The following is a 72089-nucleotide window of genomic DNA, read 5'->3' as shown; positions in this document are numbered from 1 at the left end:
GCAACAAATTTGAACTGAATTAAATAAGGTGAATGTGTTTTTCCAGAAGTCTTAATTTTATTATTATGTCTAGTTCCTTCATCTGTTTTTATTTAGACGAGTATACTAATATGCCAAGAGATGAAGTAGAATATGAATTCTCATTTTTGGGTCTTTCTTGTACAGCCAGATGAATCTTTGTGACTAAGCTGAAATACAATAACTGTCCATTGGCATTCAGTTGGGGTTGCAATGTGATTCACTTGCTAGGAACTCCCTGTATTCACCCAGAGGACCCTGTCTTTGTGAACAAGGAACACGTGCCTTTTCAACTTAAACGCAAGCCGATCATCCACCCTAGTGTATTCCTCATGGCAATGTTGTTGAGTCAGTCAAGTTGTGTGGTTTGTATTTAAACAAACACTTGGCAATTAACTGTTCCCTGGTGCATCCCTGTGGAAAAGCCTCTACCAATCAGAGTCTACTTGCCTTCCAATCAGCACCCTCTTCTCATGCAGTATAAATTGTTATTCCCATTAGAATCTTGCGTTTTTGCAATCCTGTCCTGATGTGCAAGATGGAAAGTTTCAGCAAAATGTTTATATTTTCAGCAGTACCTGAAACTGCAACGGTTAATTTCAATGATGCAAGTAAGATTCACCAGAAATGCACTGACTAACTTGTGTCATGCAATTGAGTTTAGAATAATGGTGACGTCATCATTGTTTACCATAAAGGTGTAAATCTCTCAGTAGCTTCTGGTCTCTAAATATACACAGTGAACCATGTAAATCTGTTAATTGTCTTGTTTCCTGCTCCTCCGGAAGTTTTGCTGCATTTGTTTCCCACTGAGGGACAGCATTCATCACGTGAAGTTTAAGTACTTGCCCCTCAGGTAGACAGATGAAATGGAGGCTGATCTATTCAAAATTAAAGTTTTAATGTGCAATGAATCTTAATTGCATTATCTCAATTCTTAAAAGTTTTTAGTTGCTTACATTTCACAGATTACCTCCTTGTCTCTTTCTTCAAGTTCTTCCTCAATAGGTTTCAATCTTCCTGTTGTCACAACTCCCGATGGTTTTGCTGGAACAATTTGTTTCCGCCACAGTGAAGCACCTTTGGGCATTTTTCTCATTTTCCTGCTTATACATAAATGTTGAAAGATTCACGGTGACAAACTTCCTATCTTCAGTAGGAACTTTTCATTTTGTCACTCATCAATCAAACCAACCAAACAAACCTTTATTTTTTACATTTCTGGGTGTTGCAGACTACTCTGCATCACTTGTCCATTTATGTTTCTGTGCAGAATCAAGGTAAAGGATTGCACTCTGATCTAACTTCAGAGAACCAAGGCAGTGTATATTTACAACAGGATCACGACTCACTGACATATAATAGCTGGCATAGATTCAAAGCCCAGCCGGTTTAATTTACTTCCAAGTTTTGTGATTTGTTTTCATGAATTTTTCGTTATGATGCTTTTTAACAGTTTCTTTTGTGGATTGCTTGATGCAGTTCTCTTTCATCCTAAGGTAATTTATACCACTGTTAGAACTTTGATCATTGCAGTGGGAGTTTTGGATACCTCATGTTTTCTGTTATAACTAAAACCTCATAATTCTCCCTGTGCGCTATCTTTATGCAAGCTTGTGTCATCTTGATTGCATTCATTTTACTGATCAGTGTAGCATTTTATCAGCCCTGTATGAAGTGACTTAAAATCTGTTCAAATAGCTTTCCCATTTCTCAAGATCAAGTGAGAAGCTTAACTTTTAATTAGGAAAATCTATATTAGGCAAATCCTGCCCATCTAATCTTCATATCGGCATCTATGTTGTTGGTGGTTTATTACATGGACTGCAAAGTTGAACTTTGTTCGTAGGATTAAATCAACAAGCAAAGAATTGAATTAAATCAAGTCAATGCCAGTTTTTGGGTAGTTTGCTTATTAAGAAATATCAATATATTTAGTAAGCCATGTCTGGAGTCTTTTTGGGTAGATCATCCCTGTATCAAGTATCCTTTGGCTTTAGTTTGTTGTTGAAATGTAAAGAGTTGCATTGTTGATCTTTGCATTTTTACACCTTAAAAGGAAGCCCATGGGATTAGAAAGGCAGTGGCTGTAGGGATATGGAATTGGCTGAGAGGCAGGAAGCAAAATAGTGAACAGTCCTGAACAGCGGGGCACTGTACAGTAATGTAATTTTTCTTGTTTTCCCCCTGGGTAGAGTAACCTTTAGGCATGTTGCTTGCTTCAATATGTATTAATTGCCTGGATTCTAAGAGGCAGAAGGAGGTCACAATGCTTAGAATTATATTTATTGTAATATATCCAACTCAAATTTAAACTGGAGTTAAAATAGCATCAAACTCTATTTGTGGAGGAGAATTTTAAACTAACTTTTTGTTTTACATAGAAAATAGAACAATACAGCGTAGAACAGGCCTTTCGTTTTGTCTTTCAATCTTTAAGACCTGGCTCCAGTTTTTCACCTATGCCCAAGTTTGACTGCTAAACAGCAGACATAGATTCTCTTTACTTTGTGTTACTTTTTAATATTTGGAAAACTGAAGTCACATTCTTATACATTCCATGGAATATAACTTTAGCTGTGTAATGTTTCCTCTAAAGGTATTCCTTAAAGTGATTGTAGGGTTTTTTTGGTTAATAAAATGATACAATGCTGGAAATACTTAACAGGTCAGTAAATACAAAGTCCTAGAGACGTACAGCATGGAAACAGACCCTTCGGTTCAACCTGTCCATGCCGACCAGGTATCCCAACCCAATCTAATCCCACCTGCCAGCACCCGGCCCATAACCCTCCAAACCCTTCCTATTCATATACCCATCCAAATGCCTCTTAAATGTTGCAATTGTACCAGCGTCCACCACATCCTCTAGCAGCTCATTCCATATATGTACCACCCTCCGTGTGAAAAAGTTGCCCCTTAGGTCTCTTTTATATCTTTCCCCTCTCACCCTAAACCTGTGCCCTCTAGTTCTGGACTCCCCGACCCCAGGGAGAAGTCTTTGCCTATTTACCCTATCCATGCCCCTCATAATTTTGTAAACCTCTATAAGGTCACCCCTCAGCTTCCGACACTCCAGGGAAAACTGCCCCAGCCTGTTCAGCCTCTCCCTGTAGCTCAGATCCTCCAACCCTTGCAACATCCTTGTAAATATTTTCTGAACCCTTTCAAGTTTCACAACATCCCTCCGATAGGAAGGAGACCAGAATTGCATGCAATATTCCAACAGTGGCCTAACCAATGTCCTGTACAGCCGAAACATAGCCTCCCAACTCCTGTACAGCTGCAACATGACCTCCCAACTCCTGTACTCAATACTCTGACCAATAAAGGAAAGCATACCAAACGCCACCTTCACTATCCTATCTACCTGCGACTCCAATTTCAGGGAGCTATGAATCTGCACTCCAAGGTCTTTGTTCAGCAACACTCCCTAGGACCTTACCATTAAGTGTATAAGTCCTGCTAAGATTTGCTTTCCTAAAATGCAGCATCTCACCTCGCATTTATCAGAATTAAACTCCACCTGCCACTTCTCAGCCGATTGGTCCATCTGGTCCAGATCCTGTTGTAATCTGAGGTAACCCTCTTCGCTGTCCACTACACCTCCAACTTTGGTGTCATCTGCAAACTTACTAACTGTACCTCATATGTTCACATCCAAATCATTTATGTAAATGACAAAAAGTAGAGGGCCCAGCACCGATCCTTGTGCCACTCCACTGGTCACAGGCCTCCAGTCTGAAAAACAACCCTCCATGACCACCCTCTGTCTTCTACCTTTGAGCCAGTTCTGTATTCAAATGGCTAGTTCTCCCTGTATTCCATGAGATCTAACCTTGCTAATCAGTGTCCCATGGGGAACCTTGTCGAATGCCTTACCGAAGTCCATGTAGGTCACATCTACTGCTCTGCCCTCATCAATCTCCTTTGTTACTTCTTCAAAACAACTCAATCAAGTTTGTGAGACATGGTTCACCATGCACAAAGCCATGTTGACTATCCTTAATCAGTCCTTGCCTTTCCAAATACATGTACATCCTGTCCCTCAGAATTTCCCCCCAACAACTTGCCCACCACCGATGTCAGGCTCACTGGTCTCTCGTTCCCTGGCTTGTCCTTACCAGCAATATTACAAATATCCCTCTAAGCCGCTATTTATCTAGGCTTGGAAGTATAACACCTCTCCTTCAGTGTCACTGTGTCAAATTCTTGGAACTTCCTCCCTCAAAGCAGTGTGGACCCACCTACAGCAACTGGACTACAGTGGTTCAAGAAAGCAGCTCACTGCCACTGTCGCTGGGGTAAGTAGGGATGGGTAATAAATGCTAACTCTGCCAGCAAGGCCCATGTTCTGTGAATAAATAAAAAGAGACAGGTAACAGTTTTGAATTTCATGTTGTGAATTGGTGCCAGATGGGCTACACCTCAGGGTTCTGAAGGAGATAGTGGAGGAGATTAGAGGTATTGGAGATGATTGTTTAGGAACCACTGGAGTCAAAGAGGGTCCCAGAGGACTGGAAAATAACTTATAAAACTCTGTTTAAGAAGGGAGGGAGGGAGAAGACAGGAAACAATAGGCTGGTTAGCTTGACCTTAATCTTTGGTAAGATTTTGGAGTCCATAATTAAAGATAAGATTGCTTATAATGATAAGAGTACTTGGAAGTGCATGATAAAATAGGGCTGAGTCAATATGACATTGTCAAATGGAGGAGAAAGTGAGGACTGCAGATGCTGGAGAGTCTGAGTCTAAAAGCGTAATGCTAGATAAAGCACAGGCAGCATCTGAGGAGCAGGAGGTCATGCCTGACAAATCTATTAGAATTCTTTAAGGAGGTAACAAATAACTTAGGTGAAGGAGAGCCAGTAGACAAGATCTATTTTCATAAGGCCTTTGGCAATGTGCTGCACAGGAGGCTGCTAAGTAAGATAAAATCTCAAGGTGTAGGGGGAAAAGGTACTGGCATGGATCGAGGATTGGCTGACTGAAGGCAGAGAGAAGGGATAAAGGGGTCTTTTACAGGATGGCAGCTAGTGACCAGTGGAGTTCTGCAGGTGTCAGTGTTCCCCTAGTGATGTTTTCTCACTTGATTTCTTATCATCACATACATACATGTAGATACAGTGAAACATTTTTTAAAATTTAAAATTTGAGAGAACCATTCAGAATTCTAATAACAACGGGAAAGGCATTGTGCTTGAATCTTTTGATACGAGTGTTCAGCTTTTGCCTGTCCGAAGAGGTTGTACAATGATGATCTGGAAGAAGGAACTAAGGGCATTCTTGATGTGTTTGCAGATGATGCAAAGTTAGGTGAAGGGATTGGTAGATTTGAAGAAATGGGGAGGCTGCAGATGGACTTTTACAGGCTAGGAGAACGGGCAAAGAAGTGGCAGATGAAATACAATGTGGGAAAGCATGAGGTTATGCATTTTGGTAGGAAGAATAGAAGCAAAGACTATTTTCTAAACAGGGAAAAAATTGGAAATCTGAAGCACAAAGCACTTGGGAGTCCTTGTTCAGAAATCTCCCAAAGTTAACATGGAGTTTCAGTTAGTAATTAGAAAAGCAAAGACAATGTTAGCATTGATTTCAAGAGGTCTAACACACAAGAGCAGAAATGTACTGCTGAGGAGTATAAGGCTCTGGTCAGACTGTATTTGGAATATTGTGAACAGATCTTTGGGCCCATATCTAAGGAAAAACTGTTGGCATTGGAGGGGGTCCAGAGGAGCTTTACGAGAATGATCGCAGGGATGAAGGGCTTGTCATGTGAGGAGCAGTAGAGGACCCTGGGTCCATATTCAATGGACTTTAGAAGGATGAAGAGGGATCAGAATACTGACTGTCAGAGTGGACATGGAGAAGATGTCCCGAGGCAGAGCATCAGAATGAAGGGACAAGTCTTTACAACTGAGATGAGGAGGAATGTCTGCAGCCAGACAGTGATGAATCTGTGTAACTCATTGCTGCAGAGGACTGTGGAGACCAAGTCATTGAGTGAATGTAAGACAGAGATAGCTAGCTTCTTAATGAGTAAGATGATCAAGGGTTACACAGAGAAGGCAGGGGAATGGGGTTGAGAAATGCATCAACCATGATCGAATGGTGGAGAGCAGACTTGATGGGTCAAATGGCCTAAATCTGCTCCTATACCTTCCAGTCTAACCAGTGCTTTGTATTGCTGCTACATGATTATTAACCCCTTGTATTCTAGCCCTCTAGATATTGAGACTAATGTCCCATTTGTTTTTTTGATTTTTCCTTCATACTTTGATATTTTAACCCACTTACTTATGAGTCTTTGAATCTTCATGTCTTCTAGAATTTTGCCACCTTAAATGCAGTCTGATCTATAATTTTAACCTTCTGCTGACACTGTTTACCATATTGCCTTTATTAAGAATTAGAGTAAAAATAAGAGTAAGACATCAACTATTGTATTGTGTCCAGTTTTTAGTGCTACACTTTAGAAACAAAATGTCATTTACCACATGGTGGCCAGAATGAGGGAATTTTGGGGCAAATGACTGCAGATGCTGGAACCTGTACTGAAAACAACAAATGTTGGAGATCACAGCAGGTCTAGCATTTTGCCACCTTAACTGCAGTCTGATCTATAATTTTAACCTTCTGCTGACACTGTTTACCATATTGCCTATCTTTCTGGGTTGTCATCAGTAAACTTGAACACATAACTCTCTATTCTGTCATCTAAGACAAGGCAGTGCAGTGACTCAGTGGATGCTCAGACAGCATCCATGGAGTGACAGCAAGCTAACGTTGCGTCTCTTCGGCTCTGATGAAGAGTCATCTAGACTTAAAATGTTAGCTTGCTCTTTCACCATAGATGCTGTCTGACTCGCTGTGACCTCCAAAATTTATTGTTTTCATGAGGGAATTTTAGTTGTTTTAGTTGGGGTGGCATGATGAATCAGTGGTTAGCATGCTGCCTCATAGCACCAGGGATCCAAGTTTGATTCCACCCTTGGGTAACAATGTGGAATTTGCACATTCTCCCTGTGTCTGCATGGGTTTCTTCTGGTGTTCCAGTTTCCTCCCACAGTCCAAAGATGTGCAGACCAGGTGAATTTGCCATGGGGAATGCAAGGTTATAGAGGAAGGGTTGGGAGGGGTGCAGTGTTGGTGGGGAGTTGAATCTGGATGGTATGCTCTTCATAGGATTGGTGTGGACTCAATGGGCTGAATAGCCAGCTTCCACACTGTAGGGATTCTATGATTTTATGGAGAGATTAAAGAAGCTCCTTAGAGCAAAAATAGAAGTGAAGATTCAACATTGTATGGTTTAAATAGATTAGATTGAGAGGAGCATGAGTCCATGCAGGCAGAGAACACAAAATTGAAGTAATTGGTAAATGATGCCAAGGGGAAGTACCTATTTCTTATTAAGTTATGATCCAGACTTCATTGTTTGAAAGGGTGATGATAAAATAATCAGTTGTCCCTTCAGAAAGGAGTTGTACATGAACGTTTTGCTGGACTATGAAGAAAGAACCTCAGAGTGGGCCTGATTGGTATCTCCTTCAGATGGTAGGGACAGTCATTAGGTTAGCTCAGTAGGCTGGTCAGCTGATTTCTCAATGGACGGTGACATCATCAGTGTGGGCTCAAATCCTACATCAGATGAGGTTACCATGAAGAACATCCCTTCTCAACTTCTCCCCTCACCTGAGGTCTGGTATCCTTCAGATCAAACCACCATCAGTCATCTATCTCTAATAAGAGATTGGCCCTAGGGTCTGGTTGGAATATAGTGACTATTTACAAGTAAGATAGACTAAATGGCTTCTTGTGCTGTGTGAAGAATAACCAGCAGAAATTCCACACTTCTGCAGAATTGTTCTTCCCTTGTTGACAGAGGCATCCTATACATTCTCTCAGACTTTGAGTCTCACAGGAAGTAACCCTGAAGATACTTTGCATCATGTTGATGGAATACACTGCAACTATTATGCATCCGTTAGCCTCCTTAATTCCGGGAAATGCAATCAAACCTTGTGTATTCTTCCCATTTAATTTGACACTTGGAATCCTGCTATCATCCTGGTAAATTTGCATTCCCTCCAAGGCCAATATATCCTTTCTAAGGTAGAGTGTCCAGAACTACTCTCAAGTGTGCTGTCATCAGGGCTTTGTATAGCTGAAGCATGACCTTGAACTTATAAAGTCATAGAGTCATAGAGATGTACAGCATGTAAACAGACCCTTCGGTCCAACCCGTCTATACCGACCAGAAACCCAACCCAATCTAGTCCCACCTGCCAGCACCTGGCCAATATCCCTCCAAAGCTTCCAATTCGTATATCCATCCAAATGCCTCTTAAATGTTGCAATTGTACCAGCCTCCACCACTTCCTCTGGCAGCTCATTCCATACCCATACCACTCACTGGATTCTAGGCCTCTAGACATAAAAATAACAATAATCCATTAGCCTTTCTGGGTTTTGTACTTGATGACAGCATTATACTCTACATAGGAGGACCCCCAAACCTTTGTGAACTTACACTGCTTTAGATTTTCATCATTTAGAAGGTGATCTGCTTTTCATTCAATGGGAATGAGATCATATCTGCACACATTCAAAGTCATTTGACACGTTTTCTGAATTTTTTAATGGTGTCGTAATTTTACCTTTGTGTATATTTATAAATTTGAATTAGTGACATTTGGCAAATTGTTGAGATTCAACTTAGATCCTTTCAGAACATCATTAAGTCACACGCCATCAGTGAGAATATCAATTTTACTGCGATCTATACTCTTGCCTCCTACTGCTCAGCTAATTTGTGAACCAAGCCAATAATTTGCCTTCAATTTGATGGGCTTCAACTTTACCTAACAGTTTCTTCTGAGGGACTTTTACCAAGTGGCTTCTAGATGTCTGTATAAATCACATCCACATACGTTCCTCTTCCCGTTCCCTTGGCTAACTCTTCAAAAATTTCTGTCAGTTTAGAGAGACCTGATTTACCCTTTAGCAACCTAGTCAATTATGTATTGCATGTAAAAAATCAAAATGTGCTCCACAACAGGAGTATGAAGTACAAGTTATAGAGTCATAGAGTCATAGAGATGTACAGCATGGAAACAGACCCTTCGATCCAACCCGTCCATGCCGACCAGATATCCCAACCCTAGTCTCACCTGCCAGCACCCGGCCCATATCCCTCCAAACCCTTCCTATTCATGCTCAGCAAATCTGGCAGCATCTGTGGAGAAAGATCAGAGTTAACATTTCGGGTCCAGTGACTCTTCCTCAGATCCCAGGATTTATAACTTTTAATTTAGAATTTTATAACTTAGCAGGCAGGGGCAACACTAAACTGAGAACTTGAACTGAGTAAAATACAAAATAATCTGGTTTATAACTTCTCCTGGTTTGGTAATTCATACCAATACTTTGCTGCCAAGTCAGAAATCACATAACACTGGCTTATGGTTCAAAATGTTTATTTAAAATCACAAGCATTCAGAGCATTACTCCTTTGTCCCTTCACTTGACGAACAGCAGTGCTCTGAAAGCTTGTGATTTTAAATAAACCTGTTGGACATTTGTCGAGCAACATTTGTCCACCCCTGAGATCTCCACATTTTTTTAGATTAGATTCCCTACAGTATGGAAACAGACCCTTCGGCCCAACAAGTCCACACCGACCCTCTAAAGAATAACCCATCCAAACCCATTCCCCTATCCTATATTTACCCCTGACTAATGCACCTATGGGCAATTTGACATCGTCAATTTACCTGACCTGCATTTCTTTGGATTGTGGGAGGAAACTGGAGCACCCGGAGGAAACCATGCAGACACAAGGACAATGTGTAAAGTCCACACAGTCAGTCGCCCGAGGCAGGGATTGAACCCAGGTCCCTGGCACTGGCAGGCAGCAGTGCGAACTACTGAGCTACTGTACCACCATCATGGCTACCATCTTCATTACCAAAGTGCACCTTTACTAAAATAGAACATGCAAAAGCACTTTACAAAGAGGGAGCTGGATATGAATGTATAGGAACAGGATATGGAAAATGTTACTGAAGACATAGGTTATCAGCTATTTGAAGGTTGAACTAAAGATTTTGATGAAACCTGATTTATTTCTGCATTATCTAAAATTGCTACATGTTGCAAGTCATTATAATAATTATAGGCGTCCATGCACTATGAATTCTGTGGAAGTTGTCCATAGGTCAACAGTTTGAATCTTAATTTTGATCTGGTCCCTGTGGGGCCAGTAGGATCTTCCAGTCATAATCTTGAAAGGTTAGGTCTGTAGCTGAAATATGTCACCTTTGATGCCCCTGTGTAGGACACTAGTTGCATAGTAAGTAGTTTGAATTGATCACTGGCATGTATCTGGGCTTTGCAATAAGTCCATGAATCACCATTCGAAATGAGGCCTGTCAGAGATATTTATACATATGAAAGGATGAGACACAGTAGACAAAAGAAGTGTTTTCTAATCTTGAAATGTCTAATAGAAGACAGGCAGGAACTTAATGCAAGAAATTTAGGACAGGGAATTGGACAATGTTTATGCAGAGCATTGTGACAATGCTGAATTACTAAAGTTAGAGAATGTCACAATGACCATGTTAATTTTGAGAAAAGTCTACATAGATGATTAGGAAAAGGAAAAAAAGAGGAGAATGGTAATGTGCAATTGGGGTACTGCTAAAGTTGGGGATAGCCATATTTTCCCAATGAATCGCAATATAAGTATAATTTATACATAAAAAAACAGTCCTAGTCTAAAAAGTCAAATATTTTGAGTCTTATAAGAAGTTTCAAGATTTTAAAGATCCACATATTGAGACTTCCTGCCTAATTATTCACTTTTAGTACTTACATAAATAGTTCTATAAATAGTGGATTTCTTTATTCTTTCAACTGTCACAAAGATATGTTTTGTGGAGAATTAAAGATGATCTTGCTGGCATTGGTAAGATCCTGTGAGAACTTGATAGGGTGACTGCTGAGAAAGTGCTGACCCTTATAGGAAAGGCTAGAACGAAAGAACACAATTTTAACATACCGGTCTTCCACTGAAGATAGTGTCAAAGAGAATTCTTTTCTCTCAGCAGGTTGAGAATCTGTGGAATTCTTCATGCCAGAGAACGGTGGAGGTAGGAGCACTGAATATTTTCAGAGGTAGACCAAGTTTTTGGAAGGGTATCTTTAGAAGGATGTTCCTGATGATCGTTGAGTCCAGAACCAAGGGTCATGGTCTAAGTATGTGAGGTAGGCCATTTAGGAATGAACTGTGGAGAACTTTCTTCACCAAGAGAGTAGTGTTCTCTGCCATAGAAAGCAGTTGAGGTAAAAACATTGAATATTCTCCAGAAGGAGTTTGACATAATTCTTAGGGCTAAAGAGATCAAAAGGTAGGGGAATAAAGCAGGAACAGGGCACTGAATTAGATAGTTAGCGATGATCATATTGGACGGTGGAGCAGACTTGAAGGGCCAACTCCTACCCCTGGTTTCTGTGTATCGGGGGTAGAAAAGTGGATTTAAGGCGACAGTCAGATCAACCATAATGGTATAGAATGGTCATACAAGTTTGAAGGGCTGAAAGGCCTCCACCTGCTTCTAATTCATGTGTTATATTAGCTTGATTTTGTCAATTTAAGTCTGTAATAATCAGAGATAAATAGTGGGCAAAATCTTGTTAAAGTACAAAACAAATAACTCCATTTAGGGCAGCGGATTGAGATAATAAGTACAACAGACTAACTATTCAGAGATTCCCAGAGCCTTGTAACACACAAGTACACCTTCAATATAAACACAGAAAGTGTTGCAGAAACTCAGCAGGTTTGGCAATATCTGTGGGGCGAGAAACAGAGTTAATGTTTCAAGTCTGATATGGTTCTTCTTTGGACCTGTCATAGCTGTGTTATCTTTAAAATAACTACACAATTCACTAGACTTACCTACTTGCTGCCCAGAGCTCGACATGATAATGTTAAATAGTACTTCTGATTTGTGTGTGTGTCCTTTGGCATTACAATACCCAGTATAGTTAAAACCGATGTGAACCCAATTTAACAATCTGTGTTCTCCTGTCTCAGAACCTCAGCTTAGTGTCATAGAATCTCTATACTATGGAAGCAGGCCATTCGGCCCATCGAGTTCACACTGACTCTCTGAAGAGTATCCAAACCTCTATATTTCTTGTGGCTAATCCATCTAGCCTGCAAGTTATGCTCAATTTAGTATGGCCAATCCACCTAGCTCACACATTTTTGGACTGTGGGAAGAAACTAGAGCACCCAGAGGAAACCCACACAGGCACAGAGAGAATGTGCAAACTGCACACGATCACCTGAAGGTGGAATCGAACTGGTGCTGTGAGAGATTTAAAAACCTACAGATGCTGAAATCCAAAGTAGACAGGCAGGAGGTTGGAAGAACCCAGCAAACCAGGCAGCATTCGGACTGAAGAAGGGTTATACCCGAAACGGCGACTCATCCACCGTCTGATCTGCCTGGCTTCCAGCCTCCTGCTTTTCCCTGGTGATTGTGAGGCAACCAACCTAGACAATGTGCCACCCCTTCATGGAAGTTTCTCTGTAATTGGGAAAGCAGAGCTGAAAATGTGTTGCTGGAAAAGCGCAGCAGGTCAGGCAGCATCCAAGGAGCAGGAGATTCGACGTTTCGGGCGAAGGGCTTATGCCCGGAACGTCGATTCTCCTGCTCCTTGGATGCTGCCTGACCTGCTGCGCTTTTCCAGCAACACATTTTCAGTTCTGATCTGCAGACCTCACTTTCTCCTCCAATTGGGAAAGCAGATCAACTATTCCACATGAACCATTTTCCTGGCGTCTGTGTGTTTGCAATAACAATGTCAGCCAATCAGAAAAACCTTTGACTTATTTTCAAGGTTCCAGTTTAAAGCGTGAATTTATCGCTAGAGGGCACCCCAACAGAAACTTGCAGAGTTACTTCAACAAAACTATTGACGGATTCCAAGTACCTCATCCACCGAAATGGCTTGTCCGACTGTACATTTTCGATCCAAATGTAACCTTACCCACGCATAATTATTTCAGGCAACATATCACGAAACAGATGATTATTTCAGTTTTAACTTGCTTCTATAAGACATCAATACTTTACGCTTTATGCGTCGCAGTAGTGTACCTCTGAATAAATGGAGGAAGACCGAAAGATTTGTGAAGTCGTTCTTTTAATGATAGATGCAGAGACATGACGTTATAAATGTAAATGTGGAAGTTTGAAAAAGAAACAACTTCGCATTTTAATCATAATTATAACTTAAATCTAACAGTAAAACTTCAAGTTGACCATCCGTTTGCTGTTGTAAAACATAATATTAAATTTCCAAATATCACCTTGGGATAAGAGATGCTGTGAATTAGCCGTAAGATCATTTAAGTCGATCCCTGTGCAAAACGTTTTCCCTCCTCGTCCCTCCATGCCGACTGATGTAGGTATTGTTAACCCCTGCATCTGGGGGTACTAAGCATTCTTGAGCATTTGAAATTGTCACTGCCAAAATGTGAAAACCACCTCATTACTGAAACTGGACCACAAATTCCAGTGCACTAAATCTGAAAATACTAATAAATTATATTTACAATACAGTGCGATTCAAAGGAATTCCCTGCTCCCAGTTGCATTATTGGATGAAAATCATGTGAGTAAAAATACAAAAATAGCAATTGCTAGAAAAGCTCAGCAGGTCTGCCAGCACGTGTGCAGAGAAATCAAGAGTTACGTTCAGTGTCGACCCTTCCTGGGAACAACTTAGAAAAAAATACCTATTCTTCATTTCAAGCCATTTATTGTGAAAGTGCACGGCTGCTTTTTTTCTCTCTCTGTTGAATTGATTTAGCTGCAGTGTTCAATGCCTCCTTTCTCCCCAAGCTCAGACTAATAGGGTTGAAAGTGTTTGCATGTGCAGTGAGTTCGCCCCTGGGCAGGGAGGACAGACAGACCAGCGGGTAAAAAGACAGGCAGTACAGTTCCCCAATGTTTCTGGTTTACAGCATCCGCAGTTCTTCAGGTTTTTATTTTAGTTCTGCTTACCAATTCCCTGTCTACTTCAGGAACTGAATGCAATATCTGCTGAGGAAATCCTGCGACTGCCCACATTGAAGCGAAAAGGCGCGATTTTGTGTGTTTTTGTTTTGCAACAGAAACAACTTCGCATTTTAAGGAAATTATAACTTAAATTTAACAGTAAAACTTCAAGTTGACCATCCGTTTGCTGTTGTAAAACATGTATTAAATTTCCAAATATCACCTTGGGATGCTGTGAATTAGCCGTAAGATCATTTAAGTCGATCCCTGTGCAAAACGTCAGAGGGACCATCAGTGAAACATGTGAATGGATGCAATGAAGCACACAGAGAGAAAGAGAAAAAGTCTGAACTTAAGACAACAGATGTTTGCAAACTCGATCTGCATCAGAGTCGGCTTGTCACTTCAAGCAGCGTCAGAGGCAGGTCTGGAGCCAACATCATTTTACAGGATGTGACCAGCCTGGCTTTTACCCCCACCCCGTCCTGCCCCCAGTAGAAATATATAAATTCAGCGACCGGTTTCTGGAGAGACGGAGAGAGGCGCTGTCGACCTGAGCTTCAGTGTCCGGCTGGGAGACAGGCATCCACAGTAAGGAGCAGACCCCTGCAAACTGACCCAGAACAGCCCAGCTCCGCTTCAAAGGAACACACAGCAGCGAATTTGAGGCGGCGCAAGAAAGTAAAGGGTTTTTTTTTACCCCTCTTCTTCCTTTCCCCCTGCCTCTGGTCCTCACTTGGACTTGTTGCAAGGTGAGTAATTGTGTGTGTGTGGTTTGTGGAAGGGGGTGTGCTGTGAGTTTACAATCCGAAAATGTTCTTGTTTTAGCCAGAACGTAAACAGAAGACATCTGCTGAATTGTTTGGCATTATTGACAGAAACATTCCCGGACGCGAAAGGTTTCCGCGCTCCTTCAGGGTTAAGTCCTGGGTTCAGAGTTTAAAGTGGCTCTGACCTCCCCAGGCGTCGCACCCCCGGTCGTTCTCTGGATGTCCAGGCGGTTCACTCCGGGAGACACCTTTCCCACACTGGGCATCTGTCAGGAACCGTTCTCTGGATTACAGGGAGGCTGGAGGGTCAGACCGATTCCGGCTGAGAGACGAGGTCTGAGACGCGTTCATCAAAGATGAACAAAAATAATCTTTAATCGAGTCGCTGGTATTGACTGTTTCATTGACATGATCGCGTGGCACTCTCGTTTCTGATCCAGCCATGTCCAAACAGCTGAAGTAGCAAAGACTTCAGTTTACCCTGTGTCTGCTGCGTTTGAATTTGCACTGTGAAGCATTCAGCTCTTAGAGCCAAGATAATTATATATTTATATTCAGTATTTTAGTCATTTATCTTTCAGCATCAATACTTACTCACGAATAATTTTAGAGCCGTAGACTAATTCTTCAAAGAATTAACACAGCGGCCAAGTATTCCCTGAAATGTATGCCCAATTATTTTAACAGCCAATGAGTCTGACATTTTTTATTACTATTCCAGACCGAGCCCATTAGGTGTTTGGCTTTAGTCCGTTGTTTGAGACCGATCATTCCTCAAGACATGAGTCCTTGCCACTCCTGGATCCTAGTTGCTACATTAATAGCCTTGGTGCAAGACTCGAGCTGCCGGAGTGTGCTCAATGCCACGCATTTCGCACATTTGCTCAAACGTTTCCACTCCAGGGCCAAGAGATCCATCTCCCAAATTGACAAAGATGAGATTTTGCAACTTCACAACCACCTGAGGGGAGAGGTCTATCCATCATCCTCCAACATGGAATACATGGTGAGTAGGTGCCAGAGATCAGTGCTTCCCAACATGTTTAAATCTGGGATATGGGATAGGGGATGGGTGGGTTGCGCTTCGGCGGGTCGGTGTGGATTTGTTGGGCCGAAGGGCCTGTTTCCACACTGTAAGTAATCTAATCTTATTTGGAGGCATGGGAATTGTTGTAATCCCAAAGGGAGAACTGTGTGGAGGGACAGCAGGGGATCCTGTGTAAGGAATGGGGCTATTTGTTTGCACCAAACACAGGTGCTATAACTCAGTCAGAGCTCCATTGGCAGCTACTCCTGTCCTGAAACTAACAGCCCTGAAAATGTTACGCTATTTGGGTTTCCATCCCCACTTTAGGAAGTCCTGCCAGAACTTTCACCATCATGGGATACTCAACTGGGGGAAGGAAGTTTTCAAATTGAAACTTTAAACAGAAAGCACCTTGGACAGATGTCACAGGAAAACACTGCATTGCTACTGTCATTTCTGGCTTTTACCAATCATTCCAGAAAAATGACATGGGCTGCTCCAAGTATTTCTGCTTGGTCTTCGGATGCTCCATGCACTCAAGTTTTTGGGGATGTTCCATGCAAAGTTGAACCAAGCCTCCACAGGACTTGGCTTTGCCCTGTACCTTACAGGAGACTGACTCCATTCTCACCATAAATATGGATGTGAGCATCACATTGATATGTTTGATTTGTCCAGCCTGAGTATGATGTAAAAGTAGCAGACTACATGTTGAAGAAAATGTGAAGGAATGTTTTTATTTATTGGCTTCTAGAAGAAACAGCCACTAAATCACATTTTTACAACATTGTTTCAATGTTTGTGATTTCCATCTTCCGGAACATATATTTTCCTGTTGTGACTATTTCAAGTTAACTGTGGGCAAGACTTTAAATAATGTGAAGAAATTAGGAGTAGGTAAAACATTTTTAAAAAACCAGAAAATTAATAAGTACTTGTCTAAGTAATGCAGTTATTTTCAGAACTGTTAATTGAGAAAACTAGTCATTTTGATTCTAAATATTCAAACGAGCCTGCAAACTCCTCTTATTCCTGCTTTCCCTTACCAACAACATGTAATCTTAAAATTCTTAAAACTGGAGTTATAGGTAAATGAGACACAAAATGAATGCAACAGAAAAAGGGATCTTTAATCTGGTAGTAGGAACCTAAATTTGTAACATCATCACTCTGGGAGTTATAACATTCTCAACTTTTAATTCAGATGGCTGTCAATCATTATTACTGCACTGAAGTGGGAATGATTGAACAGTCCATGTAGAAGTCTGGAGTAAAACTTAAAGATGGGCTGTTATATGGAATGTTTTAACTCAAGGTGGTATTCCTGACACAGAATAAATTGTTATTTGTCTGATATTAGTTAATGCTATGTGTGTTGCTTTTTAGGAATGGGATTATGAATTGGAACGGTCTGCTGAGAGCTGGGCTCAGCAATGCGTTTGGGACCATGGTCCTTCCCATCTGATCAAGTCAATAGGTCAGAACCTCGCAGTACACTGGGGAAGGTAAGCTCTTACACAGGTTCATTGTACTGTACTTATTTCTGAATACAGATACCATATTTTAAAGTTTGGATCAATCCAAAAACAGTACAGGATGTTTGTTAGGATAGTGGATCTGATCTTATGGTCAGGAGAAAGTGACGACTGCAGATGTTGGAGATCAAAGTCAAAGACTTGGCACCACCCTCTTGGAATGGTCCTACCTGTCCATCTTCCTTCCCATCTATCCCCTCCATCCTCCTCTCCAACTTATCACCTTCTTCCTTACCTTCATCTACCTATTGATATCTCAGCTACCTTCACCCCAGTCTCACCCCTCCCATTTTTCTCTCAGCTTCCTCCCCCCCCCCCCCCCGACCCACAAGCCTCATTCCTGATGAAGGGCTCACGCCTGAAATGTCGATTCTCCAGCTCCTTGGATGCTGTCTGATCTTACGGTCAACGCATCCAAATTGTCTAACACTATTTGCATCACACCTGGAATATTGTGTGCAGATTTTGTTATAAAGAGAGTGCAGCAAAGGTTTACCAGACTGATTCCTGGGATGACAGGATGGACATATGTGGAGAGATTGAATAGCTTACGATTATATTCACTGGATTTCAGAAGAAGTTTATGGAAACCTCTAAAATTCTAACAGGAATAAACAAGGTAAACATGGGAAGGATGTTCTTAATGATGGGGGAGTCTACAACCAGGGGTCACAGTGTAAGGATACAGGGCAGACTATTTAAGACTGAGATGAAGAGAAATTTCTTCACCCAGTGAGTAGTGAGTATGTGGAATTCACTGGCACAAAAAGCAGTCAAGGTCAAAACCTTGTATGATTTCAAGAAGGAGTTAGCTATCACACTTGGGGCTAAAGGGATCAAAGGATAATGGAGAAAAGTGGGAACAGGCTGTTGAGTTGGGTGATCATCCTCAATCATATTGAATGGCAGAACAGGCTCAAAGGGCTGAATATACGACTCCTGTTTCCATTTTCTATGTTGTTATGTTTACACTCGCCCAGCAAAATTATGAGAACGCCTGGGTCAAACAAAAAAAAACAGACAAAAACCCCATGTTAATTTGGGAGAGTTAATATGAGAGAAATTTCTCTCTGCAGTTTCCTATTGATGATTTTTGGACTGAAAAATGTTGGGATCAGTTGTTGCTCTGCATTATTTTAAGAAAACTCATGTCCATGTACACTTCCTGCCATCGAAACTGTACATGTTTTGTCAGCTGTTTCTGTAACACTGCATATTTTTGTGTCTGCATTCATAATGAAAACTACAAACATGAGATTGTAATTCTGTAATGAAATCTCTCATCCAGTGGTGGCAGAGTAACACCTTAGTTTTACATTTCCCACAGCTCCTCAACCTGCACTGCTTCTGCTTCACCCAACTTCACCACACGGCATCCCAAATTGCCATAAACATTTGCGATTTAAGTAGAAATCGTTTTAGATCAGTTACATAATGCCCATAATTTCTACCAAGTTATACACATCGTTACACTTTTGCTTTTATATTTAACCATAATGGATAGCTTTCTATATCCACATTTGTAATAGGTTTCTCCAACATAAGTTCATATTCCTGTACCTGCACCATCTGACCAGCTGGTGGCTTTGCCTCACAAATTAAACAAAATGGTTTCTGAATAATTTTCAATTGAAATGTCTTTTACAGTCATTGAAAATATTAATCCCTAAAATAAAGATCTTAATAAATAATAAAAACAATTAATTTCCCAATGTGTCATCATTCAAGATTTTATTGAAAACCTCAATTTCTCCTAAAAGCTTTGCATTGTATTTGATATTTTTGACCAGAGATTTGATGCTGCTATTTGAATCATTGCAACTTAATTTACAATGTACCCAAATTCCTACAATACGTTGCCAGATGCATTGTTGGATCATTTCCCCTCAGTTTCCAGCATTTTTTGGCCTCTTGCTTTTTTGAAAAACCAAGGACAGTCTTGCAATACAGCTGGAGTATCTCTACCTCTGGCCCAGAAGCTCCCAGTTCAAGTCCCACAAGAATTGTTGATGGCCTTGGAAGGTGCTGTCATAACATGACCAAATAGGTCCATTATCGTCCTGTAAGTCCTGCTGATGTGCCAAGTGCTGGCAGTAAGAGGAGACGTAATTCTTGGTTAGCCGTATTTGGTGTGGAGTGATGCCTCTGGTGACAGACGAGTGATTAGTTTCTGGAAAAGCGAGCTATGGAAGTAAAAACAAGCTTTGTTTGCCTTATATGCCACCAGCCTTGACAAAAGAAGAAATCTTATATTGGATGTTTCTTTTTAAAACAAGGATTGTGAGTGAGACAAACAGAATAATGACTGCATTCCAGCTGTAGCTTTTGTTTTGGGTTCAGTGTCTTTTAAACTGAGGAATGGAGATTGTTGTTATAAAATAAGTGAGAAAAAATTAGCAATATTGCATACCAAGTCATATCTCGTTATGCTAATCTTTGCAAAAAGAAACAATTATTGTGAAGTGTCAGTGAAGACAGTTTTAATCTGGAAAGACAAAATGGGTCGGTGGGCTGAAGGCCCTGTTACTGTGCTGTATTGTTTTTTGTTCTTTGTTGAAGCCAACATCTATATTTTCTGACAATAGAAAAGATGCTGTAAATCATTTTCACTTGTTGTGCAACTGTTAATGTGTCACCATGTTTGAAACTATTAATGTTAGTCAGAGAGGGAAGTCACTAAGTAAGTTGATTTGTGAGATCAAATACAGTTATAGTGTTTCTGGCTTGTTTCTGGCTATTTCTGTCAGGATTGGAGTGGGTAAGGTCTAAATGGAGGGTTCCTTATAAGAGCATTCATAGTGGGCACCAAAAAGGGAAGTTACATGAGGCAGATTGTGTCGATCAAAGGCAAAGAGATGAGAGAGTGACAGGAAGGAAAGCTAAGGTGATCAAGTGATGGTGGGTGAGACACAATGGAAACACAAACGCGAATGGTTGGTGAAGGGAAGGGGAAGGGAGTTGCTGAGGAGCATAGCGTCTCTCAAATCCCAGTCCACGAGTAGCTTGCACCTACGGTTACTCATTTCCTTGACAAACCCCAAGGCCCCACCATCCATCACCATTGATCATAAAAGAAAGAAGGAAATCAAGAACAGAAAGTGAAGTAGAGATGTAGAGTGAAAGAAACAGGAGACGAAGAGAGAAAGAAGCAGAAGATTGGGCTGTGAATGGATTATGTTGCTGGACTAGTAATTGAGATAATATAATTTCAATTAAATATTATTATATACAGATAGTAATTTGAATGCTAGAAGAATTATTAAAATGCTGGAATTGCTATAAGATCCATCATCCTTAACTGGCTCAGATTAGATATAACTACAATCCCAGCATGGTTCCCTCTTTACTGCCTTTTGTATCTACTATAAATAATTCGAGGCAAGGAGGAATGGCCAATACATTCTCAAACCCTAAGATTAAAACAAAATAAGATACAGGTAAGCAAGGGCCTGTATTTTCTGACTTCCTATCTGTTTCACAACATATGATCAACAATTGTCATATTAAAAATCTTGCATGAACTTATAAATTCTCCTTTTACAATGGATATGCTTTGCGTAAATATGTCATTCTGTAATCATCAGTATGAAATTGTAGACGCTTAATTTTGCTTTTCAGTTCTTCAGGTCTTATTTCCTATATTCTCGTAACTTGAAGATGTTTGTGTGGTATTAAATAGGTATTTGTGAATTATTGACCAGCAATATGACTTGCAAGTGATAGGTGTGACAGATTTGTGCTTTTGTTGTTTCAGATATCGGTCTCCAGCTTCCCATGTGCAGGCATGGTATGACGAAGCCAAAGATTACACATACCCATATGCACATGAATGCAATCCTTGGTGCCCTGACAGATGTTCTGGTTCAATGTGCACCCACTACACACAAGTAAGTGAAATGCCCAAGTTTGAGAATACATTCAAAACAAATACACAAAACAAAACACATGTTTTACAGAATTACTATTGAGAAAAGGAAAATGTTTGTCTCTTCTGATTGGGATCATTTATGGATTACATTACATTAGAGTCTCAAAAATATTATTTTTTTAACAACATTAATGTTTATGAACAGTTGACTAAGAAGCTTTCTGTTAATGTGCAAGTTTGACTAGCTTACAGAAGTTGGTGAATGTGAGTGCTATAAATACTGCGTAATGTTGTTCTAATATTTTTGTGCATATATATGTATAACACATTTGTTAATTATAATATTGTCAGTTACTGATTTGAAGTAGTTGGGGCAAAGAAAGTGATATGCAAGCACTGGTAGCACTATGTGGAATAGCTATTATCAGCACAAAATAAGATTCAGACCATCAGAAAGTGAAAAGGAAATACTGAAATTCAGGTGATCTGATAGAAGCTGTCTGGGTCAGGTTGTAAAAGAAAGCAAGTAGAATCCTTTACTTGGTGCTGTGTCCAGACAGCATTCTGGTTTGCAAAGTTACTTTTAAGCTGTTAATTTAGTGCCAGGTTTTTGAGTAGCTAAATAACCTTTATTAGAGTGTGAATGATACATTAATCGCCACAATATCCCACTCTAAGGTGAAACCTACCACAAACTTTTAGACACGTGCACTGTTCCAAAGATCATGGACTTGACATTTACTGTCACTTAAAGTAAATTTCACAAAGCAGTTTCCTCCAGAACTGGATATTAAATTTTAAAATGACACTTTTTCTGAATGTCCCTCGAGGCAGTGATGAAAGCATGTTTTGCGGTTGTCAAGTTTTTTAAACTAAATTTGCCACGGGAACTTTCTTCTTTAATTTTAAATAAAGGAGGTTTGGGCAGTTGTAATGTGATGTTCCAAGTCTACGAACATTGATATATAAGTCAGTCTTCTATAACACAACAGTGTGTTCCTTTGAAACCTTGCACTATAAAACATCGCACTATGGAAAGTCTCTATAGAAAATCTCACTGTAGGATATCACTGTAGAAAATTGCCACACCTGTTCAGTATACAGTTTGTGTTATCCAAACAATGTCCACAATTCGTCAATTGTGTTATAGCCAATTCATGTTGACGAAAAATGCTTTGAAGCAGAATGACCTATATATTATTCATATGCATCGTCTAAAAGTCATTGTTCCTTACCACCAGCTATATCTTTGCTCATTTCATAACTAAGATTTCACCAGATAATCTGCCTTTGTATTTCACCTATTCATTATCTGGACCAGCTGCAGACAACAGCTGCAGACCATACATTCTCAGATCTGACCACTAACCGTTCAGTTATCTTCCAAGTTGGCCCTCTATCAAAGGATAATTCAGTGTTTTGTCTTTCTTAAACCCGTGTGTGTACTTTGTACTCTTACTGACCCTCAACTCCATTTCCTCCTATGGTCATTCCTTAGTAGAGATTGTACATTGTTGATTACTTTGCAAGCTTCTAAATCAAACTCACGTCTTAAATGAGTGAAGCTAGTCAACCAAGTTGCGTTTCCTTTTTCAAATCAAAACAATAAAGTTACCAGTGTTTATTTTCACTTGGTTAGCAGTCAGCCGTATTCTGTGCACAAGATGTGCTTAAAGCTTGGTGCTTTGTTTAACACTCATTTTGTATTTATTTTTAGTTGGTGTGGGCAACAACGAATAGAGTTGGCTGTGCCGTCAATGTCTGTGGCAGAATGAACGTATGGGGAGAAATTTGGGAGAATGCTGTCTACTTAGTCTGCAATTATTCACCAAAGTAAGCTGTTGAACATCATTTCATTTACTTTGGTTTATTGCTATTTAGTTGATAACTGGAATTGTAATATGGAATTCTAGGAATTTTTCTAACATTTGCGTTACTTGTAAAATGAAATTGGCAAATACATTTTTATTTAAGTAAGTAATTAAAATTTATTTATTCTTAATGAATTATGCATGTGCTTTACAGTGCTTTACCTACCTGGTCAAAGAAACATGCGAGGGGAAAAACCCTTATCACAATCCTTGTGATGACATACATTTTTTTAACCATTCCTGGGATGTGAGCATTGGTGGCAAGGCAGGAACTTGCAATGAAAACAAAGCTGTCATGGGGATTTGTCAAGTGAATGTCATGTTTGACAAATTTGATTGAAGCTTTTAAGGATGCAACAAGGCATATAGGAGAGGATAATGCATTTGATGTGGTTTACATGGCCCTACCTAAAGCTTTTGAGGATGTCCCTCATGCAGACTGATTAAGAAAATGGTAACCCATGGGATTCAAGGCAAAATATAATTTGGTTTCAAAATTGGCTGATGGGCAGGAAGTGGACTGTGATGGTACAGGGATGTTCATGTGACTGGAAGTCTGTTTCCAGTGCAGTTCAGCAGGATTCAGTGCTGAAGCCCTTGATGTTTGTCATATGCATTAATGTGCTTAATGCAGAGAGTTTAATCAAGAAGTTTGAAGATGACACAACAACTTGTAGGATAGTAAATAGCAAGTGGGACAACCATAAACTGCATAACAATATCAATGGTCCAGTCAGATGGTGTAAAATAAGTTCCAATCTGGAAAAGTGTGAGGTAGTACACTTGGTAAGGGCTAACAAGGCAAGGGATTACACTATGAAGGTAAGAAAGTCGGAAAAATCAGAGGGACCTTGGTGTTCATATCCACAGATCTCTGAAAGTAGCACGGTAGTTCGATAAGGTTGTTAAGGCAGATAGGATACTTGCCTTTATTAGATAAGACATTGAATGCAAGAGGTTACGGGGAACTTTATAAAATGCTGATTCGGCCACAACTGACGTATTGAGTGCAGTTCTGATCACTGCATTATAAGTAAGATGTGATTACATTAGACAGGGTGCAGAGGAGATTTACCAGGATGTTGCCTGGGCTGGAGGATCTGACTGTGAGAATAGATTGGATAGGCTATGTTTGCTTTCCTTAGAGCAGCAAAGGTTGAGAAGGGACACCTGATAGAAATGTATAAGATGATGAGGAGCACAGATAGGGTGGATAGAAAGGCAATAAGAAGTAGGCATTAAGAGGAGAGTTGAGGAGAAGCCTTTTCACCCAGTTGGGAGTCTAGAACTCATTGCCGAAGTCAGAAGTTAAGTCAGAAACTCTTGTAACATCTAAGGACTATTTAGAAATTTACTTGTGTTGCCATAACCTCCAGAGTTATGAGCCAAGCACTGGAAAATGGGATTAGTGTAGTCAGATATTTATTGGCTGGCAATGTCATGATGGACTGAATGACCTCCTTCTGTTCTGTAAACGTCTATGAGGTTATGAGAATTTTTATGCATCCCCAATTTCTCTTGAGACAATGGTGCTAAGTCACTTCCTTGAATTGCTGGAGTGCATGGTTTACTCACACTGATGGAGGGAATGCACACATTAGCTTCAGCACGTTAGGGAGCTGGAAATCAGTCAGGGATCCATTAACATTTCAGCCACATTGTTTGAAAATTTGCATATGTTTAGATTGGCAAACAGCCAGATGGGTTTTTAAAGGTGGAATGGCAGAACCAATAGCCATTTGGGTAAGGTATCAGAGTGCTGCTGATCTGGACTTAGAACTCAGCATGAGTCATTGCAGGGGAAGGAAGAGAACCCTTGGGAGCAGCTGCCCTCACTTTACATTCTGACATAGACTTATTTCTTCACTTGGACAAGTGCAGCAATTAGGAGATAGTCAGTAAGATCCTCGTCCTCCTGTCACCTTGAACCACGTCTTAAAGCAACAAGAAATAAGAGGTCTCTCTTCTGTCCCATTCCCATCTATCACTTTGATGGTTAGAGCACTGCCTCATATTGCATGACATGACTATTCTTGCTCAGGATTGTGCACAGGTTTGGACCCTGTATTTGGTTATTAACTCTTTCATTTAAGAATCAAGGAAACACACGTGCATCAACTAGTTTTATTTTCATCTGAACTGGTAATGGATTAAACTGAATTTTTCTCTGTTTTTAACTCACCAGGGGAAATTGGATTGGAGAAGCTCCCTATAGACATGGTCGGCCATGCTCAGAGTGTCCACCCAGCTATGGCGGCGGCTGTAAAAACAATCTCTGCTACAAAGGTATATAAGTCTGTTGCACTGCTCCCAATAACGTGGATCAGCTAAAGGAATTTGCTCCTGATTATCCCAAAAATAATCTTTGTTTTCTTTCATAAGGGGTGTTTGAGTGGAGATGAGTGTCCACTTACGTTTTGCAAAGCTGTATATTCTGTTCCATTAAAACAGCAGGGGACCCTGAGTTAGTGCGGTTGAGCCATCAGTGTGGCTGCAAACATTACCAAAAGGATTGAATGCACTCAGCTTGTGTGTTTGAAGCTGGGATGGGGGCGGCTTGCAAAATGCAACCTGCAGCCTGCTTGCAAACCTTCCAGTGCCCTGAAACTGTGTCCCATTATTGGACTGGGTGTGTTGGCGGTGGTGTTGGAGGTATGAGGTGGCCCACTCACCCTTGGGCTCATTGAACCCCTTAAGTATCCAATTAATGGTCACTTAAGTGCCTCATTGCCCTGCCACTATTACATTGGGTCAGGATCTAGCAGTTTTACTCAGTGAGCTGGTTCTGACATTCGGGTCCATTGTCCACCAAAGATATTCTCCCAACCCTGACCTCTCATTGAATAGACTGTGGTTACTTTCCTTGAGCAGAGGAGACTGAGGTGGGCAGACATGATTGCAATGTTCAAAATATGAGGAGCATAGACAGGGTAGAAAGGAATGAACTTCTCCCCTTGGTGGAGTGTTCAATGTTCATGAGGTATAGATTTAAAGTAATGGACAGATATTTAGAGGGGTTAAGAGGAAATCGTCTTTTCCACCCAAATGGTGCTGGGAATCTGCAACTCACTGCCTGTGGAGGGTGGTAAAGACTGAAGCCCTCATATAATTTAAGAGGTATTTAGATGGGCACTTGCAATGCCTAGGCATAGAGGGCAATGGTCAAGAGTGTGGTGCTGGGAAAGCACAGCAGGTCAGGCAGCATCTGAGGAGCTGGAGAATCGACGTTTTGGGCATAGGCTGTTCATCAGGAATTGGCTAAGTGCTGGAAAGCGGAATTAAAATAGTTAGGTGATTGGTGCAGTCTCAGTCAGCCGAAGGGCCTTTTTCTGAGCTGTAATCCTCTATGACTCCATGACTCTCAAACTGAGCCTCCCACAAACCCTTTCACTGTCACCTCACTGATGGCCTGAACCACCCTTCAGTCTGGCCTTTTTAAGTTTGGTTCTGCCTGAAGTCCCAGCAGTGGCCACTGTTTGAACTTGGCGCTGCAGCAACTACCAAGCTGCCAGCCAATCAAATGGCCAATAGGACCCTTAAACTAGGAATTCACACCCAGGCAAAAGGCTCACCCAAAGCCATTTAACGCCACAACGACTTTTTTTGTGAAAAGGGTTCCTAACCAACTCTGTCCTTGGGAACATGGAATGGTGGGGAATTAAGACATCCCATAGAATTCAGTTAAAGTCCTAGTTAAAGTATGTCTTTGGGTGATTAGAATGAGGGGAAATGTGAAACAGAAGCACCTAAGAGAAGGTGGATGTGGAAAGATTCAGGTTCAAAGACGTTACTCTATGACTCTAAGTTTGAACCTGAAACAACATGGTAATGAAAACAAGTGAAATGGAAGAACTTAAAGCTTCTAGCGAGGATATGAAAATAAACATTTAATGTTTAAAATGAGAAATGGCCATCTATCTTGTTGGGGACAAAAATCCCAACTCTTTTGTACCAGTGTGGGGATATCCTAAAATGAGAGAACAGAACAGAGAAAAGGAAGTTTAATTGAAGGAGGATAGGGAAGGTGGTGGCATAGTGGTAATTTTGCTGAGCCAGTATTTCAGAACCCAGGCCAATGTAGGGTACCTGGGTTTGAAGCCCACAATGGAAAATGATGAAACTTTAATGCAATCAAAATCTGGAATAAAAAGTTAAATGGTTGCCATTAGGCTAGCTGCTGTCGATTATTGTAAAAACCCACCTGGTTCACTAATACCCTTGGAAAGAAATCTGCCATTCTCACCTAGTGTCCAGATTGGCAACAAAGTGATTGACTTTTAACTGCTCATTGGGCAACAAATGCTGGTCTAGCCAAGAACACCCACATCCCATGAATGAATGAGAAAAAAAAAGGATACCATTTTATACCAATGAATGTAGTCAAATGGAATTTTCTATTCAAAAATTCTATATAGCATTTGTGCAAAGATGCCAAAGATGGAAATTTTAAAAATGCATTAACCAAAATCATTACTAGCTGTAATCAATAATAGTTATTTCTTTTTTGCTCTCAGTATAAATTTACTCGAGTTGAACATTCTAACAATTTATTAGGGTACTACATTTCTTAGAAAGGGTTCACTTTTTCAAACATTGGAATAAGCAGCACTGCAGTTTTATATTGGCTACACAATGTCTAGTTTACTAAAGGAGTTTACAATTTACCTTGGTTCATACATAAATATGGCCGCGAGAAAATAGAACTGACACAGTTAAAATCACGTTATGTGGTTTCCAATTTATTTTTGTATTTGCTCTGAGTAAAAGATTTCAATGTCGCCCTACTCAGCTTAAATTAATATAATTTTTGGTCTACTAATTTTAATCCAGTTGATTTTGGCTTGAGTAATCCACTTCTGCAATGAATAGATGCTTGTTTCTAAACAGAACCTTTCATTTTAAGCTGCCAGGTACTTTTCAACAGTTGTTTTGGCATTGAATGAACTGTAAAAGCAGAATTGAGAGGCTATGGGGCTCTCAGTTTATTTTTGCTGAGGACAGATGAGGTGACATCAAAATTGAAGGAAACATAATCAAATCAACTAATGAGGTAAAGGATTCCTGCATTCTCTCAGTGGATCAGACCTGATAGAACTACATAACCAGCAAGGTCTGACATGCAGCCCTTAGGAGAAAGTGAGGATCAGAGTTGAGAGTGTGGTGCTGGAAAAGCACAGCATGTCAGGTAGCATCCGAGGAGCAGGTGAATTGACGTTTCGGGCATAAGGCCTTCATCAGGAATTATTGATGAAGGGCTTATACCTGAAACATCGATTCTCCTGCTCCTCAGATGCTGCCTGACCTGCTGTGCTTTTCCAGCACCACACTCTCGACACTGACACCCAGTCCCCATTTTATATTGTGTTGTTGGTTGTGCTCTGACTTATCAGATGAGGCACTTCAATTGTCTTTGATAAAAGTGAAAAGATTTCGGCCTCATACTGGTGTGCAAAGATCATTGCTGAAAGTGGATGTGGTCAAGATTAAAGTTACCTCTTGTGGTTGGAATAGCCCCTTGCCCCTCCACTGAGGCCAGGATTGTACACTTTACTCCTGACCAAAGGTGGATAGAATTATGACTGAGAACAAGAAAAACCTTGATGACATCTACTGCCACATCACACCCTAACTGGAGGTACGCTCTCCCCCTCAAGCTTCCCATGGCCACCTCTCAGGAGAGGCCTCTTCTGGTTTTTGTTTGTTCTCCAAAGCTGCATCCACAAGGCAGACTTCAGTGTCTCAGCTATACAATAGACTGAGGGAAGGTGGGTGCTGGAGAGAAACCAGTATTCATCAGACTCTGGCCCAGGAACAAATTAATGCTTTCAGGAGAAGTGGGAGAAACTTGGCGAGAGAAAATAAAGAGAAGCTTTTTTTTATTGTTAGTGGGGACAGAAGGAGGGACCTAATTTTTAGGAACTGGCCAACCATTATTTTCATAATAAATGCAAACTTTCTGAAGCGTTTCTGTTTACTGGTACATTATTGCATAGCTTTAACACTGACAAACTTGTCTAATTCCTGCTGGTATCATGTACTTGCTACTGTATTAACAGTTAATAACCAATATTTCAAAATTATTCAGACAAAAAACTTTGCTGGTATATTTCCATTCAGATTTTGGCTGTTAAATTAGACAGTTAATGTTGTATTTCTATATACAGAATCTCTCTTTTTTGATGTGTAAAAATAGGAGAGATTCAGCCAGGACTTGTAACTTTATAACTAGTTACCATGGTGTGCACAAGTCACAGGTATTATATCAGAAAGTACCCATTTAGCCAGTGGAACAAAAAGAGTCTGATGTCCAAATCTAATTACTAACACTTGTGTATATTTTGCAAGTAGTGTTTGGTGTGAGTAGTTAGACATCCTAATCTTTCAGGGAAAAATGAGCAATTCTTTTGCTTTTCAAAAACATAGACCTCTATTTTCTGAGGTGAAGTGTATTCTCAGTGTGTAAACTGAATGAGACCAAATGCTGAATATTCTATCTACTGCCAAGAGGAGCTTGGAAATGAAAGGGTAGAAACCAGGGAGGTTGCAAAGAAACAAACAAAAACAAACAGTGGAAAAATATCTTAATTCATTGCATCTGAATTGGAATTCTGCTGCAATGCGTGCAAAATGTTATTTAACATTATTTCAACATGTATTCTTAGACAATGCAGTGAGAAGACCGCAGCACGAACAAACCAATGAAGTGGAACCTCCCCAGATCAATACAGATGCATTAAACCCATGGACAGTGCCATATTCCCAACCACAACCACAGCCAAAGGAGGAACCCAACAACATGGAGTACATGAGTAAGGATGCATTTGAGTTTTATGACTACTCCACTTGAATGCTACAGAAAGCATCAGGAGTTTAATGTGCTGCTTTGTAAACAAAATCCCTCCAGCTCTTTACCTCAGGAGCGCAAGTGAAAATTGGTATTTGCTGGAATGCATAATTGGAAATAAGATTCAGAAGCTGAAAGGGCCTCATAGTAATGTGGCAATACATGTTTGTATGGCTGATTCATTTAAGTACAAAAGGAATTCTCATCAGGGTGGTGAGAGATGACTGTAGCTGCTTGTGTAGGAACAGTGGTCTGTTAGGAACCTCTATGGAGATGGCTTCAAGGACCCTTAGGATAGGGACCTTGTAGTTGCTTGTCAGCGTCTTATATTTATAAATAGTAAAGAAACACAAACATTGTTATTATTTATTAGTACTCAGAAATGTCAGCTTTCCTCCTTTGACTATGCTGATCTTTATTTAGTTTTGGTTTCATACTCCTGCCTTCATTTGCTGGTCACTGTTTTTTTCACATGTTCTTTATTGCATCCTCTTTCCTCTCATGTCAACCTTTCAGCACTTCCATAATATTCAGTAATTTTTTTCTCATTCTCATTGCAGTAAGCACAAGTTATTGCTTTCTAGTCATTATTATGTAACAGTTCCCAGTGTTTTTCAATCATGTGTTCATCTTGAAATGTTTAAACTGTGAAGTTGTCTGACCGCTTTGAAAAGAATGCGTAATCCTTGGAGTTTAGAAACAGAAACAGGAGATACAAGGGCAAAGCGATTGCTCTAAAGCTTCATAAATCATTGTGAGGCCTTATGGGAATATTGTGTTTAATTCTGGGCACCACACTATTTCAGAAGGATGTCAAATTCTTGGACATATTGTAGAAAAAAGTTATCCAAATGGAAATAGATGAGGGAATGTAATTGCAGATGCTGGAATCTGTTCTGAGAACAAAAAAAATGCTAGAAATCACAGTGAGTCAGGCAGCATCCCTGGAGAGAGAGCAAGCTCATGTTTCGAGTTTAGATGACTCTTCATCAGAGCTCTTCTTTGTTTTCATATGGATAATGGACTTCAGCCAAGTGGAGATCCTGGAGAAGCTAGGATTGTTCTCCTTGCAGCAGAAATGGTTAAGAGGATATTTAATAGAGGTGCTCAAATTTATCACTGGTTGTGATCGAGTAAATAGGGAGGATATTTAATGTTCTAGCACAGACAGCTTGCTTCCTTCTATCCTGTAACTTTCTGCAATTCCATATTTTTCAGAGCAGATCATTTAAAATATTTGCTGCCTTTTTTCCCCAGCTTGGAATTGTGGGATCTTCCCTAAAGGTTCGACCAGCTTTATTTCACCTCTCAGCCCCTGAGTACCTGTATACCTCACAGTTGTATTCCTTAGCCCCCCTGTTCCTTATTAAACCAGTAGTTCCCATGGTGTTCTTCCCTCATTGTATCCACCTTATTAACTATTTAACCAGACAAATCAAGATGATTAAAATTACTTCATTGTGTTGAATACTCTCTCCTAACATCTACTTTAAACATTTATTGTTCTCTGTCAGCACTGGAATAGCTACCATTGTTGAACTCCAATGACATCAGTAATCTGCCTACAAGCATTTCAGGAAAAGTAAGGAGCTCTGTACCACCTTCTTTTAGATTGATTTTGATCTGATTATGTTTATTTGTTATAAAAGAGATCCAATTGTCCTCTGTGTTAATTAGACCTCATTTTAGACTGGTTTTGGAGCAACCTTCCATTGATACATTACTTTCTGGCTTTTGATATTTACCACTTATTAAAAAGGAGTCCCACACTGTGGCTTGTGACCCTCTTTCGTGCCTTGGGATGAGAAGTTGGAGTAGGCTGCAGTAGGTTGGGAGTGGATACTGATTTGACAGCCCATGATTGATTATGAGGCCCCTTTAAACAAGCACTTTATTTTTGCCTTTGGCCATTAAATCAATGAGCTGTGAGGCCCTATCACTGACACCAATAGAGCCTGCAAATGGTGTGTGTCTTAGAAGTTTCTTTGGACCTTTAATGCTGCTCTTTGAATCCCCACCCTGCTTAGCAACTTACCTTGTGGCACCCTCCTAACAATTTTCCATCGGGGGTTATGTCAAGTGCAACTCATTAAAACAGAGTGAAAACGGAAGGAACTTTGGGAAGCACTGCTTTATACTGAATAGTAATGAATCTAATCAGCTAATTACTGTTATCCTGAATGTTGTCCATCTTCTGCTACCCCCTTCAATGTTATTAATGCATTTCTGTTGTTCCTGGACTGCCTTTTCTTTATTCTGCTTTAGTTACTCCCTTTATTTATTTTCACATTGCCATGTTATGCTCTCACAGTGATTCAGTACTTGTCTTGTTTCAAGCTGCGTTATCTGTTGTTGTTCTTATTTCTGTTCATTCTCCTAAATCCCTCCTTATTTTCCTTTTTTGACCACAATCCAGGTTACGCTAATTAGAGAGATGCTTTGTAAGTTTAATATCTTGCAGATAAAATTGCTTACACTTTTCAGAACACAGGACCTTTTGCACAGTAGGAGCAGTGAAACTGAAAAAAAAAACTGGAACAAGATTGAAGCTTCATTTAATAACTTCACATCCACTCTTTGGTCCACTTTCAATATCGTCAAGATATTCCACTTGAACCTCTGCCATGTCCACTACTTATGCTAACTAGTCAGGCATTTTCTAAACTTAATGTTTCAATCCTTCCTTTTTGATCATTCTTCAAAGTGTTGTTTGATGCTTTTCTGATTTATCTGTTCTTTGGTTACCAATCATTTGTGTTAATACTATTGGATCTGCTGCATAAATCGATACCTTTTCTGGCAAAGTCTGTTCTGTGACTCAATCGAGTTGCCATCGTGTGCAAGAAATGCTTTCAGCGGTGCCCTGTCACTGTCAATGTTGAAAATCACAATCACTCATAATAAAGTCTGAAAAATCAATTGCACCTCTTCTGGACAAACTTTAAATGGTTTACTTTGCATGCTACACAATGCCGTTGTTCACTTTCTGATATTCTTCTGTCACTTGCAGAATGCAGTTGCTAAATATTGATTTGAATCAATAAATTACAATACCTTTATGCACAGCATGACAACTTAGTGAAAGTGGTTGTTTAGTGATAAAGGAGGCTTTTTAAAAAATCACACTGTTCATGGACGTACAGAAGCTAAGCCCTCTACAACAAAAACAATGCAGAAAAGGATGTGCTCAGTTTCGTACCAGCTCCAGACCTGGGTAGATAGCAAGTAAATTTAAAGAATCATGACCAAATTGGAAAGGAAACAATTTCTCAATCTGGTCACCATAAAAGGACATAGCCCTGTAACTGTGTGATTCTCCAAACTCCCTTTATTAATTAATTTCTTGCTTATTAACAGTGGAAAATGTTTCCTGTGGAGTTAATTAAATTTGCAGCAATTTAGGTCCAAGTAAGTCTGCACAGTGATCTTTAAAGCAAAATATGACTTATTTAATGACATGCGTATGAATTCTGCCAAACAAATTTCAACTTAAGTTAATCTGGGCTACTCATCTTTAGTTTAAAATATACATTTGATTTTCAAACAAAAGATTTCCTGTATTTCTAACATTTAAACATAAGCAAAAACACCTACAGGCTTTATATTTAAACTAATAGAAATATGACAAAATTAAAGAACTTGCATCCTTAATAAATTCAGAACTGTTAAAACAATAGAAACCATTAGATGGTAAAACACTTTGTCAACTGTTGTTAACCTACTCTGTATAACACAATACTGTTGCAATGAGCGAAATATAATTTGGTCATTTTTTAAAAATAGAAAAACACTGTTTTATTCACATTTTCTGACACTCAACTTAGAAATTTAAATTATTATAATCACATGACATTCACTTCTTATTTGTTCTTATCTACCCTGTAGAGTATTGATTCCCTCTTATGGTTATGAAGTTAAAAGTGCCAATTACCAAGTGACAATCTCAGATTATGAACCAGAGGATATTCAAATAATTTACTTGACCAGTTTTCACAATTGTCAGCAGAGAAAAGCAGTATTCATAATTTAATAACTTGAAAAGACGCCTGTTTGTAAAATTGGTTAAATTAATCTCAGTTTCTGCAATACAGCCCTGATTTAAAAAACAAGAAGTCAGTAGTTCAAAATCACATGTGTTTGTAGACACATAAATAGTTCGGGAAGACAAAGATTAAAATTAGAAATATTTGTCTTGTGGGAAAACGAAACATTGACATATTTGCTGAAAATTTTCAAGTAAACTAAATTGAAGCTTAATAAAGGGATAATGCTGTAGCTTGGAAAACAGCTGAGCTAGATACCATTACATGCAAAGAAAATGGAGTTTCACACACATTTTCAAATAGACAACTGTGAATCAAATAAATATTATAACTTACTAATTTATCCTTTTTTCCAATTTCTTTGTTATTTTTAAATATCTGAAATTAGCTGCACTCAGTAAAATCAACTTAGAGTTCTTTGCATTACTTAAGACAATCTTTGCCATCTGTGAAAGTACTGCAGTAACTCTTCCAAAAACATTTCTCTTTCTTCTTTATTAGTTGAAGGAAGTGACATAAGAGAATAAGAGGGAAGGGGTGCCAGGGAACCGCCTGCAGCATTGTGTCCAATGCTGGGCACTGTATCTCATGCTTGCAGAGTGGCTACTTTCAAACTATACAGAATCAATTGTCTCTCTCTAATGGAAAGAGATGTCTGTGATTCTTTGTCGACTTTCTAGGCTCTTTACCTTTCTTCAGGAAAGCTTGAAGGGTTTACAGAGGAAGGTGAAAAGATTTATGTCCAAGGATGAGGGAGTTCAGACACAAGGATAGATTGGAGAAGCTAGAATTGTTCCCCTCAGAGAATCTCTTCTCAATTATGAGGGAAAGCTGAGAAAGAGATGTTTATTCTTAGTGTTGGAGGGCTGTGGACCAGAGGACACAGATTTGAGACGCTTGACAAAATAAAAAGTGGTGATATGAGGATAAACCTGTTGGTCTAGTGAATGTTTAGGATCCAGTATGAACTGGCTGAGAGTGTCTTGGAGGCAGATTCAATCCTGAATTTCAAGAGGGAACTCAATTAGCATCTGAAGACAAAAACTGTGGGCAAAAGGTGAGGGGTTATAGTTGAGTTGCCCTTGCAGACAGTAGGGTCAGACCCAAAGGGCTTTGTTGTAATCATTCAAGGATTTCGTTATCAGTCAAGAATGACAGACTCTCACCCTCCGAACTACTTCTACTGTCTATTCCCTGCCGTCTCCATTTCCTTTTCTCCTAACCCAGGCTTCAGCTCTTTAAAGCCTGTCATCACCCCATTTGCAATTCGAGTTTATAATTCCTCCTATTCTCACATTTTTTTCATAAGCTCACATCACAAAACAGAACACTGAGCTCATAGCTCAGCCTTTCCTTCTGTTTGCCACCATGCTCTCTGGTTGCTGTGTCGGGCTAACTGATTCTAATCTCTTACATTTCAGCATTTTTTGCTGATTTGGTTTGGAAGGCCTTTGACCAGGCCATCACAACGTAATACATCGAAGCAGAAGAAGGCCATTCGACTCACCAAGTCTGCTCCAGCATTCAGTGACATCATGGCTGATCTGATAATCCTCAATTCCACTTTCCTGCTTTTTCCCCATTTGACCTTTAACTCCCTTACTGATTAAAAATCCGTCTATCTCAGTCTGGAATATGCTAATGTCCCAGCGTTACTAGTCCTCTGCAGTAAAGAATTTCACAGGTGTACTGGAAGAAGAAATTTCTCCTCACCCCTATCCTAACTGGGCAATCCCTTGCTATGAGATTATGCCCTCTGGTCCTGGACATTTCCAAACAATCTCACAGTTTTTACCCTGTCGCGACACCAACGAATCATGCATGTTTCAATAATTCACACCACACCCAGAGTAATCAGCCCATCTTTCACCTGCCACCAGCCCTCAGACTGTAACCCATTTCCCCATCCCCAGTTTCCCTTTGCTTTTTCCTTATGAAACCGAGTCGCCAACCAACTTCTCTGCACAGCCTCCTGTTTAAAACCCCATACAGTCATCAACAGGTACCTGAGTTACGCTTTACTACCAGAACTTAGTTGATGGTGCATACTGACCCTGGTCTGCACAACACTCAGTACTACAATTATTTCATGGGTGTTTATGGATCAACATTATCCCACCCTATTTAGTTTGAAGCTGCCAGTGAGTCCATTACTGCCCTGCTAGGATCTCATTTCCACTGTCTCCTTGGGGGGCGGGGGAGGGGGTGTGTGGAATACCTGTGATCACAGAAACTGCCTTTGACCTATGGGAGGTCTCAAGCCATTGTCTGGGAACCCCTGTTCTAGGGCCAAGTCAGTTTGGGTTCAGTTTGTTATACAATGCCATTAATGGACTATTTTCAAGAAGATCCAAGACGTTCTGCAGAGAGTTTCAGATTGGCTGGGAACCATTGGCATTTCTGAGTCAAATAGATTAACTTAGAGTGAAAATAAGGTTGAAAATAAGGCATTTGACTTTGAATGTGATTATTTGTTGAATCCCCAGTTTGCTGAGAGTAATAAGTCTGCCTGGTCTGCACTTGACAACCCAATATTTATCCCCTTGCCCTATTAACAGCTACACAATGTGTCGTAGAGACAGTGATTCAAGTTTAAAAGACTACAAGAAACCCCGGAGCAAAATCATCAAAAACTCCTTATACAAAACAGAGAAATCTTATGACAAATGGTGGAGGCATGTGGCTAAGCTTTTCCTGATATTAAAATAAATATAGCCTTTTGGAAGGTACTTTTTACATAATGGGTTAGTGTTCTGATCCTAACTATTGTTTATGTAAATTCATTTATATTTTCTGGTCTGTTTTGTCATTAGCCATCATTTGTTCTTACAAAATGTTGTGGCTCTAAATATATTTTATTTCCTATACACACTTCCATAGAGTGTGTGATAATGTGGAATTTTTTTGCGTGACTTATTGTATTACAGCATACAGTTAAGAGACACATTAGAATTTGCACCGTGGAATTATTTGCAGATCAAAGAAGCTTTGTACAAATGAAGGCTATGTTATGAATGGCTTAATTTGGTCAAATATTATCAATTATGTAAGGCTCAATTAGGTGCACAAACCTAAACTTGTAATTTGGTGAATGTAATGAGAGGCAGTGATCTCTTCACACTCCTACTGCCTGCAGCCAGAACAGATGGAATATCTTGAGAATGACTGTTTGTTCACAAATTGCCTAGTCATCTGATGGTACCCAAAATACACCAAAATTATGCCCTGCAGTCTTTCCTACAAGGTCAACAGCTTAAAAACATTGTAAAAGTGGTGTGGTTCAGCACTCGGAAACATGACGATGTGGCTGACTTTTGTGTCTCCATTGCTTCAGGTGACATGCAAACGAAGCAAGGGTGATTTGAGGAAAAAAGACTTTTCTCACACAACGAGTCGTTAGGGTATAGAATGCACTGCCTAAATACATAGTGGAGGCAAGTTGAATTCAGGCACTTAAGAGGGCATTGGATGATTATTTGGTCAGAACTTAATTTGGCACGGTGGCTCATTGATTACAGGTGCTGCTTCACAGCGCCAGGGACCGGGTTTGATTCCAGCCTTGGGCGACTGTCTGTGTGGAGTTTGCACATTCTCCCTGTGTCTGTGTGGGTTTCTCTGGGTCCTTTGTTTCCTCCCATAATCCAAAGATGTGCAGGCCAGATGAATTGGCCATGCTAAATTGCCCATAGTGTAGTTTATCAGTTAGGAGAATGGCCTGGGTGGGTTAGTCTTCGGAGGATCGGTGTGCACTTGTTGGGACAAAGGGCCTGTTTCCACACTGTAGGGATTCTAATTCTAAAAAAATCTGTTGTTCAGGGATTAGGGAAAAGGCAGGCGTTTGACATTGGGTAACAGAATGCGCAGGCATGTTGGGCCGAATGGTCTCTTTCTATGCTGTAACAATTCTGTGATTCATCAACATGAACAGGGCAGTAACAAGGTAAAATAAACTAATTGCTTTTTTCAAAAATCTAATCTATCTGCCCATTCATAGAAACTGCCCAGTTTTTGTTCTGTTGAATTTTTGACACTGGATTCTGCAATGGGGTAGGCAGTTCGTTCCAACTGATTATTCATCAGGTAGTGCAATGTAAAACTGTTCAAGTTGTCGCTGTAAAGTATGTTTTTTCATTTTTGCAGAATCAATTAGACAGCCCTCACCAAAAGACAGGGCAAATCTAGAATAGCGACAAAGTACAATACATGAACTGATTGGCATGATAGATCTTGGCATGTTCTGTTGCTTATATTTCCAAATGCCATCCATTCATCATGTTCGCGTGTCTCAATCATTTACTTTATTAATTCTGACATGTTGGCAAAATCTCTGCTTCAGTTACTGTCTCTGGTGGTTATTTCCACAGCCGCGCTTTGATTTGTGGACAAAGTTTCGCTTGCTGTGTACCCTCAATCTCTAGTGTTTCAGTTCAGTTCAGTTCTGTCAGTAGATTGGAGAAGTTGGGTCTGTTTTCTTTGGAGAAGGGAAGGTTGAGAGGAGACTGTATGGAGAGGTATAGACAAAGTAGGTGGTGAAGAAATGATTTTCAGTATTGAAAGGATTGAGAAGAGGACGCAGTATTTAAGTAATTAGCAAAAGAAGCAATGGTGCCGTAAGGAAAAACATTATCACGCAACAGGTGGGTCAGGATCCGAAATGTAATGCGAGTGTGGTGTCGAGGCTTTCAAGAGGGAATTGGATTATTATCCGAAAAGGAAGAATGTACAAGGCTATAAGAGAAGGCAGGACAGTGAAACTAAGTAAAGTGCTCCTTTGGGAAGGCTAGTACAGACATGACTGTGCTGTAATCATTCTGTAATTTCATATCGTATCTATGTCTCTTGTATCTTGGAATTAAAATAATGGTCAATTTCTAAGTACCCTGTCTCATTGTTTCATAATTTTATGCACCCTTTTCTAGTTACCTAGAATCTCTTTTAATGAAACCTGCCATAACATTTTAAACTCATCTTTCTCTTTGGATTTTCTCACAGTCAGGCAGCAACATAATGACTGTAGTGCTTAATCAATTGACACAGCATCTTTCCTAAAATGTTCAATTCAAAGCACCTTGTAGCAAGAATGATTTTACTAAGATTTGACGTAGATTCACCAGCACAACCCAATGTTAAATGTGCCAGCTTTCAGTTCCTGTTTGACTTACATTACGTTGCTTTCAGAGCATCATATAAAATTTGACTGCCTTTCTACTTTTCAGCTCAAGTCATCGAGTGCGAAACTAAAATGAGAGATAGATGCAAAGGAACAACATGTAACAGGTAGTGTTGTTGATTCCTACTTCTGCATTATTTCTGTCTGTTATTATTGTATTTCCAATGAATGAATTCCCAGGGTACAAAATAGACAAGTATACCAAGCATGAGATTCCTGAACTAGATTCCAAATACGTACATTAGTAAGGTGTTAGAAATTCATTTCAGTAGTTCAAGAGGATTAGAGCAGACCTTACCACATCAACAACTGCAATCCCGGAAAAACTAAACACTAAATATTTGAAGTTAAGCAATCTCAATGGGTAGGTGATGGAATAGTGATATTACCGCTAGGATATTAATCCAGAATCCCAGGCTGATGTTCTGGGGACCCAGATTTGAATTCTGCCATGGCAAATGATGGAGTTTGAATTTAAGGAAAAACCTGGAATTAAGAGTCTAATGATGACCATGAAGCCATTGTTGATTATCAGAAAAAACCATCTGGTTCACTAATGTCCTTTAGGAAAGGAAACTGATGCTGTTACCTGGATGGCCTACATGTGACTCCAAATCCACAGCAATGTGGTTGACTCTTAACTGCCCTCTTGGTAATTAGGGATAGGCAATAAATGTTGTCCTAGTCAGGGAATGAATAAAAAAAACTCTTAACTCCATTATCTTTGGCTGTTGGTTTTTCCAATATGTTGCATACCTTTGGCAAGAACTTGGCCTGACCATTAAAATAACTTGATTTAGCCATCTATGTCTAATCATTACCCAGTCATAACTGGATCACTTTGTCAAAGGGTTGAGCAGCAAGTTAAGGGATTTAAGTGGCGATCCTGATGCAAAGAGGATATCTCTCCAATGGACCATTATGTCGTGTAATTACAAGACACAACTAGATAATTAGTAATGTCATGAAACATTACTTTGTCATCATAACAAAATCATAAATCATTAAAAAATTCTCCTTTTCAAGAGAAAGCTGACTTGTAGTATTTAGAGAATGAGATTCTTTTAGTAGGAGTTGCAAAACTCAGAAAGATACCTCACAAATGGATGGACTACATTCGAATCATTTGAGTGTTTTGTAGATTTGTAACATAAATATATCTGTCATTTTTCACATACTTGTGCCAGTTCTACTTTTGTACTTGGATAATAAAACATTTAAAAGAAGGTTAGCTATAGACTAGTTGGTGTTGTCATTAACAATTGCGCTGTGCTAAATGCCAAAACATTTATTTGCCAATTTAGAAGTTTTTTACATCAGCAAAGGTTAGACATTATGAATTTTTAAATAGGCAGCGAGGACATTTATTGTAATTAATTGTGTTTAAAGTTCCTGTTGATCAATTCATTTGTTTAATTTCAAAATGCTCCATGTTGTATCTAAGTGTAGAAATATTGATTAAGGCAGTTCTTGTTGTTTAGGTATATGTGCCCAAGATATTGTGAATCATCAAAGGCGAAAGTGATTGGAACCCTCTATTATGAAACGGTAAGGGATCGTCTCTTAGTTTATTTTGATATGTTAAACAACATCACTTTACAAATCCATAGAGAATCCTTTCCTGGGATGTGCCTACTCCTCCCGCTGACCCCGCCAAGGATTATGGGTAGGGCAAGGAGAAGTAGGTGTCTGATTATGTGGAACTCTATTTTCGCCCACTCCACTTCAAATGGAAGTGGTCTATGCAGCCAAGTTGGTAGCAAAGTGAGCCTGCCACTCTCCATGCTCTAGAAGTCCTATGGAATGTCTTGGTTGCTTCTCTCCTTCTCCCCCTCACTCCTACCCATCTCCTTTGTAAGGAGGGTACTTATAAATGTAGTTTTCAACAATTAATTTCATCTTCCCAGTGGAACTCCAGGTGGGCTATTCCAGTAGGAGCAATGCCGGATCCCATGGGAAGGCTATGGTGCGGGGACATCTGATGTTTGGTGTTTCCATTTTCTCTGGTGTCCTTTTTGGGCACAGTCGATGGTTGCATCCTAACTGGACCATTTTGGAATCTCTGACTTAAGGCAGTGAGTCCCAGCCAAGTTTGTGTCATTCCCGCAGCCTCCTGATGGAGTTTATTGGAACTGGATGGTTCCTTTTATAGGCCTGTCACTTTCCTGTGCTTAGTCTAGTCACGCAGCAGATGGAAAATACATTTCTTTTGCCTGTTCACAGCAATCCAGTATTTGTCGGGCTGCAATTCACCAAGGGATTATCAGTAATGAAGCAGGCGGGCTTGTGGATATCACCCGAAGAGGAAAAATCCCATTTTTTGTCAAATCTTCTCGAAATGGTATTCAGTCTCTAAGGTGAGAGTTTCCAAAGTATTCAACACAAAGGAGATATTTACTGACTCAACAGTTTTGTATAAATCAACCAGGGTTGACCAGATATTTTAATTTTCTCAAGACCTGTAGAAGTAAAGACAAAAATTAAAATTATAAAATGAAGTGGCTTGGAATTACTGCTTATTTGGAGGACAGACACTAAAAAAGGAGTGGTTAGACAACCAGCTATTTTCATATTTTAAGTTCTGTATAATGCTATGTAATTGGTGTTTGCAGTGTATTCATTTATTGGACATCAAAGTAAGCAGACTAGATAAGGATTGATTTTAAAAAATCACAGTGCACCTTGATCTATCTGACATGAGTACACATTTAGTGTATTATGGCATTAAATGGAAAAAAAAATCACATTGATAGGTCAGAAGATAAGATGAAAGAAATTAACTTTTTAATCTATTGCCATGGAAACATGTTAAAGTACAAAAAAATTGTTTTTATTTAATTGGTACATCATTAACAAACAAAAGATTTTGGACACAATATTGTGCAGTTCTTCCAATTGCTTGCCTTTTCATTGTCAAAATCTCTGGAAACGCTGGATAAATGGTTACTTAACACTTTTTTTGGCATTTCGTTTTGGTTGTATTCCAATATGCTGCATGAAATTGGATTAATTGAGGTAGAAAGTATGATATTAATGTTGATTATTGATTTTCAAGATCCATCACTAATCTCCACATGGTATTATTTACAGCAAATTCAAGTCAGCAAATGGATTTAGTGTATCCAAAGTGACTAGTAAGTTCAGTTTTTCAACTTTTCATATGATTCAAGATGTTTTATTTTATTGGGTAAAACCATCACTTTAAGTGGTGACAATAACAACTGATTTAAGATAATTTGTTGGTCTCACAATGTCGCACATCCATGCTTGTTAGAACCTGCATATATACGAATGCAGGGACAATCCTCTGCAGACAAAAGGTATTTAGAATTATTGAATCCTTACAGTATGGAAGCAGGCCATTTGGCCCATTGAGTCCACATTTCCCTCCAAACAGCTTCCCACCCAGACCTACCCTATCCCTGTAACTCTGTATTTCCACGGCTAATCCGTCTAGCCTGCATATCCCTGGACATTATGGGCAATTTAACACGGCCAATCAACCTAACTTGCACATCCTTGGACTGTGGGAGGAAACTGGAGCACCCAGAGGAAACCCACACAGACATGGGGAGAATGTGCAAACTCTACACAGATAGTTGCCTGATGGTGGAAACAAACTGGGGTCCATGGCGCTGTGAGGCACTGTGCCACCCCAGTGTCTTTGTCCAGGAATTGAACCATTTCAATTAAGCAGAAGCTTGGGCGGATACTGTTCTCTTGGTGCATTCTGCACAGCATGTTCTTGACCAAAGTTCACTTGTCTTTTATGAATTTAAATAAAATATTTGTGGCAGTTGTTCCTTGATGCATTTTTAAGGACAATGACTTGATCAGAGTCCATTTGCAAACCAAGCTTCCTATTTCGCATGTAACATAAATTGTTGTTCCCATTGAATGTTGGGATCCTTGCATTTGTCCTGATGACTGCAGGATGACAATCTTTAAAAGCATGCACTGAATATAAAATAATTATTTTGTTTTGCTAGCTCAGACAGTTGACTGTTACACTACAGTGGCTGAACTGTGTCCATTCAGAAAACCAGCTACACATTGTCCCAGGTAAGACAGTTCAGCTTCAGCAGATTCTTTTTCCCATAAACTCATAAATATCACTTAAACTAATAGATTATACAATGATGCTTTGTTGAAACATACCTGAGATTTCTTAACTGAGAATTACATTTATTTCTAAGTCACGAGTGTCTCCCTCAGCGACTGGGCTTTGTAATGTGTTTGGGAGAACAATCAAAGTATCCAGTGATTGTAATTCTACAGGCTCAGTCCCATTCCCCTGAACTCCTGCCCTGCATCTTTTCTCACTCCAGTTCTAGCTCCATAACTTCCCAAAATCAATCTGTTTTATCAAATTTTGCTGACTTTGGCTAAGATTTTCCTGAAAAGCTGGACATTCACTTTTCTTATGTATACCCATTTATCCTTTTAAGGTTGCCAGATCAGTACACAATGGTGTGGAAGTCATACCACTCACTGTAATACACAGAGGAACCTCGATTTTCTAGCATTCTATTATTCAAGTATCGAATTACCTGGCAAGATTGTAAGGTCCCGATGCTAGGCTAAACAATGTTATCTGAAATTCAGTTATCTGGCATTTGATTAACCAAACAAAATACTCCCTGCGTGAGTCCTTCGGATAATTGAGGTTCCTCAGGATTTGGTTTTACTATTTAACATGAAGACTGCAATCCTATGAGCTCAGGCACCAGTAGAATGCTGCAGCTTGACTGTAATGCATAGTCAAACAGACACAGAGCTGAAAATGTGTTGCTGGAAAAGCGCAGCAGGTCAGGCAGCATCCAAGGAACTGGAGATTCGACAAAAGCCCTTCTTCAGGAATTATGCCCGAAACGTCGAATATCCTATTCCTTGGATGCTGCCTGACCTGCTGCACTTTTCCAGCAACACATTTTCAGCTCTGATCTCCAGCATCTGCAGACCTCACTTTCTCCTCAAACAGACACAACCCATTTACAGATCCTAAGTGGAATAGAACAGCCTTTGTCCTTGTTTCTACTTGTCACTTTCTATTGTTCCTTTTACATCATCCTTCCATTCCAGATAAACTCTTCATAGAAACTAGATTCAGTATTGAGCATATTTATTTAATTTGAGTATTTTTTACATCACTATTATACTTGCGGTTACAAGCTTGTATTGATAAATTGATAATTAATTTCTATGGTAACTGTTTTATTGTGAACTTCTGAAGTGTAGACTAATTTGTTTGATTCTCAGGATTAACTGCCCACCAAACTGTCTGGAGGAGTTTCCCTTCTGGGCACGTGTCATCGGTAACAAGATTTATTCTGACGTAAGTGTTTATTGCTTCCTGCATGCTGTGCGTTGCCGAGATTCGGCTCGAAAAAAGATGCGTTTGGATCAAGCAGTAGCATAGAGACTGGAAGCCAAGGTGCCACCTTTGTGTTTGCAATGCCTGACACTAATCCAATGTGCCATCCATTGAGAAAAGAAAATTTGTTCATCCAAATGAAAACTTTGTTGATTATTCTGTTGTTCATTAAGTACAATACTTCCATTGATGTCATAACAGTGTTTCTAAAAGCTGGATAATAACAATAAGAAAAAGAAAACTCAGTGCAGGAAATTTCTATTGTGGTTGTTTCATTCACCACAGAAAGCTCACGATCTCCTGGGGTTTAACCTCTTTCTCAGTTTAGTTTTCTGTTTGATGACAAGTTGCGGTTTTGGTGCTCATTCATTCCATGGTGTTCTGTTTTCTAGATCCTTTTGTTCTTATTTTGCTCCTAGGAACCACTTTTCAATGTAAAGGAACATTTGGAATTAGACTCAACAATCACATTACTGGATCATAGTTAGAACAAAGCCACAAAAAACTCATTAAAGAATAGGAAATGAAGCCTATCAGTGTAGAAATAGACAAGCCAAACTTCGAATTTAATAAATAATTTTATGGGCAATAATACTAATGAGCTTTGATATAATAACCAACTCTAATGAACTTCTGACTAAAAACTTCCATAATCTCTCTGATATTTTTTAACAATTCCTTTTTGCAACTTAATGGTAAAAGTTGATTCATTTGATTACGTTAGATTTATTAATTTATCGAAGTAGCTTTTGTGGTTTCTTTAATTCCTTTAGATATCAAGTCAATCATGTAAAAACTCAGAATTCGAGGCTTAGTATAAGTCTATTTTAGGTTCATAGGGAAGGGAGGTCAGTTTGCTCAATTGGCTACCTTCCGAGCATAGAGTTCAGCATAAAACCAACACAGAGTGGGTTGAGTCCACTTCCTGGCTGTGGTAATTCATGGAGACCTCATTCCTCACTTTCACTTATGCTCGCAGACTGGTTGCCCTCAGGACTGTGCATGATTAATTAGCCCTCCCTTTCATTAGAGGTGCCTAGGTTCCTTTATGGAATATGTCTTCATACTATTTTATTATTAATTCTGTTCCACTTGTATAACTTTACTATGAAACAACCAGAACTGTAACCAAAATAATTGCTTGAATGTGGAGACCACATGAATGATCACACATTCTGATAATGCCAACAGGGTCAATTTTACTTTGAGAGGGACGACTAGAGTGGCATTGGTCTCAGTTATAGACACATAACCATCAAAGTTCTCTGAGTTAATTTCTGTGTTCCACTTAATGAGCAGCTTTAACAGGACTTGCTTAATTATGTGTCAAAATACATGCATTTCAGAGCAGATGAAAGGAAAGGTTTACCATATCTCAGACATAATTCAAAAAGTGGTGATTTGCCAAAGAAAATCACAAGCACAGCTGTGAACTCAAAGAAAGATGAAGGGCAAATCACTTGACCATCAGGTTGGAAGCAAGCTAATGTGACTGGAAGGGTAAAGAAGGAACAAGGAAAGCAGTAAAAGTTTCACATGGACAGATTACACCAAATAAGCATTGCTATAAAGAAGCATTAAATGATGAGGCAAGAATTAGAGCTACGGTGTATAAGTGGGGGCCGGAAGTGGGTGGAATATGTGTTTTGCCATTCACTGAATTCACCCTGTGACAATTAAAGCTGCATGAGACAGACATTTTAAACATGGGTTTACCTGTAAGTACTATGTGAACATTTTATCCATGCACTACATTAGAAATGAATCCCAGTAAGTCTTATTGTGCCGTGATTTGAGAAAAACAAAGTACTTGTTCTTAGCATGGGGTATGCATAAATAAATGTTCATGTCAGCTATCCAGCTTTTTCCTGGAAATACTGGCACAAAGATCAACTGGATAAATTAAATTATCATTCAGTGCAGCTTTGTGCTGACTGTTCCCTCACAGTGCACACTTGGATGGTCATTCATCCCAGGAAAATTCATCCTTCTGCACAGATCTGAAAATTCTCCCCTTGTAATAGCCACATACAGTATTCCCAGGGATTTCTGCTGGCAAATCTGGAAAACTCTTCCGTATGTTCACCACCATCTGTGCGTAGAAAATGTTCCTAATTGATGTTTTATTAGTTTGGACCTAGCTGTGAATTCTTGTCGTCATTTAAATTCCAGATTTATTTTCATCATTCGTACAATTACATAGAGGTGATAGCAGAGGGAAAAAGGCTGGCTGGCCCAGCTGGTCCAAGCTTTCACATGAATCTGCTATTTCCCTGCTTCAGAATTATCAGAAGAATTGCCAATTCCTTTCTCCCTCATACTACTTCCCTTAATGCATTTGCATTGTTTGCCTTAACTATTCCATTTAATTGAACATTCCACATTCTAACTGCTGTACCAACACCACCACCACCACCACCTCCCCCTCCCCCCCCCCCCCCACACTATCTTTAGTGTTTCTTGTGTCACAGTGACCAGAACTGGACGCAGTGCTCAAACTGTGATCTGACAAAGGCACTGGAGGTTTGATCATAGATTTCTTTGACTTATATTCCACTGCTGTGACCGAGTAGCCCCATTGACTAGACATGTGTAGCAGGCTTGGAACTTTGAGATTGCCAGCTGGTATGTTCAGCTACAGTCTGGATGAACTACAGGTGAATCCAGAAAATGCCAAACACAGAGTTTCTTAAAAAAAGTATTATTTCTTTCCCTGAGCTGATGTTCCCCTGTTTGTCTTTAGCATTGAGTGTAATTATGACAATTAACATGCCACCCCTACTGATGAGAAAATGTGCCCAGTCGCCCAGAAAAAAGCTCATGAAGTGTCCATTTGAGGCTATTCCTGAGGAAATCTAATGATACTCTTTACATGGGGTGGTGAGGAGGCAGATCACAGGCAGAGATGAAAATGTATTGCTGGAAAAGCACAGCAGGTCAGGCAGCATCCAAAGAGCAGGAGAATCGACGTTTCGGGCATGAGCCCTTCTTCAGAATCACAGGCAGAGGCTTGTTCAAAGGGATCGGAGGCAGGGATTTTGCCCCCTCTCTGTGCCTCCAGAATAAGACAGCTGGAGGCCCCAAGCCCCATCAAACATAGCAGGCAGGACTTGTATGTTTTCTCAGCCAGAAGAGTAGCCACTTATACCACCTCCTAAGGAGGCAGGTAATTTGCAAGGTGAAGGGTTGAGGCCCTTAAATGGCCACTAGTTGACTACCTAAGGACCCAAATTGGTGGCCATTCAAGAAGCCCATGGTCTTTCTTGCCCAGAATTTCAGTAGTGAGACAGTGAAATGCATGTGAGTTTCTCTCCAGGGCCAACTCAACCCATTATTTAAAAACTGAAAGAACTGCTGGAAATCAGAAATGAAAACAGAAATTGCTGGAAAAGCTCAGCAGATCTGGAGAGAAATCAGACTTCATGTTTCGAGTGAATTGATGGTAGCTAGGAAAATGTTTTTTATGCAGAAGAAAGGGTGGGAGAGAGATAAGAAGTAAACAATCTTTCCTCTTCTTAACACCTCCAGGGAAGGGAAAATCACAGCCTATGCATTAACGTTTTGTAACTATAACAGTAAATGTGTTATAACTGAGTAATACTTGCATGAATGTAATTCTTTTATGTACTCTGATGCTTAAAAAGCATTTGTTGTGACATTTTAAATAGATCATTTTAATGATCCCAACAATATGGCAGAAGACAGGGATGTCACTGTAAAACCAAGTGTTTGAGTTAAGATGCTATCCAGTTTATCATACAAACTTTATGAGGCTTTCAGGGAAAGGGCCTGGATGTGATAAATCCTTCTGATTCTTCAACAAACCAGGTCACATTAATCTATGGAGACATTATGTGACTACGGCTAAAGTAAACGCATTCCTGCACATCTCCAGAGAGCTCTGCCATATACAGTGGCAGTAAATCAAGACTGACAGATGGAACATTGCCAGCTTTGGAGTACAGCATCTTCACCAGTGCTCAAGATAGAAAAATAACAATGAGACACTGATGTTGTCTAGCCTGAGTGTAGTAACATTTTTAAGGATACGCCTAGTACTTTTATTGCAGTACATACAGGCTGGTGGCCTACTGACTGAAGGCTATGGTTGTTTTGTCATTGTACAGTTAGGAACCTTAGCTACCCTATAGTTTTTACTGGTTAGGTAAATCTGTGATTGAAGAAAACAATTATTTTGGATGGTTATGATCTGGGAGGACAGAAGTGCTACAAAATGCTTACTACTAATAATGATGAAAGTGGTGTGACTTTACATTTAAGGTGGAATTTAATGGATTCACTTGTGAAGACTGGTATTTGGATCTGGTGTTGGAAGGCAGAGGCAAGGTGTCTTATCCTCCTTCAATGCTGATAAAATCTCAGTAGGTGTGAGTAGGAAACAGGCATGAATGCCCCTTCACCATTGCACCTTAATGTAAACCTCCCCCATCTGCTGCACCTCTCATCCCAACAAGATCCAAAGCTGTTTAATTCCTCAGATGCAGCATTGTCAACTGCAACCCTTTGCACAGTCTCATGGCTGCAGATACACTGATGTAAGTCTTCAACACTCCCCAACTTGACTGCATTAGTTCTGTGCTTGTTAGTCAGCATTTTCATGTAAATGATGACTCATCTGAAATTTTGCTGTTCACATCTTACCTCATGTTAGGCCTGAGTCCCATATCTGTCCTGTCATTTCCATTCGCTCTCTTTTTCCCAACTTGCTAAATGCAGAGTCTTTATTGTCCTGTAAAAAAATTCATATTCAGAACCATTTTCTATCTCTGCAGCAATACTGAACAGCCTTTTATATTGATGTATTTCCTTTAATGTAGTAAAGTATAACCAAGTGTAAGAAAAAATACATTCAAATTAGAAATAAAGGCCCTGTTCTGAGCTGGAGTTCCATGTTAGAATTAGCCTTCCATTTCTGACTTTGCAGAGAATTAGGTTTTATGAGTTCTAATTTCCAAGCTTAAAGCTTTGCTCAACTAAAGTAGCTACACAGATATTTTGTCTTCTTCTAGCCTTTTGTGATCAATGAACTGTTCTGCGCGCTGGGAGTAACTTCTAACAAATTAATTGCAAACGTGCTTCCTTTTTGGTCAGAGTTATAAGGAAGGCATAACATAGGTGGATTAGAGTGCACATTAAGAGAAACTTTAGTCTGCTCCATCTAGATTCATACTGCTCCCTGTAGGCAGCAGAAGGACTCCAGATGTCCAGAAATTACATTAATACACACAAGTAGAAGCTTAGACAAATGGATTGATCTGGTAGCGCAGCAGTTTAAATAGCTACATGCTGTGGGTCTTAGCCTTGCAAAGTTGACTCGCCTGTTAGCTTCTGTGATTCTTGACACTACATGGCTCACAGATGGTGCCATGAATCAGCTGGAGTTTAACACTGATTCAGGGGATGGAGTAATGGTTTTTGTACTTGCTGTAAGAAAGTGTTTGCAAAGGATTGAGTAGCAAGTGGTACACAGTCTAAGACTGGCTTTGGTTGATATGAAGCATAAAATCTATCAGTGCGCAGTAACAATATTATTCATTCGCTTCAACTCAATGGCAGTGGTAAGCTCCTTGTCATTGTCAAATGACCAGCATCTTTTCCATCTGGAATGAGGACACCTCAGTTCTCATTCACCCTCCCCCATTCTATCAGCCAATTTGAAGAAAACCAACTGTATTTCCTACTATCTTTCTGTTTCCAACACAGCTACAACCATCTCAGCTATTAACTGAACTGAGAGGATAAAGTGATTCAATAGTACTGCTGCAAAAGAAAACTGGAAATGGAATTTATAAGAACCACCACCATTTTTGTGCTAAAACTGATAAATGTTTTCCTGTCGCAGTTAGTCATGAAATAGATAGTTAGAGATAAATGACATTAACAAAGTTTTATTTCTGAGAGTGCATTCTAATGTGAAGGCTTGTTTTATCTTTGTCATATATAGATGCGGTCAAGATTTGAGCTGCACTGAAGGATTCATGTCATTTTTCTGCTAATTTTCTAGAGATCCAGTATCTGTCGAACAGCGGTACATGCTGGTGTGATTAAGAACCACATTGGGGGACTTGTGGACGTGAAACCAGTGGAAAAGAAGAACCGATACACAGCAGCTTCCAAAAATGGAATTCAGTCGGAGAGGTAGGCTTCGGATAAAGAGAAGACACATTATAACTAATTGTCCATTGCAGCTTGTTAAAGGTTTGGCTGTTTTGTAGGAAAAAATTAGAGTTAGGTTTATTGTCACATGTACTCACATAAATGCAGTGAAAATGTTGCAAAGTCACCACTTCACACAATCCTAGATACAAGATACCAAGCTACAAAATCTTAGGAATAAATTAGACAAATAAAGAAAGAAGAAATTCAGCATTACAGTCCTTTCAGCAGCCTGCCCCACACCTCGCCACCAGTCTGAGCTGGATAAATGAGTGGCTGTTTGAGGAGAAGTTTTTTTTTAAAATAAAGTCATAGAAGGATCACATCATGGAAAGATTGTGCAATTTTTTTTATTCTCTCAAGAGAATTATCCAATTCCCATTTGAAAGCCATAGTCGAATTTACTTTCATCCAATTCTCAGGCAGTGCATTCCAGATCTGAACCACTTGCTGGTTAAAAAGGCTTTTATTCATGTCAACTCTAGCTGTTTTGCGACTCACCTTAAGTCAGTGCCCTCTGGTTCTTGATCCATCTACCAACATGCATAATTGTTTCCAATCTGCTCTGTCCAGAGGCTCCCAATTTAGAAAACCTTGATCAAAAGTCCCACCTCCTTGACCTCCTCTAAGGAGAACAGCCCCACCTTTACCAATCTATCCACGTAGCTGAAATCTCTCATCCTCAGAATCATTTATGCAAATCTTTAATGTAGCCAGACCAATGCAATCACATCCTTCCTATGCTGAACCCTGGAATTAAACATAGTCTTCCAGTTGAAGCTGAAGTAGCATTTTTAGAAGGTTTACAATAATTTATTTGCATATATACCCGTGTCCTTATTTGTAATGCTCAGATTACTTGTTAACCACTTTCTCAACTGATCTAGATATCTCTAACAAATGTGCACATGCACCCCCTCTCTGCCTTTGCACTCCCTTTAGATTACCTTTTGGATTACCTTTCCTATTAAAATGTTCCACTTATGCTTCTTTGCATTACATTTCATCTTTCATGTGCCCACTCAGTCTGTCAACCTTTGTGTCAGTCCCTAGTTTGAATCCATCACTACCTTCCACGTGGTTCACAATCCATCTGAGTTTTCTGCCAGCTGCAATTCCATCTCAGAATCATTCCATATCATTAACATGAATAAAACACAAATAAAAACAGAAATTACTGGAAAAGCTGAGGAGATCTGGCGGCATGTGTGGAGACAAATCAGAGTTAATGTTTCGAGTCTAGTGACCCTTCCTCAAACAGTTCTGAAGGCAACAAGGGCTAAATGATGGTCAGCCAGTGATGCCCACCTCCCACAAATGAATAAATTTTAAAAATGTATAGATGTCCAAATAATGGCCTGGGAAGGCAGAAGGGAAGCTGATTCTTTACCAACCAATCAAAACAACTGTTCCTGTCTGTTTGCTGTTTATTATCACTAGGCTAACTTTGTATTCATGCTGCACTCCCAATTTCTCCATGGCTTTGATTTTGCTCTTTTGTGGCACTTTATCAAATGTCTTTTGGAAGTCTGCATATACCAAAACAATCACATGACTGTCATCAATTCTCAGGAGTACAGTGACATGATGGTATGTTATTGGGGTCGAAATTCAGAAAGACCAGCATTGACCAGGGATGAATTCCAATCCAGGCAGGGTAGCTCCAGGAGTTTCAATTCAGTTCATTAAGTAAAGCCAGGATAAAAAGCTAGTCTCAACACCTGGAGTATTGTATGCAGTTTTGATCTCCTTACCTAAGAAATTCGGCATTGAGAGAGTGCAGTGAAGTTTTACCAGACTGCTTTCTGAGAGGACAGATGTGTCATCAGAGAAGAGATTGAACTGACATGGTCTGTATTCTGTGGAGTTTAGAAGAACAAGAGCAACTCGGCGAAAGTGAGGCCTGCAGATGCTGGAGAGTCAGAGTCGAAAAGTATGGTGCTGGAAAAGCACAGCAGGTCAGGCAGCATCCAAGGAGCAGGAGAATCGATGTTTCGGGCATAAGCTCTTCATCAGGAATGTCAGGAACAAGAAGGAGTCCCATTGAGACTCACAAGGTTCTGACAGGGGTGGACTGATTGGATGCAGGCCTTTTTGTGTGCTGTAGAACTCTGTGACTGTTGCCTATGGCATTTCTCCTGGGCAGGGGATTCCAAGAAAATGGTCCCGGTCTCGGGATATGCGGTAAACCATTTCGGACTCAGATGAGGTGATTTTCTTCACTCAGTGGTTAGAGGATTGTGTCGAATTCTCTACCACAGAAGGCTATGGAGGCAGAGTCCATGGATATATTTAAGAAAGAAACAAACTTTTAGAAGCTTAAAGGTATCAAGGATTATGAAAACAGCATAGGAAGAGATAGAAGATCAGCCAAAATCATGTTGAATGGTGGAGCCGGTTCAGTGGTACAAATAGCATACTCCTGCTCCTATTTTCTATGTTTCTATGGTGACAGCAAAACTATTTGATTGCCACAAAATCAATCTGGTTCACTAAAGTAACAAGAAGGAAGCTTGCTATGTCTGGCCTACTTGTGACTCCAAACCCACAGCAATGTGGTCAACTCTTAACTACTGTATGAAATGTCCTAGAAAGCAACTCAGTTGTATTGAAAAAGGAAGTTTATCACCATCACCTCAGGGGGAAACTGAGGATGGATAATAAGTGTTGTCCTTGCCAGCAATAGCTGCATCTCATGAATGTATCTTAAAGAAAAATCCTGTTACCTGACTGAGAAAACCAAAGAAATCAGTTAACATGCAATCTATAATAGTTTTGTTAAAGAAACAGAACTAAATAGGCTTTCAAATAATGTGAAGTTAGTGAGAAGAAATAAATCTGTTTTTGTAAAAATCAACATTGGCCTTGAATTATTTTGGATTCTTGTCACCGCACTTTTCAGGAATTATGCTGGAAACTCTGGAAGTGCGTAAATGGGGACTTCACCTTCATTGTGAAAATAGTGTGGCGCCATGTCATACCCTTAGTGACATTACTCAAAATGCTCCTTTGACATTAATGCTGACGATCCTGTTATTTGTTTCCTTCCAGTATAAAAAATCCTCCTGATGGGAAAGCTTTCAGAATATTCGCTGTGGCATGAGTTAAAAATCAACTGTGAGAGAACTCTTCTGAGTTTGCTTAACTGATTTCCAAGGACAGAAAGCATGAGCAAAAGGAACATGAACAAACTTTGTGCACACTTGACAATAATCATCATCTTCATCATATGAAGAAGTAAACAACATTCTCAGATTACATATGTTGCATCTCATCTGCTGCAAAAAATGGACTCTGGTTTGAACATTCCTATCATTTTTTTTGTACATAATAAATTTAATATTTTGTTTAAAGGCAGAAATATAGTTATTTACAGCAGTGCTGGTAAGTCTATAACTTAAGTTGCTCATTATTAATAGAGTTAGTATTTACTCTTAGTTTGATATATATTTCGGTGCAATCTATTGGAATTAGGATTTTGTGTGTCTCTTTTATATTTGTTTGCTTCACTGCGATTGGCTATGTACCATGTGTGTTCATTTTGTGAAACAAATTCCAGAGAACAGTTAAAGGGAAGGCCTTCAGGACTTCAAAAACGTTTGAAACCATGATAGCTTTTCCTTTAGTTGCAAATACACAGGGTATGAAGCCTGGTAAATATTGGTGCACATTCAGGCTAATGTACCAACATGTTAATAATGCTAATTCCACTTGCACACCTCGTCAATGGTGACTTTTCTTTAAAGATATTTGGAGATTGAGTTACACCTCCAAAGTTATTAGCATGACATTTGCCTTGAACAATCTTAGTGACAAATAACCAGTTGTGCTAAAGGTTATTGTAACATGTAACTGTAAGATTCTAATGTATGTAAACTCTATTCTCAGTCTATCAACTCAGAGAAATTGTATCTTTGCAATCTTACTGACATCGGAATGTGCCCCGAACTATCAGATATCTACAGGCTCATTTTTGAACTTGCCGACTATTATTAATAGCAAGGCCATGGCACATGATTTAAGATAAAGGAAGAAATTTGTAAATTATACAAATTACAGTGAACAAGGAATGAGTTATACAGATATATGAATGGTGCCTCATAACACTGGAGCTTGTGAGTGTCCTGTGGCTGTGCCACTTATGTAGATACTGGCTCAGGCTAAATGAGGACCACACACAGATCTGAACTTCAACCTTGTTCATCTAATTTGCCACATGTAAACTTGATTCAAAGGTAAACTAAATCTATGCAAAGTCTTACAAAAGCAAAATACTGCGGATGCTGGAAATCTGAAATAGAATCAGAAAATGCCAGGAATACTCAGTAGACCTGGCTGGATCTGTGAAGAGAACAAAGGGTTAATAGTTTAGGCCTGTGCTCTTTCGTCAGAACTATTTGTGCAAAAATATTCTTTTCACAACTTTAATTCCTATTCTATTTAATTACTTGGTGCTTGTCAAAACATTTTTACATATACTTAAAGCACGATTTGCTCAGTCATAGAGACCCTGCCAGACCATTTTCCATTAAAGAATTATGTATAATTGATGCCATTATGGACTTAACAGTTCATCTATTTAACTGAAGCTGTTGTTATGGTTGGAAGGCTGAGAGTGAGGGGGAGATAGCAGGGATGTTATTTCAAAACCAAGTTCTCAGTAACGAGTAATTTTTAAGAAAATAAACAATGACAATGCGATGACAAACAGATGCAATATTAAATGAATATTGGATTAATGTATTGGATTCACCACTGTAGCTTTATTTTCTTTTATTTCTTCAGTATAAAAATGTAATTTTTTTTCTCTCTGTTGCAAACCATCTGTAAGATGTTTCTGGAATTAATTTGTGCATGTGCAAGTTCTGATGCTACTATTAAATATAATTTATTGTGCTGTGTTCTGACAACAGGGATCAGGATAGCTGCTCAACCACTTGATTTTTGTTATGGCATTACATTGTATATTTTTAATAAATACATATAAAACTATATAGACTTACGACCTGCAACAGCTATTTTTAATACATTATAAAATAGAGTGCATTATTTCACAATAAAATGTCATTTTTCTGTAAACCGACCCCTTTGTATCTTGGTTCAAAATTTTTTACACCTGTACCAGTTTTATGAGCTGGAATTAAACAGAAAGATTTGCTGGCTGTAATGTTTCAAATTGAAAGGAAAGCGTAAAGGATTAGCAGATAGCAAGTTTGTATATTAAGAAACTAAACTTTGTTTGGAAGGGAGCTCAAGTCATATGGTGACATAAAGTACTTTGCCATGCTTATGTCATCAAATCTTTCCAATTGTGCAGAGTTTGTAACAGACTCCCTGGAGGTGTTATTTTCTATTTTGTAGCTGAAAATGTGTTGCTGGTTAAAGCACAGCAGGTTAGGCAGCATCCAAGGAATAGGAAATTCGACGTTTCGGGCATAAGCCCTTCATCAGGAATGCTGATGAAGGGCTTATGCCCGAAACGTCGAATTTCCTATTCCTTGGATGCTGCCTAACCTGCTGTGCTTTAACCAGCAACACATTTTCAGCTGTGATCTCCAGCATCTGCAGACCTCATTTTTTACCCGAAGACTTTTCTATTTTGTACTCTGTCCATTAACACCTGAGAGAGGCTACAATTTTTTTTATATGGGGAATGCACTATTTCCAAGCAAGGGAACCAGGTGGTTAGTCATTCTGAGTTGCACAGGAGTGCATGGGGTATTTTTCTCATTTTCCATCCACCTGTAGGAAATTTGCACACAGCTACAATTGTTGCAACAGTGATCAAGCTTGTGCTTGTTAACTGTGCACAATAGTTGTCAACTGAGTTGTACTGCTGTAGCTACAGTGCCTCTGCAAACATTCAGTGTTACTGTTAGGAGGTAGTGGCATTTTGGTAAGGTCACTGGTCTCATGCTTTGGGGATCCAGGTTTATACTCTGCCATTCAATTTTTAATCTCACCACAGCCGATGTTGAAATTTGAATTCAACCTTAAAAGAAAGTCTACTCTTAAAAGTTAACATAATGTTGACCACTGTGATTTGACAGAAGTCCTTTAGGGAAGATATTCTACTGTCCTTACCTCATCTGGTCAAGTGTGACTCCAGACCAATTGCAACCGTTAACTGTCTTCTGAAATGATTCTAACAAGCCATTCAGTTCAAGGGGAGATTAATGACTGACGGTAAATGCTGGGCCAGCCAATGATGCTAATGTTCCATGAACAAACAAAAACAAGCAGTGCATTATTTTCAAATATTCAGTGTAACAAATAGGTTTATCGTGACCAAAAGGGTGTTATGCTAAAATAGCACATTTATTTATTTTGTAACTTATTTTATTAAGAAGGGCATATTAAATTAATTTGAAATCACTTTTCCTATCTTAGTTTATGTAATACTCTGCACAATTTGAAAAATAAATCTGGGAAATAAAGAAAATTTGACACTTCTGTTCAACATTTCCCATGTTTTCCCCAGTTAATGTAAATACATTTTGACAGACACTTGGTGATTTACCTCCAAAAATTAATGGTGATTGTATGAATGGTATTCACTGTTTAATAATAATTCCTTTATTTTTAATCTCCAATGATTTTTGAAACGTTCACACAAATAAAATCTAGCTATGGTTTGAATGGGTGCACTTCAAACTATTTTTAATGACATAAACATGAACTAAAGTGGAATATATTGAAAATCCACCCATTTAGTTGCTCGTAAATGCTGAATGGAAGACTCAAGTTGAACTTGCCCAGAAAATACTGCTGGAAATATAGTTTAAAATTACTTAATGTCTTGAACAGTTCATTTTTAAATTTACAAGCAGCTCATCATTAAAGCTGTTTTAGGAGAGAGAGTCCAATTTTGTTTAATAAAAGGTACCAAATTATCTTTCTGGTATTGAAAATAAATTGAACAATGCTCAAAGTTCATGATGCACTTAAAATATAACGTGTACATGGTAGAATCTTGTTGAGGTAATCAAGATCTCAACTATGGGCTAGCGAGCAGGTGAGGACCCGATATTACCTCTTTTCCTGAAGGCCCACTACATGTAGTTCAACTCAGCCAACTAAAGCTAGGCCTTTCACATGATCAAGGACCAGAGACAAAATCCAAATCAACAGGAACTACTGACCAAACAGAGGGAGGCAATAGGGTCATGGTAATGTCACTGGATTAAGTAATCCAAAACCTCAGGCTAATTTTCTGGGGCACATAAGTTCAAATTTGAATTTAATAAAATTAAAAGCTAGCCTAACTGTCCATATAGCCATTGTTACAAAAACCCATCCAGATCATCATGTCCTTTAAAGGAGGAAATCTGCTGTGCTTACTTGTTCTGGCCTACATTTCACTCCAGACCCACGGCAATGTGGTTGACAGTTAACTACCCTTTGGGCAATTAGAGATGGGCAATAAATGCTCACCTTGCCACATTAGATTGTTTAGACTTAGATTTAGCATTCCGTGAAATAATTTAAATATAGGCCAGTGGCATTAGTGAAACTGGGAAGGCATTGACTGCTGTTGAAATGACACCCATCCCTGGCCAGAGGTGAGTAATATCCAGAGAGGGGTCAGAGAATGGGGGTTCAAAAGGAAGGGGAGGGTAAGGTTTCAGCTGCAAGGCCCGGGAGTGGGTGTCAGCAGACCAGGCAACACATCTCACCCAATGTTGGGTCCCTCAAACAAGCCTGAGTACCTATGGAGGAGGTACTATCATGGCATCCCCCTGCCCTGTGGGAGCCCGCAAGCAACACTGGCATGTTTCTTCCTGTTTGCTGACCAAGTAGTGAATCAGTTGTCACTGATGTGAGTCATTGGTGAGTTAGGAAACTCATCTACTGCCCTTTTGTCTCAGATTTAATCGGGGTGGAGTTGGGAAGGTGGTGGGATTACCACCCACCCAACATCCTTCCACCTGCCTCAATGCTCTCCCCCACCTCCAGAACCCCACCAACACCAACCATCGCATCACCCCAACCCCCTCAGCATCCTGACACCAAATGTACTGCACTAGGGGAAGGAGCTAGATTCTACCCAATCACACTCTAAAATTGTATTGACAAAAGTGTCCAGGTTGAGGGAAGACCCATTGAAACTCTTCCTTCCTCATATAAATCAACTAACTAAATGAGAACATGAGCAAAGTATCAATCTGAATTGATGGAGAATGCTGGAAAATACCCTTGAGTTCTGGCAGCACTGTGGAGAGAAAACATAAGTTAACATTTCAGATTGATGACCTTTCATACAAACTGGATGATAAATAGAACCTATCTTCCCAGTGGAAGTGTAAATGGCTAAAGCAGACTGACAGTGGGGAGCAAAGCATGAAAACGTCTCACGCAAATTTGAGGGCCCCTGTGATCTGGAATGTGGATGCAAGGTATAATCTATTCCCAAGGTTGTGAAACACTCTCCTGGCTGCATAATTGTAGGAATTCCCTATTCCCAACCACTGGCCAACACTTCCTCCTCTCCCTGTGGTTCCAGTACAGCCATCCTCCATTGCCAGCACACAGCCAGAGGCAAAACAACAGTTAAAAATGAAGCAATACTTGGAAATGAATGAACTGGTTGTACTAAAGCAGTACTCTGAAGTATAGAGAAAAAACAAATCAGATCCATTCGCAAGTTTTACTAGTTTTCCCTCACAGTCTGAGAAAATGGGATCCTAGAACTTATGAGCAGCCCAAAATTCAGGATAGTGCACACTTCCACGGGAAAATGTAGATTCAGATTATTCGTTCCCAACAGTATTTAAATTTTTTCACTTCAGAATAATTCTACCTACTGTTGGCTACAGTGCAATAGTCAATTGTACTCCTATTTGTTTTAAGAATCACCATCTTAATCATTAGACATGAGTTTAACTACCTATAAGTTCATCATTCCCATAACTACATTTGACGGCTTCCAACAGGTTTGCTTGTAATGCGTCCTCTGCTAAGTGTTTGGATACTTTTAACATTTCTGCTGGATCTGTCCCAAGTAATTATATGTTAAAAGTGACAGGACCCTTTAGCTATGTCAAGGTTTAATGCAATGTCACAGATTCATTCCACTAAAAATAATCAGTTTAATTAGATATCTCCAGCCTTCAAGCAGTGGACAGTTTAGAAATGCCAGGCTACTGCAAGTTTTACAATAAATGTATCTTCCAACACTTTAAAAAGGCTGTAATTTAATTGACAGACCTTAATGTTATTCATTACAAATATTAATTGTGCTTGAGCATGTTTGAAGATGTAAACTATACTATCATTTAAAATTCAGATTGAAAATAAAAGCCTTTTCATGATAAAAGTAGGATTTATATAAACTGATGAGAAAACACAAAAATTGTAAGAAATGCTCTCCCATAATGTTTCTGTCTGAAGCATTTCCAGGGTATTGGTTAGTGTTGGGCTCTTTGCTACCTCAGCCTGGTGTTCTGTTGTTACTTGTACTTGATTATTTTCTATATTAAAGTTTAATTACTTTATTATTATCTTGGTACAACAAATGGATAAACAGTCTGCATTTTCTGCATGTCTCTTACTTAACAAGTATATTTGTGATAAGTGTTGTCAAACAGAGAAATTTTAAATAAATTATCATTTTCGTTATTAATGATCGTAGTGAATGTTTATTTGTTTTAAATTGTAAGAAAAGTTTATGATTTACTTGTGAAGCTGTTGGCTAATGTAAAACTGTGTTGTCCTTCAGGGATGGAAACCTACTGCCCATTTGTGGCTGATCTCAATGTGAAGCATCTCCCAAGTTAATGTGGTTAAGTCTTAACTGTTCTCCTAAGCTCTTTGACCAGTCATTCATAAGTGTCAAATTTCAAGAAGACTATCTTTTACAGGTCATAATTTGGAGATGCTGGTGTTGGACAGGGGTGTATTAGATTAGATTAGACTTAGATTAGATTAGATTAGATTTACAGTGTGGAAACAGGCCCTTCGGCCCAACAAGTCCACACCGACCCGCCGAAGTGCAACCCACCCATACCCCTACATTTACCCCTTACCTAACACTACGGGCAATTTAGCATGGCCAATTCACCTGACACGCACATCTTTGGACTGTGGGAGGAAACCGGAGCACCCGGAGGAAACCCACGCAGACACGGGGAGAACGTGCAAACTCCACACGGTCAGTCACCTGAGTCGGGAATTGAACCCAGGTCTCAGGTGCTGTGAGGCAGCAGTGCTAACCACTGTGCCACCATGCCGCCCACGGCAAATCACACAACACCAGGTTATAGACCAACAGGTTTAATTGGAAGCACTAGCTTTCGGAGCGCTGCTCTTCATCAGGTGGTTGTGGAGGACACAATTGTCAGACCCAGAATTTATAGCAAAATTTACAGTATGACGTAACTGAAATTATACTTTGAAAAATACCTTGATTGTTTGTTAAGTCACTCATCTGTCAGAATGACCATATTAGTTTCACTTCTTTCATATGTAAATCACAAAACCTTTTTGAAAAGTTTCATTCTCAGGTTAACTTTAACCACTGGTGTCAGCCCAGATAATGTGTTTAAGGTGTTAGCCCCCTGTGTGCTGTTGTCTGTGCCATAATGTTTAGACTGATTCTAGTCTAAAAAATGAGTTAGCAGAGTCTTACATGAATTCATGCAATTTTTGAACAAAGTATAATATAACTCTGCAAGTACAAATTCACCCCACAAATGTATATGCGTACGTGTGCATGTGAGTTTGTGTGTGTGTGTCTGTGGTGGGGGGTCCTGAGTGTCTGTGAGAGAGACTGTATATGTGTGTGTGTGAGTGTAAAGGGGTCTAAGTCTGTGAAAGGGTGCATGTGTGAGTGTGGGAGTGCGTGTGTGTAAAGGAGTGTGTGTGAGTGTCTGTGTGTGTGGTCTCTGGGGTGGGGGGTTGTGAGTGTGAGAGAATGTATATGTGTGTGTATGTGAGTGTAGAGTGTCTAAGTCTGAGAGGGGGTGGATGTGGGAGTGTGTGTGTCTGTAGGAATGTGTGTGTGTGTGTGTGTATGTGTGTGTGAGAGAGGTGTATATGTGTGTAAAGGGGTCTAAGTCTGTGAGAGGGTGCATGTGTGAGTGTGGGAGTGTGTGTGTCTGTAGGAGTGTGTGTGCGTGCCTCTGTGTGTGTGTATAGGAGTGTCTGTGTGTGTGTGTGTGTGTGTGTGTGTGTGTGTGTGTGTGTGTGTGTGTGTGTGTGTGTGTGTGTGTGTGTGTGTGTGTGTGTTTATAGTGCAATGGTGGGCACCTGTAGTGTGACATGAACCCAAGGTCCCGGTTGAGGCCCTTCCTATGGGTACCGAACTTAGCTCTCAGCCTCTGCTCGGCCACTTTTCACTGCTGCCTGCCCCGAAGTCCGCCTTGGAGGATGATCACCCAAAGGTCCGAGGTCGAATGTCCTCTCCAACTGGGAGGGAACACTCCTGTCTGCTGATGTTGTGCGGTGCCCATTCATCCGTTGTCGTAGCCTCTGCTCAGTTTCACCAATATACCATGCCTCAGGGCATCCTTGCCCGCAGCATATAAGATAGGCAACGCTGGCTGAGTCGCATGAGTGCCTGCCATGTACATGGTGGGATGTGTCCCCACGCGTAATGGTGGTATCCATGTCCACACTCTGACACATCTTGCAGCGCCTGCCGTGATAGGGTTGTATGGAGTTGTCCTGAAAGCCGGGCAGTTTGCTACAAACAATGATCTGTTTGAGGTTTGGTGGTTGTTTAAAGGTGAGCAGTGGAGGTGTGAGGAAGGTCTTGGTGATGTGCTCATTCTCATTGATAATATTTTGCAGGCTGCGAAGAACATGGTGCAGTTTTTCAGCTCCTGGAAAGTACTGGACAACGAAAGGTACCCTGTCCGTTGCAGCATGTGTCTGTCTCCTGAGGAAGTCATTACGGTTCCTTGCTGTAGCATGTCGGAACTGGGGGTCAATGGGTTGAGCATTGTACTCCATTCTTGTGAGGGCATCCTTGAGTACTTCCAGGTGCCCATCACAATCCTCCTCATCTGAACAGATCCGGTGTATGCGTAGGGCTTGTCCATAGGGGATGGCTGTTTTAATATGTTTTGGGTGGAAGCTAGAAAAGTGTAGCATTGTGAGGTTGTCTGTGAGTTTGTGGTACTGAGGTGTCCATCCTTGATGGAGATGCACGTGTCCAAGAATGAGACAGATAGTCGAGAGTAATCCATGGTGAGTTTGATGGTGGGATGAAACTTATTGATATCACTGTGTAGTTTTATCAGTGACTCCTCGCCATGGGTCCAGAGGAAGAAAATGTTGTCAATGTACCTGGTGTATAATGTTGGTTGGAGGTCCTGTGGAGAGAAGAAGTCTTGTTTGAACCTGTGCGTGAAGATGTTGACATATTGGGGTGCACATTTGGTCCCCATGGCTGTTCCATGTGTCTGGATGAAGAACTGATTGTCAAAGGTGAAGACCTTCTGATCGAGGATAAAGTGGCTGTTTGGTGTTTGGAGATTGGCAGTTGTTGGTGTTGAGTACTGAGGATGTTGCCGCGATGCTGTCATTGTGGAGGATGCTGGTGTAGAGTGCTGAAACATCCATTGTGACGAGGAATGTTCCCGATTTGATTGGTCAGTGGGTGCTGAGTTTCTGTGAGAAATCCGTAGTGTCGCAACAGAAGTTGGGGGTCCCCTGTAGAATGAGTTTCAAGATGTTTTCGACCAACCCGGAGAGGTTCTCACATAGGGTCCCATTGCCTGATACGATGGGACGTCCTGGTGTATTGGCTTTGCGTATCTTTGGAAGGCAGTAGACCGATGCAAGAAGTATGTGGGATGAGTGTGTGTAGGGAACTCTGAAGGACTGGATCCAAAATCCTGATCAATGTGTTTAGTTCACAGATGTGCTCTTTGGTCAGATCAGCTGATAGTTGCCTGTAGTGTTCCTGGTTGTTCAGTTGTCGGTACACTTCCTTGCAGCAGTTTGTTCTATTCTGAATGACAATGGCTCCTCCTTTATCTGCTGGTTTGATGACAATGTTGTGATTGGTTTTGAGAGCCTGGATGGCATTATGTTGTGAACAGGTGACATTTTGCTCTACCTTGTGGGTACGGTTAATGAACCTGCCATTTATATATTTCCTGACGGTTTGAGCATACATGTCAAGCCCAGGGCAGTGGCCCTCTGGTGGGGTCCAAGTTGACTCCTTCTTTGGTCGCTCCTCTACAGATCCCTGTGGTGACTGTTCCAGTTCATCAGTGGGCTCAGTGGAATCACTGCCAGCACCTTGAAAGAATTCCCGGAGTCTCATTCATCTGATGAATTCCTCTGTGTCTGCTGCCAGAACCAATGGGTCCATTTTGGTGGTGGGGCAGAAATTGAGATCCTTGCTCAGGACTTCAATCTCTTCCAGTCGAAGGGTGTGGTCCTATAAGTTGACAATCGACTTCCCCGTGGTGATAATGTTATCCACGGTGGTGACCAGGTGGGCTTCACTACTACTGGTGAGAGTGCCAAGTTTCTCCAGTTTTTTGCTCTTGGTGTGCATGTACGTGGTGTAGTTTTGTCGCCTTGTCTGTTTGGCAATGTCACGTAATTGTACTGATGTATCCTGGGTGCAGGCTGTGAGTGTGGACTCAATCTGAATTTCAAGGTTGTGGCATCTGCTGTAGAGTTGGTGCATGAGATGATTGAGGAGTTTGCAAGAGGTGCGGTGACAAAGTTTCTCTGCATAGTTTGTGTTGTAGGGTGACTTGAGTGGGTTCGTGATCCGTAATCCTTTTGGGATTTTTCCTGCTTGCCTGCATTCCTGTAGAAACTTGATGTCTGTGTCTCTATGTGCGACCTTCTTGGAGATCCTCTCCACTTTAAGCCGGCGTTTAGTGGTGTCAATGGTAGTCATGATTTGGAGATGCCGGTGTTGGACTGGGGTACACAAAGTTAAAAATCACACAACACCAGGTTATAGTCCAACAGGTTTAATTGGAAGCACTAGCTTTCGGAGCGCTGCTCCTTCATCAGGGGGTTTGAATCAGGTGGGCTGAATTTGTACTTGCAGAGTTATATTGTACTTTGCTCAAAAACTGCATGGATTCATGTAAGACTCTGTTAACTCATTTTTTAGATTAGAATCAGTCTAAACATTATGGCACAGACAACAGCACACAGGGGGTGAACACCTCCAACACATTATCTGGGCTGACACGAATTGTTAAAGGTAACCTGAGAATGTAAGTTCTAAAAAAAGTTTTGTGATTTACATATGTAAGAAGTGAAACTAACATGGTCATTCTAACAGATGACAGACTTAACAAACAATCAAGTTATTTTTCAATGTATAATTTCAGTAACATCATACTGTAAACTTTTGCTATAAATTCTGTACCTTACAATTGTGTACTCCACAACCACCTGATGAAGGAGCGGCGCTCCGAAAGCTAGTGCTTCCAATTAAACCTGTTGGACTATAACCTGGTGTTGTGTGATTTTTAACTTTTTACAGGTCAGTCAGGGTGACCTGGCCTAGCTACATACATTTAGATAAAGAGAATGTTTTTAAACAGAAAAAGTAGCAATTATTCACTCATCCGAATATTCTTCATTGGATTCAAAAAATTCTTATATCACAAGGGACTAGTGCTGAGTACAGCTGATTATGAAATAAAATCTGCTTAAAATCAACTCGTTCTATAAAAGTGAGTCTCAAGGCAATCTTTGTCAGGTTAAGCCAGTTTTTCTGTTTTGCAATTGAATGGTTGAACTGAAGCAAAGAACAGTTTTCTAAATTAGATTAGATTCTCTACAGTGTGGAAACAGGCCCTCTGGCCCAACAAGTCCACACAGACCCTCTGAAGAGCAACCCACCCCCTGTGACTGATGCATCTAACACTATGGGAATTTAACATGGCTAATTCACCTGACCTGCACATCTTTGGATTGTGGGAGGAAACCGGAGCACCCGGAGGAAACCCACGCGGATGCTGGGAAAATGTGCAAACTCCACACATGTGAAAGATTCAAATAAATGTGCTTCGATATGAAGTAAAGAGAATGATTCAAGATAGTACCGATATCGGGTGACTTTTTGTGAGCTCCTTACAGCCTATCCAAATCTAACATTTCTTATCACTGTTGTACACTTTCAAACCTAAATTCTAAGTCTTGAAAGATCACGCCCTGTACGGTGTAAACTGTATGCCTTACTCTGTCTAAGTCTTTTTTCACTCAATCATCTGTATGTCCTTGCTCACTATCTGCCTGTACTGCTCGCAAAGCTTTTCACTGTACTTTTGTACATGTGACAATAAATCAAATCAATCAGACCAATCTACTGGTCTTGGGTCCCATTCAAGAGTTTCAAAATCATTGTAACCACATAATGACGAGTGGCGTCTTCAATGATATTTTAGAATGCTGATTGTTTTTTCTGCAGTAGTTCTATATTCTCAATATTTTAATATAGTATGAAAACAACTAACAATGGTGGAAGGGGGTTCATACAGGACAGAAGGCAGTTCATGAGGTAAAAACAATGACTGCAGATGCTGGAAACCAGATTCTGGATTAGTGGTGCTGGAAGAGCACAGCAGTTCAGGCAGCATCCGAAGTGCAGCGAAATCGACGTTTCGGGCAAAAGCCCTTCATCAGGAATATGAAGGGCTTTTGCCCGAAACGTCGATTTTGCTGCACTTTGGATGCTGCCTGAACTGCTGTGCTCGTCCAGCACCACTAATCCAGAAAGAAGGTAGCTCATGTCAAACATAAATGCTAGCATACAACCATTAGTCTGAATGTAGCTTCTGCACTGTAGCCTCAAGATAATATAATGTAACTTGTTGTATTTTAACTCTGGGACTTGAGTTGTGAAAGTGCTGATTTTTAAAAATAATTTTTTTATTTGATAAAGCTTATAGCGACTAATGGCAGATCAACTAATGGTGTGGCTGACACTTGTAGTATTGTGTTCCGTTTTGCTCATCTTGCTATAGGAAGGATGTTATTAAACTGGAAGGAGTGTGAATGAAATTTACGAGGCTGTTGCCAGGACTGAACAGTCTGAGTTATAGGGAGAGGTTGGACAAGCTCGGAGACTTTTTTCTTTAGCATGTAGGAGACTGAGGAGGGATCTTATAGAAGTATACAAGATTATGAGAGGCATAGATAGGGTGAATGTACTCAGTCTTTTTCCCAAGGTTGGGGAATCAAGGTCTACAGGACATCAGTTTAAGGTGAGAAGGGAAAGAATAAAAGGGAACCTGAGGACAACATTTTTACACAGAGGGTGGTACGCATATGGAATGAGCTGCCAGCAGAGGTGGTTGAGGCGGGACCATTAACAACACTTAAAAGGCCTATGGATATATACCTGGATAGGAAAGGTTTAGAAGGATATGGGTCCAGTGCAGGGAAATGGTGTTAGCATGAATGGACATTTTGGTCAGCATGGATTAGTTTGAGTAGATTAGGTTTATTTTCATGAGAAAAAAGGAGATTGAGGGGGAACCTGATTGAGGTTTATAAAATCATGAAGGGTATAGACAGGGTGGATAGAGGCAAGATTTTTCCCAGGGTGAAAGATTCAATAACGAGAGGTCATGCTTTCAAGGTGAGAGGTGGAAAGTTTAAGGGGAATACATGCGGCAAGTATTTCACACAGAGGGTGGTGGGCGTTTGGAATGCGTTGCCAGCAGAGGTGGTAGAGGCAGGCACGGTAGATTCATTTAAGATGTGTTTGGATAAATGCATGAGTAGGTGGGGAGTAGAGGGATACTGATGCTTAGGAATTGACCGATAGGTTTAGACAGTGGATTTGGATCGTCTCAGGCTTGGAGGCCCGAAGAGCCTGTTGCTGGGCTGTAAATTTTCTTTGTCCTTTGTTCAAAGGACATGTCTCTGTGCTGTAGGACTCTGACTCTGCGACTCTGTGAACTGTCTGGCAGCTGACTCTCAATTTCAATCCATTTAGCCTGAACTTGTGTTGACCTCTTTTGCCAACTTTAGTTGATTCAGACGTGTTTCAGAGGGATCAGGAAATGGTTGTCATTCAATACGCATGATGTCTGGTGGGGCTGGTAGCATGGAACATTGGTGTACCAATGTGGTGTGGCTCAAATTGGTCAAACATAGACTCAGAGCCGCAACGGTCTATTTGCCGATTGTCCGAGTTCTGCTCTGGAATTAAGGTTAGGTGCCAACAATAGGCAAAGTATTTCCTCTGAGGAAGGGAGAGACAGGAAAGAAAAAATTCTAAGTGAGTCAAACCTTACTGGATCACTGAGCCTTCTTATAGCTGATTTGAGCCTTGGTTTATCAGTTCCTTGGGAGCTGGAAGCAGAAAACCTACTCACCTTTTTGTCTGGGTGTATTAAACAGGCCAAGTCAATCATTCTAATTCATTGCTTTTGTCAGCAACTTCACCTTTAAAAGCTAAACTCCATTCTCATAAAATGGATAACATCCATTGTGCACGTAAAGTCCTGCAATTATACCGTGAATGCCGTTGCCTGAAATGTTTTCTCCCCAAAATTTGTGCACAAGTCAAACTCACTTGTTTTGAAAAAGGAACAGGAAAACTACACATTTTAAATGTTTTTGCATGACAATCCAGTATGTAACCTCAAGATCTAGCAGGCAGGTAAGTGGCTCGCACTGCTGCCTCACAGCGCCAGGGACCTGGGTTTGATTCCATCACTAGGCAACTGTCTGTGTGGAGTTTACACATTCTTTTTGTGTCTGCGTGAGTTTCCTCCAGGTGCTCTGGATTCGTCCCACAGTCCAAAGATGTGCAGATTAGATGGATCGGCCATGCTAACTTGACCATAAAGTGTCCTGGGATGTGCCAGCTGTGTAGATTAGCCATGGGAAATGTGGGGCTTCAGAGATGGGGTGTAGTCTGGGTGGGATGCTCTTCAGAGAGTCATAGAGTTGTGCAGCATGGAAACAGATCCTTCAGTCCAACTCGTCCATGCTGACCAGATATCCTAAACTGATCTATTCCTATTTGCCAGCTTTTGGCTCAGATCCCTCTAAAACCTTCCTAAGCATGGACCCATCCGAGTGCCTTTTAAATGTTGTAATTGTACCAGGCTCCACCACTTCCTCTGCCAGCTCATTCCACACATACACCACTCTCTGTGTGAAAACGTTGTCCCTTAGGTTCCTTTTAAATCTTTCCCCTCATCCTAAACCTATGCCCTCTAGTTCTAGATTTCCTCACTCTGGGGAACTGACCTTGTCTAATTACCCTATCCACGACCCTCATGATTTTATAATCCTCCATAAGGTTAACTCTCAGTCTCTGATGCTCCAGGGAAAACAGTTCCAGCCTATTCAGCCTCTGCCTATAGCTCAAACCCTCCAACCCTGGCAACATCCTTGTAAATCCTTTCTGAACCCTTTAAAATTTCACAACATCCTTCCGAGAACAGGGAGACACAGTATTCCAAATGTGGCCTAATCAATATCCTGAACAGCGGCACTATGACCTCTCGATTCCTACACTCAATGTTCTGACTAAAACATGTTGTACTAGATAAGCACAGCAGGCCAGGCAGTGTCTGAGGAGCAGGGAAGTTGATGTTTCGAACATGAGCTCTTCATCAGGACTCCGATTCCTGATGAAGAGCTTATGCTCAAAATGTCAACTCTCCTGCTCCTCGGATGTTTCCTGACTGTGCTTTTCTAGCACCACACTTTTTGACTTTTACCTGCAGTATCTGCAGTCCTCACTGTTCTCAATATTCTGACCAATAAAACAAAGCATATTGAATGTGTCTTCACTATCACATCTACTTGGGACTCTACTTTGAAGGAGCTATGAACCTGCACTCCCCAGGATCTTAGCATTAAGTGTATAAATTCTGCTCTTATTTGGTTTTCCAAAATGCAGCACCTCCAAATTAAACTCCATCTGCCACTCCTCGACCCATTAGCCCACCCGATCAAGATCCCGTTTTGCAATGGGGCAACTTTCTTCGCTGTCCACTACATTTCCAATTTTGATGTAATTTGCAAATTTACAAACCATACCTCCTATGTTCACATTCAAATCATTTATGTAAATGATGAAAAGCAGTGGTCACAGTACTGATTTGTGGAACATCATTGGTCACAGGCCTCCAGTCTGGAAAGCAACCTTCCACCACTACCCTCTGTTTTCTATCCTCGAGCCAGTTTTATATCCTAATGGATAGTTCTCCCTGTATTCCATGTGAGCTAACCTTAATTCAGTCTACCATTAGCAACCTTGTTGAACGCCTTACTGAAGTCTATGTAGATCATGTCCACCATTCTGCCCTCATCAATCCTCTTAGTTACTTCTTCAAAAACTACAATAAAGTTAGTGAGACATGATTTCCCAATGCACGAAGCCAAGTTGACTATCCTTAATCGTTCCAAAGACATTTAAATCCTGTCCGTCAGGACTCCCTCCAACAACTTGCCCAACACTGACATCAGGCTCACCAGTCTATAGTTTTTTGGCTTTTCCTTACCACCTTTCCTAAGCAGTGGCACCATGTCAGCCATCCTCCAGTCTTTCAGCACCTCACCTGTGACTATTGATGAAATGAATACCTCAGCAAAGGGCCCAGCAATCACTTCCTGAGCTTCACACAGAGCTCTAGGGTACACCTGATCAGGTCCCATGGATTTATCCACCTTGATGCATTTTAAGATGTCCAGCACCTACTCCACAGTAATATCGACATTTTTCAAGACATAGGAAAAAGTGAGGACTGCAGATGTTGAGATCAGAGTTGAAGAGTGTGGTGCTGGAAAAGCACAGCCGGTCAGGCAGCATCTGAGGAGCAGGAGAATCAATGTTTCGGGCATGGAATAAAGCTTGTGAGAGGTAGGCATTCTTGGAAAAGGCTGCATCAGGCTTGTGGGAGGTAGGTAATTTATTGTCCCATGTTCCCTATCTTCCAAACTTTTCTCCGCAGTAAACATTAATGCAAAATACTTGTTTAGTATCTCCAGGTTGTGTGGACTTGATGGGCAAAGTGGCCTACTTCCACACTGTAGGGATTCTATGTTCCCTGGCACAACTCTAATACACTAACTTTCTCTTTCTCTCGATGAGGATCCACTGTGAATTTTAGAGTAAACTCTAAATTTTTTTTGACCTCTTCTGACAACCTTACAGTGCAGTCACAAAGTTTGATCAGATCACTGTCAAAAAATTCAACATCTTTTAACATTCAGATAAGAAAAGAGAAAGTTATAACAAAAGGCTTGGATTGATACAAACTGTCTTCACAGCTTTGAGTTCTTCATATATAGTTTTTAGATTAGATTACTTACAGTGTGGAAGCAGGCCCTTTGGCCCAACAAGTCCACACCGACCCGCCGAAGTGCAACCCACCCATACCCCTACATTTGCCCCTTACCTAACACTACGGGCAATTTAGCATGGCCAATTCACCTGGCCCGCACATCTTTGGACTGTGGGAGGAAACCGGAGCACCCGGAGGAAACCCACGCAGACATGGGGAGAACGTGCAAACTCCACAGAGCCTGAGGCGGAAAATGAACCCGGGTCTCTAGCGCTGTGAGGCAGCAGTGCTAGCTACTGTGCCACCGTGCCACCCACTAAACAGAATACCTGTTACAAAGGCCACTACACAGAAACTTTGCACACAGACATAGATGAAGATGCTTTGGTGGTGTTAACTGAAGGAGAAAGGTTTGCCCAATATTTCAGGGGGATCTATGTGATTTATCCATGCAATTCTTAACACTTAATTAAGCCATCAGAATAGGCATTTGTGGTCTCACTTTAATGTTGTATATGGGTTACAGTGTATCTTATAACTTGGTACTCCATTTATACTGCATTGAAATGTCTGTGGTATTAGCCTGTGGACCAGGCATCAAACCCTTGACCTGATGAGGTTATGAGCTGAAAACTAGAACATCTGAAAAATAAGAGTGAATTAAGAACAAAATACTATGGATGCTAGAAATCTGAAACAAAGTTAGACTATGTTGTAGAACCTCAACAGCATTTGTGAAGACAGCAACAGAGTTTGTGAGCTGAACTTTCCCAAAATTTGGCCAAGTGTCACTTTTGGAGAGTTTCTTGGATGGCTTCTCTCTGTGAGCCTTAATGGATTTTCACAAGCAACTATCTGCTGCCCATCTGATTAGGTACACAACCACAATGACACTCCTGAGTGCTGGCCAGTGATGGAAATATTCACTGCTGCTGGAACCTTCTAGATTCGTGCCCTTAAGGCTTAGGTATGCACCCCACTCTCATCTATTGTTAGCAGATGTCAATTAAGCCCTTGGATAAAGGGAAAATACTGAGGATGCTGGAGAAACTCGCCAGGTCTGTCTGTATAGTTAATGTG

The 72089-nt window shown here is 40.2% G+C and overlaps 1 protein-coding gene across 2 annotated transcripts; it reads left to right on the top strand.

Moving 5' to 3' along the window:
- Positions 1 to 14614: 14614 nt before the first annotated feature.
- crispld2 (cysteine-rich secretory protein LCCL domain containing 2) lies at positions 14615 to 55855 on the top strand. 2 transcript variants are annotated; one of them, XM_060837978.1, is made up of 15 exons: positions 14615 to 14845; positions 15585 to 15869; positions 17277 to 17395; positions 21180 to 21312; positions 23011 to 23126; positions 25350 to 25450; positions 29827 to 29973; positions 39268 to 39328; positions 40703 to 40769; positions 41445 to 41578; positions 42312 to 42355; positions 43211 to 43283; positions 44481 to 44556; positions 50621 to 50754; positions 53824 to 55855. In XM_060837978.1, exons 2-15 carry the CDS (start codon positions 15645 to 15647, stop codon positions 53873 to 53875), a joined length of 1482 nt encoding a protein of 493 aa, XP_060693961.1. In that variant the 5' UTR covers positions 14615 to 14845; positions 15585 to 15644; the 3' UTR covers positions 53876 to 55855. The 2 variants fall into 2 exon arrangements, with proteins under 2 accessions (XP_060693961.1, XP_060693962.1); XM_060837979.1 differs by lacking the exon at positions 14615 to 14845 and adding an exon at positions 15147 to 15197.
- Positions 55856 to 72089: the final 16234 nt, after the last annotated feature.

The sequence above is a fragment of the Hemiscyllium ocellatum genome, chromosome 17 (genome assembly GCF_020745735.1).
Source record: "Hemiscyllium ocellatum isolate sHemOce1 chromosome 17, sHemOce1.pat.X.cur, whole genome shotgun sequence".
Lineage (NCBI taxonomy): Eukaryota > Metazoa > Chordata > Chondrichthyes > Orectolobiformes > Hemiscylliidae > Hemiscyllium > Hemiscyllium ocellatum.
This window is presented reverse-complemented; position numbering and strand designations above follow the sequence as displayed.

Coding starts and splice junctions, on each gene's coding strand:
- crispld2 (XM_060837978.1), top strand. CDS start 15,645: ATGAGTCCTTGCCACTCCTGGATCCTAGTTGCTACATTAATAGCCTTG. Junction 21,313..23,010: donor TGTGCACCCACTACACACAA/GTAAGTGAAATG, acceptor ATTTATTTTTAG/TTGGTGTGGGCAACAACGAA. Junction 23,127..25,349: donor GTCTGCAATTATTCACCAAA/GTAAGCTGTTGA, acceptor TTAACTCACCAG/GGGAAATTGGATTGGAGAAG.